At 49.7% G+C, this 70,991-nt stretch overlaps 1 protein-coding gene across 1 annotated transcript; it reads right to left on the minus strand.

The window, feature by feature from the left end:
- Positions 1 to 5,335: 5,335 nt before the first annotated feature.
- CD9 (CD9 molecule) lies at positions 5,336 to 37,695 on the minus strand. The gene is made up of 8 exons (XM_028533146.1): positions 37,466 to 37,695; positions 16,588 to 16,690; positions 10,291 to 10,388; positions 9,553 to 9,627; positions 7,861 to 7,959; positions 7,628 to 7,717; positions 6,923 to 7,006; positions 5,336 to 5,843 (listed from the first exon to the last, which is right to left on the minus strand). The coding sequence occupies exons 1-8, from the start codon at positions 37,529 to 37,531 to the stop codon at positions 5,778 to 5,780; spliced, it is 681 nt and encodes a 226-aa protein (XP_028388947.1). The 5' UTR covers positions 37,532 to 37,695; the 3' UTR covers positions 5,336 to 5,777.
- Between the last annotated feature and the right edge of the window lie 33,296 nt (positions 37,696 to 70,991).

Raw genomic sequence — 70,991 nt, forward strand, 5'->3', positions numbered from 1 at the left:
TCTCAAAATTAAAAACAAACAAACAAACAAACAAACAAACAAATGGAAAACACACTCTCTCTCTCTAACTTGAACATCTCTCTAACCTTTTTGTTTCATTAACTAGCACTCCAGAGTAAAAATAGTAGTGGCTTCCTATTTCTTTAAAAAATTAACCAGAATAGGTGTCCAATTTGGTAAGCCCACAGGTAATGCTATTTGGTTTTAAACGCTTGTGTCTTATGACTTTGGCTTGATTGTATCTTAATCATCAAGCTAAAGTCAAAAGAAAGTGAAGACATTGTCACTGGCAGGTCGTCTCAGGCTGTTCACCCTGTAATCAGACACCCGTAAACTGACTCCCGCAGGAAGTCCAAGGAATTCGTGGATTCGTCTCCTGAGCACGTCAGGGAAGTGCCAACACACGGGACATTTAAAAAGACAATGGCAGTAGAACAGCTTCTTTAAACTTTTCATAAGAAAACAATACAGAAGTGGAAATCTTTGTGAATTTTTGTTCTCAATAACAAGATCATTCAAACTTTATACTTGTGTGACACGGTAAGGTTTAAAGAATAAAATAAGCAAAAGAACTCCATAATACATTTGAAATATGAAAGACTGTACTATATCACTTGCAGGCACAAAGTTCCTTAAGTTCCAAGCAAGTCTTGTCAACCTTCATCATTCATTAGGATGACTTCAAAGAGGCCAGCTTACCAATAAGCAATACACTCACTACCAATGCCTCTTTCCACTACCTACCTCTTAGGACAAACACGGTTATGCTTTTAAGTCTCGTGGACACTATAAACATGGTGACTGTGTATCACTGCTGGGTGAAATTTCTTGTCTTCCTTCATGATTTCTTCAGTCTTTTAATGAACAAAAGATTTTCTAAAAAGTCTGAACCTTCTAAGTACAGCTTATCTCCTGAGGGGGATCCCATCAGTAGTTAACAATGCGATTGGCATCCATCTCCCCACCCCATCGAATGCATGCTCCAAACACAATTTGTGCAAATCGGGGGCTGGGACAAAGTTTTTGAGTGTTCTTATTTCATAGAACTCGGAGGGTTCCAACCAAATTTCTTTTGATATTGAAACTTTCTATTGCCTTGGATGGAGGTGAGCAGACAGCCGGCCTCCACCACCGTCAAATGGCCAAGTCTTGATAGACCTGCAGCGGCCCACGTGGGCAGCTCAGAAAAACTGCTGAGTGGAAGTGGCAGTTGCCATGGTGCGTGAACAACCTGAGCCAGGTGTTCCAGTCCGGCAGCACCCACAGGTCGGCGTGCACAGTCCAGGGGCGCACACCAGTGGGAAGAGGTGCGGGACGCAGCAGCAGCGGATGCGGCAGGCGACCAGGCTTCGCTGGATCTGGGTTGGGTTGTGTTCAGTAGTAGCGGCCTACGAGGCCAGGTATGCACAGCAGGAACACAGGGATGCTTATTGGACGGTGCCAAACAACCTGTTTAGAACATTTTGCTAAGTGAGCTTGAATGTGAGATGCAGAAAGATGTAGAGACGATACTGGGGTGGGAGAGGGGAGCAGAGGCCATATGAAGATCTGGGAGATAAGCCCCTGTCTCCGGTCCCGACTTCTGGCCTCCTGGACACTCCAGGCTAGAACACATAGAAACTCGAGTCGTGGTATGGCTGCTGAGATGCTGAGCATCCTTCCAACAAACCCCATGATTTAAGGATTTTGGTGCTCTTATTTTAATCTGGAAGAGCCCAAGAATGGCAGAGTATAAAAAAAAATGCAACAATTTCAGAGGTAAAACATTATTTTGAAATATTTTGGGGTTTGCCATAGAAATAGAAACGGTTCTCTTACATTAACTTTTATTAGAGGTCCTCCCTGTCTCATCCTTGCCAACTCCATAATGACTTTTTTTTTGCTTAGTGACCTACATCTTCATAAGCACTTAGGGATGGAAAGGGTGTAAGAATTCCTCAAGTCCCCATCAAGAAATGGCACAGAATGGCAAGAAATGGCACAACCTCATCTCCAGCCTCTCCTGGGGGACTGTTACTCTTGGAGAGCCTCTTCTCTGTTGGAGATGCCTGGTTTTAAATTTTCTTTGTGTTCAGCCAAAATCTGTTTCCCTGTGAATTCTACCCATCAGTTCTTACTGTGGCCTCTGAGACAACATATGCACCTGGTATAGCACTTACAGCCCTCTAGATATTTGAAAACAAAGATCATTGTCCTGTTGCTCTCCTCCCTACCCCCTGGTTAGAATTCCCTGGTCCTTCCTTCACTCTCCACTTGGATGCCTTGTTTTTAGACTCCTCCCCAATAACGTTTGTCCTTTTCAGGTCTCTCTGTAGTTGGCCACCTTCCTTTTTTTTTAAATTCAATCCTTACCTGAGGATATGTTTATTGATGAGAGACATTAAGAAATACTAATGTTAGAGAAAAACATTGATTGGTTGCCTCCTAAAGATACCCTGACTGGGGATCGAACCCTCCAAGTTTTGGTGCATGGGATGATGCTCCAACCAACTGAGCCATGTGACCAGGACTGGCCATCTTTCTTTTTAAGGAGTGGCTCCAGACTGAAGCATGATACTGCCTTTGGACCTGACCACTGCATCTGTGACTCTGTCGTCTCTCTCCATCTGCACACCCACCTCTCTGGACCGAGCCCCACACAGCCTCATTGCAGTCTGTGGTAAGCTGTATTCCCGTGTCTTATTTCAAATGAAAGTGCTTCCCCACCCTGCATTTTATGAGTTCTTCTGCTGATCAAAAGATGTTTCAGTTTGTTCCTGTTAAACTTCCTCTTATGACATTCATCTTGGGAGGCACCCTGTGTGGAACTGGAGGAACTGGAGAAAGAAAAACCTGGATTCAAGCTTGTATCCAGTACGACCTTGGGACAAATATTTAACTTCTTTGAACCTCAAGTTCTCCAACTGTAAAATGAAATAAAACAACTCATTTGTTCCTTTCCTACCTTTGCCATAGATTGGAAAAATTAAATGTTCTCAGCCTCCCTTACAGTTATGAGTACCCATGTGACAGATTTGGGCCAATGATACACAAGTGGAAGCTGGCTTCGTTGTTGGAGGAAGCTTTTGCATTTTAACTAAAAGGGGTAGCCTTAGCAAGCATTTGTCCTTCTTCATTTCCTGCTGTGTATATAGAGATAGTTGGAGCTGCAGCAGCTGCCTTGTGACTGAGGGACAAACCAAGAGAATCAGAGATGCCACCTTTGACAGTGCCTAGCTGCTAAGTCAGCACCTGTGGTTGCCTCCAGACTTAGCATCTAAAACCCTATTATCTAACCAGCCAAATATGTGCTTAACCTACTCAAGCTGTAAGGATCAGGGACTGTGGATTGCTCGATTTCGCTTACTTATTATACACGTGCAGACTCGGCTCCGGCCTTGTACCGCTCTGTTTTAGAGGACTCGGAATGTGGAGATGGGCTCTTGTGAGGACAGGGCCAGGAGTTTGGGGTTTTTAAAGCATTTTCACTTCTTGAAGGGCACCTGGCAAAGTAATAACCTTTTACTATCCAGCTGTTTTTACTCAAATTTGTTTCACTGGGTAACGTTGAATGAAGAGGCCAACCTACACAGATGTGTATTTCTCTTTTGCTTGAGGAGATTCTTGCTGGACCCACAGCTATTGTTGCTCTTGGCAGAGTCTATTGCCTTTTCTAGAGGCCCTTTGCTCCAAAAGCCCTTTAGGTCCTGAAGGCTATGCACCACCTTGGATTACCCTCAACCCCAGAGCGTCACCTGGACAGGTTTGCCAGGAGTCAGAGCAAGCTTGTTTCCCTGGACTGACAGCAGGGTGGACCAACTGGTTCCTTTCCAGATGTCTACCAGCTCTCAATGATCCCTCCTCTTCTGGTCCTGGGCCCAGTCTATAGGTCAGAGGGTGGCTGGCTCTTTACTACATGCTCCCCTTTCCTCTACCTGCCAGTTGACTGTACAGAGATAGATATTTGACTGAAAATGGGTCAGATGTGTGAGAAATATATCAATTGGTTGCTTCTCACACACATCCAACTGGGGACCTGGCCCACAATCCAGGCATGCGTCCTGGCTGGGAATCGAACCAGCGATCTTTTGTTTCACAGACCGGCACTCAATGCACTGAGCCACACCAGCCAGGGCAGCAGTTGTTTTGTAGCTCACACAAATTGTTGCCTTTTTTGCTGGCTCACTTCAGCTTCTCCAACTCCTGGCCAATGTGTCCAGCTATACTATTGTCCATGGCTCAGGGTCTCTGCAGGACCCATACCACCAACACCAGAGGAACAAGGGCCCACACAGATTTCTGTGTCTTCTTGGGCTTGTGTCTCTGAGTTCCAGCTTATTCTTGCCCTCTGACAACTCACATCTATATGGTCTTCCCATCTGCCCTGGGAGCTTCAAGCTCCAGGGTCAGATGCAAAGATAGTCATCTTACAGAGATTGCTTAGCCAGCTCCAGTGATTGTGTAAGGTCAAATCCTTGTAACAGCCCTGGCTGGTGTAGCTCAGTGGATTGAGTGTTGGCCTGTGAACCAAAGGGTCGCTGGTTTGATCCCTAGTCAGGGCCCATGCCTGGGTTGCAGGCCAGGTCCCCAGTAGGAGGCACATGAGTGCAACCACACATTGACATTTCTCTTTCTTCCCTCTTTTCCCTGTCTAAAAATAAATAAATAAAATCTGTAAAAAAAATCCTTGTAACAAATTCTCTTTCTTTGTACATAATACTTAATATTCTGCTTCTTGGATTAAACCCTGATGGGTATATACTCATGTATCAACCAACAAATATTAATTGATAACAAATACTGAGAACTATTTGCACCAGACCCTCGGTTCTAAGTGCTGGGGGCACAGCAGTGGGTAAAACAAAGTCCCTGCCATCAGGGAGCCCACATTTATGGTGGTATCCCCAAGACACACCACGCTGCTGCAAGAGTCCTGGGCCGGGTTTTACTGTGGTTGACTCTATTAATAAATGTGTGACCTTGGGTCAGAATCCCCTCATCTCTTCACACCTTGATTCTTTTTTTTTAAGTTAGTACCACATTTTTAAAAAAAGATTTTATTTATTTATTTTTAGAGAGGGAAGGGAGGGAGAAAGAGAGAGAAACATCAATGTGTGGTTGCTGGGGGCCGTGGCCTGCAACCCAGGCATGTACCCTGACTGGGAATCGAACCTGTGATGCTTTGGTTCGCAGCCCACGCACACCTTGATTCTTGATTAGTAAAGTAGGAAGACCAACCTTCCAACCTTCTCCGCATATAAATGCAGTTAAAGCAAATAGCAGTCGACATTTGAGAAACACAGAGCTCTAAAAGACAAATAAAGGAAGCAAAACACACCCCCAAACCAGTCCAGAATACTGTCATAATCTTTTATTATGTATCAAATTGTCTTCAACATAAGTTACAATCTGATTAAATTTGATAGACATTTTTTTAAATCTATTCAAAAAACAAAAAAAGAATTCTCTTTATGTACAATAACTTTTGTCTAGAGTCTAGCAAATATAGTACCTTTCATTGCAGGATTTCTGCTTAACATAAAAAGCAAAAACAACCAAAAATTATAAACCAAAGCAAACCAAATCCCTTAATCTCTCAACTATCCATACTGAACAAAGCGTTAAAAAGATAAACATGGAATAACTGTTTTTGCTGTTTAGAAATGCAGAATGAATACTAACAGTTAGTGGCGAAAAAAAAAAACAACAAAACAAAAACGAAAACAATAACAAAACCCCAGGAAAACCACCAACGATCTTCAGGGGTCAACCTTCCTGCTCAGGGGTGCGAGCTGACTCTAGACCATCTCTCGGTTCTTGCGGATGTTACAGCACAGGATCATGCTGAAGATCATGCCAAATATCTGGAAGACAGGAAGGAACAGGAGGAACAGGGCAGCTTTGCGGAAGGCAAGACATGAGTCACTCAGGCCAAGACAAAGGACCAGGAGGCTAAATGAGTTAAATGTCAAAACAAGAGAGTCATAGGCTAGATAATGGGAAGGATCCCTGACCGGTGGGGCTCTGGGAGTCTGCAGCCACGTGCTGATGCACGCTGCTCAGCAACTTCCCTGGAGAACTTTCAGGGTGAGGCAAACTCAGAGCTACACTGAACGCTTGAATTCCAAATATTCCAACTTTGCTTCCACCTTTGCGTGTTTGTGTTTTATATTCTATTTGAGAAGGTATTGTTATCGCTTTTACTGAAAGCTACCCCCAACTTTTCTTAGATGCAGATGAGAGGTACAAATAACCACTAAGAAAGGAAGAGGTTCTCTCTTTTGGGGTAGTCTTGGGAGGGGCGGAGGAGGGCCGTGGCCCCTGCAGGGCTCTCATCGGTCTCTCGTGGAGGGACCCCGGGAACCCTGTGGACCCTTCATGGGTTCTGGGAGCTGATTACTCAAGAGCAGATTATCTGATGCTTTCAGTCTTCCTTTTGGCTGTCCACCCCTAGGTGCCTGTTAGGTGAAATAATTCACATCCATGTAGCTTTTATTGAACTGCTTTCTTGGGAAAAAGAACAGGTGCGTGATGGAAACATGTTTGGAGGTTATCCCAGGATAGCTGGTAGGTCTGGGGTGACTGAGACCCTCACGTGGGCCTACATCCGTGCACGGTCAGTGCACTGGCAGCACTGGCGTCACCTTACACTTACCCCTGACCTCACTGGCTGAGAGAATGGATTCTGGAGACACACTGAGTTCAAATCCCAAATGTTTCCCCCCTTATGAGCTCAGAGACTTGATCAACTTACTCAACCTCTCTATCGCTCCATTCCCTAGTCTCCAAAGTGGGAATGCTAACAGTTCCCACCTCATAGGTATGGCGAGGATTCAATCAGTTGATAAATGTGTAGCACTTAGCCCAGAGCCTGGCCAGAGCATGCACTTAATCAATGCTAGCTACTAAGAGGACCCCCGCCCCTGACATCCGGGACACTCACCATCACCACAGCGATCCCGATGCCCACCGCGCCGATGATGTGGAACTTGTTGTGGAAGACCTCTTTGATGGCTTCAGGGCAGGACTTAGGGGGGCAAACCGAGACCCTGGTTACACACACTCCCTGCTCTGGGCACACCCCTCCCCCCCACGGCACCCGTTTCACTCAGGTCATTGGTGGTTCTGGAGAAAGGGTGGGGGCAGGAGCGTTCAGGTGCCTTGGTTGGTGGATGGGAGGAAGAACCCAGAGAGACACAAGAAGGTGGGTTCCTTATATTCGGGTAAGAAATCATGGAAGAGGGCTAAGTCCCTGCTTTGGGTCTATTTCTTGTCTGGGGTTACCCCTATAATTAAGAATAGATTTAGAATTAGCCCTAGCTTACAATCCTGAGCCGTTTCTGGGTCTAAAAAGCAAGAGGCACGAGGGGCAGCGATGTGTGGTTCCCTTGCCAGATCACTGCAGGCAGCTGGGACACTTTGCTGTGTCCCTGGTCTGGCCTTGGTTTGGCTGCTCCTGAGGACACAGAGGCACCAGGGCAGGGGAGAAATGAGACTGTCGCCCTGGGAGCTTTCTGGTGGAAGAGGTATTTATGAAGCACTTGAACGCCTGTCCTCCCAGAATGAGGGGGCAGATTTCACTTCTACCCTGTGGGATTTGCCCAGAACACGTGGGCAGGGGCGTACAAGTCTTGCTCTTCAGGTTTACCTTCGTTGTGAAGGTTGAGAGTACATCCTTTTGGGGGCAGATGTCCGAGATGAATTGTTCCACGCCCCCAGCCACACCACAGCAATTCAACTGCAGAGAGAAGGGCAGGGATGCAGGTAAGAGAAACACATAAGAAATGATTGAAACAGAGGAGCACTGGTCTGGTCCAGCGAATACCCCGGGGGCCTGTGCTCCGCAGACCGGCTGGGGGAGTCCCTGCAAAGACGACCTACCGCGTAGTGGATGGCTTTCAGCGTTTCCCGCTGGAGCTCGTCCTTGGACTTCAGCTTCTCGTAGGTGTCCACGTAGAATTTCTGGAGTTCCTTAATCACCTGTGAAGGACAGATAAATGAGAGAGAGTAGCACAGGACAAATGAACAAACGTCACCTGTTCCGTCTTCCTCACACTTAGCTAACAAATTCTTGTGCGTGGAAAACGTTTCTGAGGTGCCCCTCTCTCGGCCCCTCACTCTCCCCCAGCATTCTCCAGCAACCTGCTCCTGCCGCTTCCCTCCCCCTGCGCCTGCGGCTGGTCCCTTCAGCCCAGCGCGGCGTCTTCCTCCCTTTCTGAGAACAAACGGGAATATCCTCAGTCTACAGCATAATCATAACACAAATCCTTCTCTGATCTGCAAGTTCCTCAGGCTTCCATCTTCTTCTGTATGCACTCAGAGACTGTGTTACTTTTGGCAAACTAATCAAGCCCCTCTGTACGCCACTTTCTGCATATTTAGGATGGAGATTGTATTCATCTCTACCCGAGAGATCATTGTGAAAAATCCGATTGCACACTGCATGTCCTTAACACAGTGTCTGCTACAGAGTAAATGTGGAGTTAAGTATTAGCTATTACAAGGTAAAATAAAAGCAATATCATCCTCCTGTACCCGGGCACCTCCCAATGTAATGGATGCCTGTTTCTTGGCCCTCCCGCCCCCACAACATCAATAAACGGACCAACGTCCAGCATTTCTCCTTCGGGATCTTTCTCAGTTAGTTACCCCTTCCTAGTTCTACAGCTGCAGCCTCCATCACCTGAACAGTGAAATCATTAAACAAAATAAATTAAACAGGTTTCCTGCATCTAGTATCTTTCTTCTTTCCTGCCGTCCGCTAACCGTGACAACACCTAAAACTCTGTTCCGATGTGGCCCGTCCTGGCCCGCCCCTCTCTGGTCTCCTCCCCATGGGGCCTAAGTTCAGCTGTGCTCAGGCCCTTTTGCTGCCGGGATGTACCCCGTCTGCCGCCAACTTTCCTCCTGAGGTCTTTTCTCTCATTCAAGGGTTAGGCCAATGTCCTCTTCTCCATGAAGCCAAAGGTCCCCCCTTCCACACCCCACCCCTTCCAGTCCCATGAGACTTTTGGATATAAGTGACTTCTGTGACCGTTATCAAATGCTGTCTTTCTGCCACACAAGGTGGCAAAGGTCCTCACAGTGAAGACAACAGTTCACTCATCTCCAGATCCTGCATAGTACTTGGCTCATTTTTATAGATTAGGTGAAGGAGCAAGGGTGTCCAGCCCGGAAGGCCACGTTTTCCTAAGCCATCTTTCCAGAAGAGTTGGGAAGAGCTGCTGAGGTGTGAGACACACACAGACACTGAGACCCAGTGGCTATTTCCTGAACATCTACCATGTGCCAGCCCTGTTCAGGGAACTGGAGGCAGTGGTTGGCCCACTGGGTCAAAGCAGTGGCTGGCACAATGTGCACCCAGGATAGTATAAATGCTTAAATGCTCACATTCCCCGCCCTGCGGGAGCTCGTGTTCAGAGGGGCCAGTGGGAATGTGGTGAAATAAGAGGCATGATGAAAGCTGACCAGAGAGGCCAGCAGGTCACCCTTCTACCCTTATCACCCCACACCTGCAAACTCCCAAACCCGTATCACTGCAGGTCCCAAGAGATCTGACAGGGAAAAACCTACCTCATCTTTATGCGAATATCCCCAGATGGCCGCAGCTATTTCAAGGGCAAATATCACCAAGAGGAAGCCAAAGAACTAGAAGGCAAAAAAGAGGACAGGGTGAGGAACAACCCTCGCCAACCAGAAAAAGCAAAGAGTATTCTGGAGAACAAGGAGGAATGACGACGACCCTCTGAGGACGGGGTGTCTGGGGACACCAATGAAGACACTCAGAGAGCTGCAGAGTGAAGCCCCGGCGAGGAGCAGCAGCTGGAGCAGGGAGAGAACTGGGCGCAGCCGAGCCAGAACTGGTATTTCTAAGGAACTAATCAGGAGTCAGTCAGCGGTAAAATGCTGTTGCTCACTCACAAAAACCACAGATTTGAAGAAATAAAAAGTGAATACACTCTGGAGTCTGAGGAAAATTGCAACACATTTTTGAAACCAGGGAAAGTGAGTGTACCTGTGGATTTAGGGGGAAAAAGCAAATGAACCAAGTCCTGGCATGTAGTTGCCTTAGGGCGGTGGGAAGATACAGAATCCAGAGAGGAAGAGGAGGAAGGCTTCCCCGCAGAGGAAGAGGACAAGCCCACTGTGCGGCTAGGAGGCTGGGGTAGGCCGGGCATGGGGGCACCCTGGGTAGCCGAGGATGACAGCTCATGCCCTGGGGGTGCCCTGTTCACGCCACCATCTGTCCTGTGGAACTTTGGGGGCAAGGAGCCCTGGCCTGGGTGAGGGGAACAGAGAAAGGATACTCACCAGTCCCAGCATGCACTGGGACTCTTGCACAGCCCCACAGCAGCCCAGGAAACCCACCAGCATCATGAGGGCGCCGGCTCCAATCAGAATATAAACTCCTGAGGGGAGAGAGGGGAGGACAGAGGACGAGACATGGAGACATCAGTGTGGTGGCCCAGCTGTTTCCTGCGATTCCTTTGTCCCTCTGTGTGACTGTGCCGCTCTCCACCCCGATCGTCCCAATCTTGGGGAAGAAGTGCCTCCTCCTTGAAACGCGGCCCCTCCCATCACGGCTCTCAGGTCTCCTCTTTCCCACCAGTCTCTCTTCTAGGACCCCACCCCATCAAGTCCTCACTCCTACCTCACCCCCAGCCTCCCTGGAAGGTGCCTAGTACCCCTTGACTGGGGCAAAGAATGTCCTCAGAGCCACCGGATCCTACTCAGGACACATGCTGGTCCAGCCTGCCAGCTATTTCCAGCTTGAAGAATCCACTCCCACTAACTGAGAGAGACCCTCCAAACTTGGGGTAAATTCCCAGGACTCTGTCTCGCCTCCCTCCTGCTGCCTCTACCTGGCAGGAGCAGCTGTCAGAACAAGCCTGCAGCAGCAAGGGGCTGTGCACACTCAGGCGGCCAGCTCTGCCTGCTTCCCAGAAGGGGTGGGTACCTGCCGCCCTGCTGTGGGGGGCAGCGAGGCACGCGCAGTTAGTAACACGGAGGACACACGCTGGCGAAGGGAGAGTAGCTCGTCTAGAGCAAAGAAGACAGGCCTGGCCTCAGGGGGCCCTTGGTGTGGTTCTAACTCTGCTACTCATTTCTGTGTGATTCGGGGTCAGACACTTTCCCTCTCTTGGGCTCACATTCTTTATCAGTAAAACGAGAGGTTGGTTGCTAGAAAATTTCAAAAGGCCCACCCCCCCCACTTATAGCACATGAATGAGATCTTGTGGTTGCAATATGGTTACTGTAGGTGTGAAAAGGATTGATCCTTTTGTTGGGCAGGGTCAGGGGTGGGCAGCGAGTGACACCGTTTCTAAGCCCTCAACTGTAGTGACTGATGGTAAGGGTGCGGTAGGAAGGGCAGTGACTTCTACAGATTCTGACTGTGCCCCACATAACGTGCATTCCTGGGACAGGGGACAAAGTGGAGCATATTAGCCCTTGGTACCCTTAGGGAGTACCCAGAGGGGCCTCTTTGGCAGTTACATTCTGGAGAAACCACAGTTGTTCTGCAGGGACCACCCCCTCACCTGGCTCCCCCAACACGCAGGCAGTATGGAAAAACTGGCGGAGAAGCCCCGACCTCCCTGTCTGTCAGGCTTGTGCTACCTGCCCTCCGGAGAGGCTGCTGAGAGCACTGGCTCTGAAAGCCAGCACCGTGACCCTGGGACGGCCGCTTAATCTGTGTGTGCAACACTTCTCTGTCTGCAGAACGGGGATGGCTGTGACGCCCACCACGGGGTTGTTGTGAGGATTAAGCGATGCTCGATCAAAATACGCACAAGACCAATGTGCACTGCTGTTAATGTTAATACAAAGGGTGGAGGACAATTTTACTAATCGCTGTGATGAATTTTTATACACTTGTTGACCCCTCCCTGCTAGCTGGTACCAGGGCAACTTTCTTGAAGTAGGGGCCGAAAGCGGGAGGTTCTATGATGTTTCCAACACAATGCACAACAGGATGCAGCAGTGAGAACCCTCGGTAGGTGTCAGTGACTTCACCGTCCCACATCTGTCCCCCTAGTACGGGGCTGAGGCTTCGCAGGCGACAAGCCCTGCAGTCTGCCTGCAGCTGAAGCTCACGGGCAGCATCGAGCAGAAGGCACACAAGGGAGCATTTGTGTCTCTTCCCTTTCCCCCCCACATCTGTCGTGATGTCAAGTCACGTGGGTTTACTGGCAAACCCCTATGCTGTATGAATATGGGTATTGTTCCCATGCATGCCTGGCCCAGACTGGGCAAGGGGACAAATGCAGCTTGTCCTCAAGTCAAGTCCCATCCTCCCAGGCCGTCCAGTGCCGTGGGGCCGCAGGCCGGACTCGAGAGGCAGGGCAGCTTTACGCCGGAGCCCTGCGGGAGGAGGGCTCTGACACGGGGATGCCAGTGTGCCGAGGCCGGGACGTGGCCCCAGCTTCTCCCCACCTCATCGGAGCAGGAGCAAGACAGCGAAAGATGAGTCACTCTTCAAGCTCCAGAGCAGGGGCTGAATGAATAGGAGGTATTAAGAGATCAAAAGGATTTCCAAGCATGTGAAATCCATCGAGTGGGAATGAACAGAGACATGTTTTCTTTCTCTAAGTCCAGATCCCAGGTGGTAAGCCCAGAGACGCTGGCAGAAGCAGGGGTGCTGGGTGAGCAGCATTTGGGAGCAGTGACAGGAAAAGGCATTTCCCGTGCCGAGCCAGATCAAAAGAGAGAGAGAGAGGAGAAAGTCCTCCTAATGGGCCTCGGCTAATATGAAATATTCATTCTCGGGCTGGGCGGACGAAGACTTGAGGACAAAGGGTCTTGCTGGTTTTAGATCTTGCTTAAGCAGCTGCAGATCTGGGGTCTCTCGGTGTCCCCCCTCCAGTCCCCTGGCAGCTGTTTGTGGGGATTTTAGCAGCAGCTATAGGGTGGCTCCCCTGCAAACAGCTCCCTGGAAACCGTGGGACCACTGCAGGGTGCGGGCTGCTTCTTAAAAGGGCCACCCAGGAATTCCCCCTGCACGGCTCCTCCTCGCTCCCGCCCTAGGCTCACCAGCAAAGGCCGGCCATGGCAGATGACAAAGCGTCCCCTTTATAAAACAAGTGAATGCAGGCTTTCTGTCTGACTCATGGAAAAAGTTATTTGTCACGGAGCCTTCTCTAGGATTACTGTGTTAATTTGCTGTTTATTCTGCTTGTCTTCAGGCTGACATTATAGCTAGTTTTTTAAAAAGCCCTTGGTGTAGCAGTGGCAGATGCCAGGGTGTCCTTTACAACAGAAATGGGGTATGTTTTTTTACCTGTTTATCGGGGCTCTCGGCTTTGGCTGGTCGGAGAACACATCAGCCTCCTGTTACCACCTCAACCCTGTCTTGCGAAAAGCACTCACCACACCTATTTGTGTGGAGAACAAAACCCAGCAGAGCTTCTGGCCTCCACTTGCTTAGAACAGTTTATCATCTCCAGTTAACACCATCAGGGCTCCCAGGAACCCTGACTCTGCTCCCAATGGACCCCCTGGTCCTTCACCATCCCACTGATGGCTGCTCTTATTAGCGAGCACCCCCCCGAACCCTGCCTGCCAGGCACGGGGTTCTCCACCTCAGAGGGGTGTGCGTGTGTGCACTCTGCCAGTTTCAGGACAGGGAAGACGAAGCACAGAACAGCAGAACAAACTGCCCCAGGCCCCAGGCTGGAAGTGGGGAAGTCAGCTGACTGTGGGCAAGGCTGTGTGTCCTGGAAATCACCAGGCACTGTGTCATAAAAGGGGAATGGTCCTTGGGAGTGTGGAAGCCTCTGGGTGCCCTCTCTCGGTGGCTATGTTCTGGGATTCTGGGAGGACACCAAGGAGTTAAGAAGGGCTGCTGGCCTGAGACCAAGAAAATGAAGTTCCCCAACATGTTGCAGCCCGGGATTACAAATACTGCTGACAGGCTGACTCGCCCAGGGCCCGACTGCCGAGAAGGCCTATATAAGGCTGGCTGTCGGCTCTTCTGGATTCTCTGTGGACTGTTTTGAATGTTGGAAAGTTTCTTTTCCGTTTGCTTCTCTGTCTGGTTATGCATTCTTTCTCTACTTTGGAAGCTGTGGTCCTGCTGGGGTCCTTCAGGTTTCCCAATGGGCCAGCTACATGGTGAGGCTGGCTTGTGGGTTGCCCTACAGATGGTTAGGGGCCCTGTGCAAGGGGTGGTCACTGCCTGATGTTGGGAACAGCAGCTGGGGTGGAGCTGGCACTCTACTGGAAGAGGGGCAAGGCTGGTATCAGAATCCGAGTGGGAAGGGGACAGAGTGTACGAAGACTCCTCTGCCCTTTGCCCACAGAAGATAATCACTCAGCTTCCCAAAGCACTCAGTGAAGGGCAGGGGCCCCAGCCATACCCAAGTGGCCACCCAGCGGACTGATGGTCGACTGTCACTTGTATCACCCTCTGTTCCCTGGGCTTCTGCAAGCTGAGCCCTTTCCCAGGGGGTCCGGCTGTAAAGGGTCCATTTCTTCTGTTAGAGCTTAAGGAGGCAGCTGCCACTGGCCCCTGACTAGGGACTGCTGTGTCTCTTTGGGATTGTATCTTCAAATCCCTAACCTAGTTGCTTCAAGTAGGACCACTGGCCATGGGTGGGGTGTGGGGGAGGTCGGGAGAGCCTGCAGTGACCTAGGGTACCCGACTCTTGTGAGGTTTCCAGAGGCAGGTCCCGGCTCCCCAAACAGCATGCTCACCACTCTCTTACCATTCTACCTGGCTTTCCCACCTGTCACTTGCTGGCCCGGGACACCGATACTTGGGCTTTCTCTCCCGCAACTACAATTTGGGTGAAGTCAAAGACCAAAAGAGCCCCCGCCCTGCCCCCACTCCTGGGGAACATCCAGTCAGTGTGGCTATTTTCTATTCTTGCATAGAGGAGACCCACCCACAATCTACCACAGGTCATGCAAGAGGCAACTTCCACCAGACTGGGTTCAAATCCCAGCGCTGCCTTTTGATGGTATGTGCTTAGACAGGTTATTTCACTTTCTAGGCCTCCGTGTCGTCAATGAGATGGTCATCATTCCACATACCTTAGATAGTTACCAGGATTCCACTAGATAACAAAGTGTGTGAGACAGTGAATGACATCCAGAGAGAGGCTCTGGGGAGAGTATGGGAGCCAGGCCCCCTGAAGAGAACAATGGGAGGTGCCCAGGGGCTCTCCTTAGGATGACCTGCCCGAGACGGGCACCCCAGCTTCCACATTCTTCCAGCAAATCCGCTCCCTCTGCTCTCCCCAAAGGTTCCCCCCTCCCTGCTGTGATCTGACATGAGAGGACCGGGTGCAGAGCGCTCACGTTCTCGCCTCGGCACCCGCCCCGCCCTCCTGCCCCCGCCGCTCCAGTTCCTGCAGCTCCCCAGGGTGGCATTCCAGCGCTGCCACAGACTCACAAAAAGCGAGCTGTTGCTGACACACAAGTCAGGGCACTATGGCGACCCGCTCCCTAAAAACCCTGTGCGTAGTTTAAAACAAAAATGCATTGTGTTTTCCTTCCCCTCACTTTTTTTTTCTTTCTCACAATAGGGAGGCACACCCTAAAAAAACCCCAACTGACGACAACAAAAATAATAAAAGCAGGGCAGCGGTCCGCAAGTCCGGGTGCCATGTAATCAAGTGGGCGGGGCCTGTCTGGAGGCAGGAAGGGGGCTGCACGCGGGCAGCCACGGCGGTCTTCCTAGAGGCCTGGGCGATAAGTCTCTTCAGACTGTTGTCTTCATCTTTTCTTAAAAATAACTTTTTGGGTGGGCGGGAAGGAAATGACCAAACTTAAACTTTGAGCCTGATGACATGACAGCACCATCCTAAAAATAGGGGGCTGCTCTTGTTTCTCGCAAATGAAATGTCTCCCATCCCCACACCGGGAAGAAAGGAGAGCCACAGATTCCGCGCGCTGTCCCAGAAACTGACTGGGAGGCTGCGTTCAACAGGCCTCGGTGCTCCCACTCATTCTACGGAGGTGTTTACGGGGCGATACAGCTATGAGAAGTGACAGACCGACGCTGGAAACAATGCAGCGGCGAAGTCTGCGCGCGCACAGAAACCTGCGAAGAAGCCAGTTCCTGTTTACACTGGAAATCTCCTCCTTGGAGCAGAAGCACTTGGCCTTTGCGCCAGCACCACCACCCAGGGGCTGGAGGGCTGGCGTCTCTGCTGGTCTCTGTTGCTAATTTTACTGTCACTCTCCAGGGGAAAAGTCTTTCGGGTCTCAGAGCCCCTATCTAATAATCACTTCTCCTTGCCCTGGCATGGTGGATTCCCCAGGACAAAGTTTTTTGAGCTCAGGAGATGAGTAAGCCTGAGAAGACATGAAATGAAGAGAGGATCAGGGACGATGAGAACAGAGGCTCTGAAGCCCTCCAGAGTGGCAGCGACTTTGGTGGCCACCTTCACATCAGAGAGTAGTCCACAGGCCAGGTTTAGTCAGCATGAAAAAAGAAACCACATCAGTCAAGTGCAAATTCATGGGCACAACTACCCAAAAGCAAAGCTTGGGAGGGACATAACTGGCCAATGGGGCCAGAGCAAATGCCTTTCCCAAGGCCACACCCCTGGGCCAACACGGTGTCTCCACAGTTGGAGGAAGTACCAAGTCTCCCATGCTTACCTGTGTAGAAGCTAGAATGAGAGTTTTCTTGCTCGAAGATGCTCTTGGTCTGAGAGTCGAATCGGAGCCATAGTCCAATGGCAAGGACTGCAATCCCAGTAAGCTGCAAGAAATACAGGATGTTGGCATTAATCCTCGCTGCCAGGGAGAGCGCAGTCCCCGAGAGCCAAAGGTGAGTCTACACTTAGTCTCTGTCCCTCGCCCACGTGTCTGCAGTAGCAGCAGCCAGCGTGGGGGATCAGCCCATTTACTCAAACTATCAGTAAGCTGGGAATAAATAATTGTGTACCAGCAGTACAGCAGCAGAACGGGTTACTTGATGGACAACGGAATACTATACAGCAGTGAAAATGAATGGATTGTAGCCATGTGCAATACTACGAGTGCATCTCAAGATGTTCAACAAGTTGAAAGATGTTAGAAAGAACCACAAGGATACATTCAACATGATCCCACAGAGTTAAATACCACTGTCCTATTTAGGGGTGTATACAGATGACAAAGGGAAGAAAAGTGATTATTATAAAGTCAAGTGGTGGTGACCTGCTGAGGGAGGGCCACTGGCAATATTCCATCCAGCTTTTGACTTGTGTGGCAGGGACATAGATATTCACTGCATAGTTATTCTTTAATCTGCTCATGCTTCACGCAGTACTGTGTGTATATATACCATACAGTAAAAAAAGTTGCTCATAGGACATGTCCATGTACCAATGAGGGCAGCCATGATTCCTTGCCAGATCTGAGTCCCCCTAGGCTGTTCACATTGGGTCCTTTCCCTTTCCACACAGGGGCCTTACAAGCCGACCTGCCCCATTCCAGGTTTTAGGTGCCCGCTTCCTCATGAGTGATCCTAATAAGCATCAGACAAGAAACCTCCAAGTAATCTTCCAATCTTATGAAAATCCCATTTCATAGGTGGGCAAGTTGAGATACTGGACTGTAAAAGGCAGACTTTCCCAAAAAAGAGCCAAAAGGAGGTGCCAAATCCTGGCCTGGCACAGTTGAACTGGATGCCTGCGGAGGCGGCCTCCTGCCAAGCCCTCCTCCCACCACCCCCAGGGCCAGCTGAGCTCCGTCTCTCACTCTCGTACCAGGGCTTGCTGGGGAGTGAGTCAGGCTGCAGTGCAGTGGCCAGCTGGGCGCATGAGGGGGCGGGCTCTGGGCCAACGCCCAGGCACCAGGTTTCGCTGGCCCACTCTTTGCAACAAAGACGTGCTACGTCAGCGCTCTGCTCTTCAGGAAGCTTGGTTCTCTGCTGGAGGAGCTGGGATAGCCCAGTGGTGTGGACAGGCCTCTCTTCCTGTCCTTCTTTGCTCTCCTCCTTTTCCCCATGACTTCACAGTGGATTTGGACGGACGTGTTGGGTAGAGAGGAAAGATGGCAACAGTGGGAAGGGCGACCTGAGACCTCGGCCTGTGTAGTCCAAACCTCGCCTGCACCCGCAGAAGTGAACACTGCCCTGGTGTGTTTCCCCACTGAGGGGCCGGGATTCCTGGCTCAGAGTTCTCCTGCTTCAGTCTTCCCATCTGTAAACCAGGAATGGTGAGATGTGGCTCACCCTTGCTTATTCAGTACGGCTAAAAATAATGGAGATTGTATATTGCAAGTATTCGAAGTGATGGTGAGAATTACTGCACTCCTACCCCCTTGGAGAGTCACTCAGCATCTTCCCACACTTCTCAGTCCTCATCCTAGGGACGGCGTCACCACACATCAGTAAGAATGACACAACACAACATGCCCCATGGTTGGCCAGTGCAGAACAGAAAAACTCTTGGATGCTGGCCTTGAAGGAGCAGGAATTTTAGAGTTCCCACAAACCGGAGAGCTCTGGGTTCAAGCAAATGTGGTGAGTCTTCCCTCTTATTAAGAAAAGACACGCAGGTGAGCGAGGGTCTCCGGGCCTGAGGCAATGACAGCAGACATGGCTCCGTGGGGATTACAAGTCTCCCATTCCCAACTGGACACTCTGGTTTAGACTGGGCTCTCCTGACTCAGGAGCACCGCCATTAGAGCAGGGACACGGTGGGGCCCACCTGGGACATCCCCGTATGCTGGGTACTAGGTTAGCAAACACTAAATACTGAGTGGGTCCTTTTTTTTTTTTTCTTTTTTAAATCCTTACCCGAGGACATCTTTTCATTGCTTTTAGGGACAGGGGAAGGGAGAGAGATTGAGAGAGACACACATACACACACATATTGATGTGAAACAAACACCAGTTGTTGCCTTCTTGTGCTTGCCCTGACTGGGGATCCAACCCACAACCTGGGCATGTGCCCTGACTGGGAATCGAACCTGTGACTTTTGGTCTACAGGACGATGCTCCAACCAACCGAGCCACACCAGCTAGGGCCTAAATGGGTATTGACTCCATGGTGGACAGACCCTGGCCTAGCTCCCCTGGGGTCCTGAAGAGTTAAAAGAAGGCGATGCTTCCCCCCCTCCCCCCGCCCCAACCCATGGAGGCCCAATCAGACCCCTGGAAAATGGAAGACAGGCTGCTGGCCTCCTTGTGGACTCAAAAGCATCAACCTGAGAACCCTGCAGGCTGGTGCTTCACATACACTCGGAGGTTGTCCTAACTTTTGGCAAGCACTTAGCCACAGGCCTTTTCCTCAGTCCTCCCTGCTGCCCTCATCTTCTCGTCACAGTTGCTGAGGGCACCTGGGACCTAAGAGAGGCAGTGTCCTTTCTGCTCTAGGCTTGTGCTTATCAGAGAATTATCTTCACGTCACTTGATTCTCTCGGTTGATAAAGTTACTCACCCACGCCACCCCCTCCTCTGCCGGGGAAAGTCCTTAAACCAGTCATCATGAAAAGAATAAAGACAACCCCATCCAAAAGGACTAAACTACAAAAGATGGCGGAAGGCTACAGCGGGCACAGAAGCTTCTCTCGGGCAGGAGCTGGGAGTCCTTGGGAGTGAGGCCCTGCTTGGACGATGACAGGGCTCCCAACTAGTAAACCTCCAGCGAGAAGGCCTCTCCCACTTTCATCCTGTTCAGGACGCTGAGCCAATCTGTAGAAGTCTAGTCATACATCTGGTCTACGTGCAAAGGTGGCAAGAAGGACATTTGCTGGAGACCTGGGCCCAGAAAGGGAAAGACTTCAGCTCTCACCCCGGACAAGGCCCAGGCCAGACACTGGAATCGGAGTCCTGCACGTCTGCACCCTGTCCTGAACCTCCCGTTACGCTGCTTGGCTATCAAAGCCAGAGCACTTTGCAGAACTGGGGAAGGAAAAGCAGCTGGCTCTGGACAAATGGAAAAAAGCGGTAATAGATCTCAGTGTCACATGTAAAACTTCACTGTAAGAGTAGGGAAAGGGAGGTCAGAGGCAGGACTGGGAGCGGTTGGTTCACCGAAATCACGGAGGAATGAGCCCTGTGGATCTTTCTGACTGGATTACTGAGTTGATTGGCCTGAGGAGACACTGTGTGAGCCATTAACCGCCCCATTTCTGTAATGCTATTGGAGAAATTGCTTCAGCTGGTTGGGTCACCACGGCTGGGGGCGCCACGGGGCCATGAAACGGGTATCACTGGCGCCACCGAGTACTGGCTTCCCCGGCTGTGCGGGCAGCACTATCTAAGGAGTTCAGAGAACTTCCACGGAGAATTACTCTTTGGTGTGGCACACAGAGGCTCCCCAGCCCCCCACCTGCTCTTGCCCCCTGCTACCGGTACTTGAATAGTAGAAGAAACCAAATGGGAAGGGACCAGCAAGAACCAAAGAGAACTTTGACCTTTAAAAAAGGGCATCCGGTCAATGATTAGGGGACTCCATAAAACAAGAAAACTGGGTCTGGGGAGCCCAGAAGTGGACGGTTTCCTCCCGGGTTAATAACTGACATGTGGCAGGAAAGTCGGCCATACAGTTGCCATGGCCGCTGCCTCACTGTCGCCCACTATCGCCGGAGCCGAGCAGGTCTGAGGCGGATGCTCAGTGAGACAATTCCCTGCTCACAGAGCCCTGGAAAGGGGACGGAGACCTGCCCGAGGTCACCGACTGCTCTGGAGGGGATGGAAGTCAAAAGTCCGGTCTCTCTACCCAGAGCCAGGCCCTGCCCTGCCTGGCTACCTGTCATTTCCAGTTGCAGCCAAAGGGGAACCTGCTGGTTTTGTTGCGAGAAGCTTCTTTGCCTTTGGGCCAGAAACAGTCTCCTCTGTAGTGCAGGGAGAAAAAGGGTCATTGTCTCCCCCACTGTTTTATTGGCAATGTCTTCATTTCTTCAAAGAATTCATTTACTTCTCAGAAGACGGGCCACGAGAACGCCACAACGCAAACCAAACTGAGGATGTCCTACAAAATACTTGACCGGAACTTCTCAACACGGTCGAGGTCACGGAAAACAAGGGAAGACAGAAACTGGCACAGACCGGAGGAGACGAGGGAGGCATGCCAACTGTCACAGTATTGTGGAGGTGGGACAACCGGAAAAACCGGTGAAGCCGAGGAAGCCTAGTTCAGTTACCAGTGATGGACCCCTGCCGGCTTCTTCGCTGTGACAACCGTGACGTGGCCATGGAGGACGGTAACGACAGGGGGCACTGGGAGGGATATAAGGGACCCTATACTATCCAGAAACATTGATGTGAGAAACACTCATCAGTTCCCTTCCACAGGCACCCCAAATGGGGACCAAACCTGCCACCCAGGCATGTGCCCTGTCCTGGAATTGAACCAGTGACCTTTTGGTTTGTGGGACGAAGTCTCACCAACTGAGCCACACCAGCCAGGGCTCTCTGCAACTTTTCTGTACACCTAAAACTTTTCTAAAACTGAAAGTATACCTTTTTTTTTTTTTTAAATCAATGTGCGGTTGCTGGGGGCCGTGGCCTACAACCCAGGCATGTGCCCTGACTAGGAATCGAACCTCCGATGGCTGGTTCACAGCCAGCGCTCAATCCACTGAGCTATGCCAGCCAGGGCTAAAAGTATATCTAACAGGAAGAAAGCCCTGCTGGTGTGGCTCAGTGGATCGAGTGCCAACCAAAGATGGGGCCTCTCTTTCAAGGCTTCCTGTCTCCTTCAAGAACCTGCTCCATCAATCCACCTCTTTCCTGCCTCTGCGCTCTGCCACTGTTTCATCCTTTGCCAACACACATGGGCAGGTCTGTCTATCCTAAAACACCAGAGAGAAAACAGAACCTCTCTTCCTTCGACCTCACTCTGAAAGGCTACAGGCAACGCCGTCTTCACATCTTCCGGTCTCTCAGCAGCACGGCAGCATCAGCCCTCCTCCTCCTCCTCACCTGCCCCGGGGATGGGACCGCTCAGAGTTTCCTCCTCTTGGAATGCAGCCCCGGCCACGGCCGCCTGTTGCTTCCCCACCAAGATTTCCTCAGTCTCCTCCCGAGGAAGTGCGGTCCTGTGGGCTCCACGTCTGTCCTCTGCAGTACCCTCATGCCCTCCCGTCCCCCCATGTTTGTGCTCCTCTCGCATCTCCAACTAGAGCTCATGCTCCTTGAGGGCAGGGCCACTTTTTACTCATGTCAGCCACTCTCCTGCTCCATCCATCCTTTGGATAAAACAGTCATCTGTAAATAATTATTCCGCAAGTAAACGATTGCTTCAATAAAAGAGAATCTCTGAAATCCAGCAGAATTTCCTCTCCTGGTCCTCCCGCCTTGGACAAGCCTCTTTCCCTCCCTGGCTTTTCATCCAGACCCACCTTCTGACATCTCACAAGACAAGCCGGCCCGCGGAAAATACTGAGAGAAACCCACGGGGTTATGTGGTGAACATCCCAGGGACACAGAGGGGCAAGTCCAGGCCAGTCTTTTGAAAATGAGAGTTCAAGAGTCCATGCACTGTTATCCTCAGCCCCCCATAGGAGTTCAGGGGCACACTCAGATTTCTGATGAGCACACAACACAGGTAACCCTGTCACCTGGGGCTTATGTCCACTTCAGGAGACAAGAAACGTGGTACTACCTCCTTAAGCTTAGGCCCACAGCAAACAGTTTCCTGGTCTCCTCTCTTACCACCATCAACACAAGGCGCTAAAAACACCCACGCATACATAACTCAGGATTTCGGTGAGTCACATCACGGTCTCGCTACAGTGACGGGCCCAGAAACCTTACACTTAAACACACACCTGGAGTTAAAGGAAACGGCCCCAGTTCCAAAGGAGGATTGAAAACAAATCAAAGACTGATGCCGCGTAGGGGCACCTGGCGGCTCCAGACCACGGGCCAAGTTTGCACAACTGGTTCCAGTTAGAACCTGAGGAGCTGTTTAGTTAGAGGTGGCCCTATTGAGGGAAAGATGAGGAGGCGTGACAGGAGGGAGAAGCAATTGGCTGGTGAGGAGTTCGTTTCTTTGTGTGTGGGGGAGGGTACTGTAGCCCGTCCCTCAGGTGGAAAGCACCCTGTCTACCCGTGGGACAAATCCCACTCCACTGAAAATTCCTTTCATAGCAAATGGACTGGGCAGTCTTGCTGAGACACCCCCACGCCCCACCCCTTCCCCTAGGTCCCTTCTTTCTTCTGTAATGTAACCTGACTGGTCACATCTTTTTTAAAGGACAAAATACTCATTCTGCCTTCTCTTCCAGCTGTCCCAGAAAGTGGAGAGCAGATCTTTGTCCACAGTGGTTTCCCTCTGAGGCTGGCCTCAGCCTTGTGGTCACATCTGTCCCTGGAGGTAGGCAGTGGTGACAGGATAGGGTTAGGGAAGGTGGGAGCAGTTTCTTTTTTAATGTCCCATTGTTCCCCTGGAAAGCAATGGCTCTCTGGTTACTTTGGTGAGACTGGGGTCAAAGAGACGGCACAAAATTTTTCAGTAAGGGGCAGGTGGCATAACAGAAAAAATGGTGAGCAGGAAGTAGGAGACCTTGACTCTGTTACCTGTCACTTGCACGCCTGTGTCACCCAGGCCCTGGTTTACACAGGGCGAATGTGGGAATCACCCGGGGGAATTCAAAACATGCACCCGCCTCAGCCCATCCCAGGGGAGTCTGCACTCCCAGGCGATTCCTTGCGCAACCCTGTCAAGGAGGGCCGGGCCAGTTGCAGGGCATGGATTCAAGTCTAATTCTGGCCCTACCACCTGGGAGCTGTATGGCACTCCACACTTTCCTTGGCTTCTTTGAGCCTTAGTGTTCTCATTTGTTAAAAAAAAATTGTCTGATACCTGTCCTGCCTTTGACCCAGGCAGAAGGTGAATGTTAAATGAGGAGATGCATGTAAATCACTCCAAAAATGGTGAAGTGCTACAGCCAGACAGATTCTGTAGGGCAAGATGTGGTAACAGCGATGACAATGACCCTTGAGAAAGACAGGAGACGACAGTGGGGCGATTCATGGCGCTTGGCGGACGCCGGCTGCGTGTCCTCCTATGATCTGAGGAGGTGGCTGGGCAGGAGCAAGGCGATTTAGGACACTGGGGTTCTATTTTCTGGTCTCTGTGAGAGTCAGTGAGTGCTGTGTGGTGGGGGAGGTGGATAAATTTACCTCCTTCACACCCATGCACTGCCTCTGGAGCTCCGCTAGGATCAGATGGGAGCGGCCAAAGAAAAGTGGGGAAGGAAGGTTAAAGGGAGATTGTTGACTGAGACTGGAGGCCTCTGTCCTTGCTTGGATCACAGACTGCCTTCTGTGGGCGCATTAACTCTGCAGAGAGGAGTTATTAAAGGAGCCGATCACAGAGAGGCAGGGCATTTTACCTCTCTACTTCCTCCCTTTGGTAAGATAGCATCCGCCTGGGTTTTGTTTTGTTTTGTTTTTTAATGTACTGGACTTTACGGACCTCTTGACATGCTTGCCCACGGTGCCCAGGAAATCAGCAAGAGACTGAATACCAAGGATGCAATTTCCCCTACCAGCCTTTTCGGGGGCCCGAAACACCAGTCATGCTTTAAGAAAGCCTCAGAAGCGGAGATAAGGGCCTCTATGTTCACACAGGCTCCAACAGTTAAAAACAAGTCAGGCCACCCAGACCTGTGGGCTCCGGGCCTCACCCGTCCCCATGGCAACCCTGGCTCACCACTGAATGCCAACTCGGATGGGCTGATTCACCGTCAGGAGGCTGGTCCTGGCACTGCCAGCAAGAACAAACAGGCGCCCGAGCCCCACTGCCTCCCCTAATCCAGGCCTGTAGTAGCTTCCTCCCCCAGCTCTCAGTGAAGGCTGGAGCTGTTGTCTTCGGAAGGGCAAAGCTGCTTGGGCAGGAACAGGGGGCTCAGAGCCCCCCTTATCCATTTCCACCCACAGTGAAACCACCACCAAAACCAAATGTCACTCTGTTCAGCAGCAAAAACCACCATGGTTTGCTTTCATTAAAGGTTACAGTAAGCTGTTAGTTCACGGCAAAATGTAAAGAAGTCAATCAGGGATATCGCCGACTTTAGTGCTGTCTATCAGAGATGAGCTGGAAAGCCCAGAGATCACATTCCTGGAGAACAAGGTCCCCAGTAAGCCTGAGCATCCTGGGGGCCACTCTGCTCCTCTAGGCAACCTCTGCTCTCGGGGCTTCTACTGAGCTCCCCATCTGGGGGCAGTGTCCAAATCTGCAGAAGCCGGTATCCTCAAAGGCCACTGGGAAACTTTTCTCTAGGCCAGTGGCTCTCTCATGTGGTCTCCAGACCAGCTGCAGCAGCAGCAGCAGCAGCACCTGGGAACTCGGTCAATGAGAAAGGTGAGTGGGGTGGGGCCCAGCCATCTGTGTTTTAACAGGTGCCCCGGATGATTCTGATGCTTGGTCAAGTTTGACAACCACTGCCCCAGGGCTTCATATAAATGTTGAACCGATAGAACCAATCGGGTAGACGTGGAAAATCTCTCGCTGGGGGTTCTGAACCCAGAGGCCAGCTTCCTAAACGCCAGTGGGGAGGGGCATACAGCCATGGGGCGAGTGTGCGTGTGAGCTTTCTCTGGGCTCAAGCATCCTCTGTGTGTGCCAGAGAGAGACCCCAGGCTCTGCCCAGCAGGGAGCAGAACCTCACCATTTCACTTCACACCGTGGAATCTGGACAGTGTGGCTCAAATGCCCCTTCCGCCCCTGCCTCCCCAGCACACGGGGACTCAGCCTGAGGACCGTCTTGACCTGCTGCACAGAGACCGTTGAGGGGAGGACACAGGACAGCTAAGCAGGGAGGAAACAAGACAGACACTGGCGGGACCACGCCACCTTGAACCCACTGAGCCTGGGAAGTCATAGTAAATGGTTCAAGTTAGAACCTGCATCTGGCTTTCAAAAGCGCATTCCCTGCACAAGTTCAGCCCTGCGAGTGCTCCTCCCCAAGAAGCCAAAATGCTTCCTGCTGCGTCTGAAGTGGGACACCCTTGGTAAAAACTTCACCCTGATTTCTGCAGCCCGTGTTTTCCTTGGGCCAGGCTATGCAGCAGAGTGGATTCTTCCTCAAACCATCCTAAATTCAAAAAAAAAGTAAAATTAAATAAATAAGTAAATTTTAAAGAATACACACAGAGGCCGATGGTTAATCACGCTGTAGGTTATTTAGCTTTACTGTTAACCTGACTCCCGGCAGCCTTTTTGCCCATCAGCAGCCCCTCCAGAGGCTAGGGAAAGGAAAATAAGCAATATAATAATAGTAGCAATTACTATCTCTGTGTGTCCCACGTTGTAGGAGGTGATTTATGGATATTATCTCATTTAGTCCTCTCGTCACTCTTATTTTATAGATGAAACAGGCTCCGAGAGGTCAAGCAACAACAGTTCGCTGGACACGGCCCAGGTAGCAGGAGGCAGCACTCAGGGCGGGCGGCGGGCCGGCCACGCAGACAGCGCAGCGCCGCCCTCTTCCCGGCACCGAGCTGCATGCTGTGCTGCCTGGCGAAGGGGAAGAATGGGAATGCCGAAGAACTTCTCTTGAACAAAGGAGGGTAGTTTGGACACGTTGAATTTGGCAACATGCTGACCTAAAGCTTAATCGGCCTGCTGCAGCGAGGTGACTCAGATTCAGGGCACCCACCCCAGCCGAGTGGCCGGGAAGACACTGGCCACTAACTTCTTGAGGTTTCTCTTTCTTCCTCTTCTGAGTCATGGAGAGGTGGCGGTCTCAAGCCCACGGCCATTGGGTCCCAGGGACAGGGCACCCCTTAGGGCTAGCTCTCCTTTCCTTTCTTTTCTTTCCCTGGTGTCCACACAAGCAATAGTGACCGACTCTGCTTTCCTCTGGGGTCTGCTTCATGGTGTCAAGAAAGTTCTAGATAAAAGGGACCCATCCCTTCCCCCCCTTTAAAAAAGATTTCATTTATTCTAGAGAGGGGGAGAGAGGAAGGAAGAGAGGGAAAGAAACATCAATGTGTGGTTGCCTCTTGCACACCTCCTACTAGGGAGCTGGCCGGCAACCCAGGCATGTGCCCTGACTGGGAATCAAACTGGTGACCCTTTGGTTCCCAAGCCGTCACTCAATCCACTGAGCCACACCAGCCAGTGATCCATCTTCTTTTGAAAACACAAGTGAGCTGAAGGAGAGGTGCTAATGCCACCCACCCTTCTTGGTTTGGAAGCAGAATAAATTTCTTCTTGTGATTCCTATTGTTAAATTCCCAGTTAGACTCCAAAAACGAGCCTCTACCCGCTGGGCAGCCTTATGGGGCCATGTCCAGCAAAGTGCAAAGCCAGTTCCTCTCTTCACTCATCTTTCCCAGACCGCGGAAACCTCTGAAATGAGCGTTTTGTAGACAGACAGAAAGACAAGCCTGCTAATTCATCTTCTAAAAGGAAGGAAGCCTCGTGGTAAAATTGCAGCTCTGAGCAATCCTGGGCAATGCAGCTTTACAGAACTGGAGCAGTAAGCTATGGATGAGTGTGAAGGTTTAGGACAACCTTGATCTCTGAAAAATTTTGAGAGGCGTTATTATAACTCCACAGCAGCTGCGGAAGCTGACATCTGAGCTCTGTCCATGAGCCAGGTGTCACAATAATGGCTTTACGTTAAACATCCCATTGTTCCTCCTAATGACCCTAAGACTTTGGTTCTATTATTGCCTTCACTGTCCAAATAAGGAAAGTGAGGCTTAAGGAATCACCAATTCACTGCTGGGGATCTCTACTTCTAATGAGTCAACTTCCCCCTCCCTGGCAATCGCCATGTATGTGTTACTACATGTTGTGCGTGTGTGTTACTACATACATGTTGCTTCTCTTCCACACCATGGCATGTTGGGAGGTTGACAACAATAAAAAATCCACCCATCCTTGAGAAGCCAGAAGCTAGGTCTTTGGGGAAGCCAACTCCTGTCTCTGTGGCCAGATTAGTGCCCTGCACACTGAGAAGACGATGTCACGCACATTACCACCTATATAATTCAACATTAAAAAAAAATCGAAATTATGAAATTAGTATACACAAGTTCAAAAAAGTGGTTACTTGCCCCACAATTCCTTGGGCTAGCCTACGTTGCTGGCATCCTAAGCACATACTCAGCCTGCCCCTGACCCTGCACAGCCTCCTTTTCTAGGGATTCTAGGGCACTTGGGGGCGCCCTGGAGGGAGGGGTGATGGAGGCTCAATAGCTACAGCCTGTGGGTGCCGTCTTCTCCCTATGCCTGGCCCTTCTGAGCAATTGTGTTTGAATGTTTAAGCCTGGGCTCAGGCTGGTGCAGCAATAATGGGCACATTCCCTGTGGGAGCGAGTAAGAGAGTTCCCAGGGACAGGACGAGTCCTACTGTGAGGCTGCGACAACCCCTTTGGAAGCTAAGAGTGCTGGTGGGACTGCCTGACACCCTTGGAGGTCATTATGACCATCCCAGTCTGAGATGAGGAAAATAGGCTCAGAGAGGGAAACTAACTTGCCCAGGGTTGCAGAGCAGGTCTGGAGTGACTTAGCTGTCAGCTGTCTCCTTCTGTCACACGTGCCTCATCCCTGGTGAAAGGGAGGTAGCGTGGTCTCCTCTCTGGAGGGTGACAGAGGACGAAGAGCCTTGTAAATCTTTTCTCAGCATAATTTTATGGACATTAGGGAGTGACCTGGTCTGAATAAGTTCAAATGTTGAGAAATCCTCCATTCCAAGAACAAAGTCAGCCTCACTTAACAAACAGAGCCCTTGGCCCTGGCCGGGTAGCTCAGTTGTTCAGAGCACCGTCCTGACGTGCCAAGGTTGCTCTGGTCTTTGGCCAGAGCACACACGAGAGCCAGCCAATGAATGCACGGATGGGTGGAACACCAAATCCATGTTTCTTTCTCTCTCTCAAATCAATAACTTAATGAAACCCCAGAGCCCTTATTCTGCCTAAGAGAAGAGAAAACCTTCAGCTAATATAATGTGCTGGTGTTAAGTAGCTTGGGGCTGAGGGATTGGGAGGGAAGGCCTGTGCCCAAGGTAACCTCATTTCTAAACAAGAAATCTCATTTCAAGTTTCCATTGCCTTGCTTGCCAGACATGTAGTATATACTAGCTAGCCCATAACTCCTTTTTCTGCTGAAAGTTGGCATTCTGATCTTAACCAAAATTATCTGATGTGGAGGATTGTTTGGGGATGTTTTGCTTTAAACTCATTTGTTTCCATTGCATATGACTCACTAAGATGTCCTGCGGTCACACACACACTCTTGCTTATGCACCTTAACCCTGTGGACCAGCTGGTTCTCATTCCATCCACGGAACGAGATACCAGTCGCCTGCATGGTCCTGAGTAGTGGAAGATGCTCCTTCTTTTACACATTATAAGCAATGCCACATGGTGCACAGATTGGGAATGTTGGCAAATGGCCCTCCTCCCCCATCATAGGTCATTCTGAGAACCAAGCCAGCACGGGGTCAAGAGTCACAGTTCCTGAACTGCTCTGTCTAACCTATGACCTGCCCTATCCCTGCTTTCACTTCAGGTCTCTTAATTATTAGATACCCCAATATGTGCTATGCCCCACATTCCATTCAAAGCACCTCTCCTGTATTATTTAAGCTCCACAATAGGCCCGCCAGGTAGGTAACATTCACTTCCATGATTTTAGATGAGAAAACCTGAGCACAGAAGTTAAGCAGCTTCCCCGAGATCACTTGGCAAATAAGTGGCCAAGTTAGAACTTGAACCCCCAATAGTCTGAGTGCAAAGCCCAAATTTTCAATCATTTTGCTAAACTGTTTGTCTTTTTGATCCATTTTGTGAATTTCAGAACCTAATTGAATGCACGTGTCTTTTGTGTCTTTTCTCCCACACAGGCACATCTGATCCCATATCAAAAGTGCCATCTTCTATTCTTACAGGTCCCATGATGGCCCACCTGCAAGAGCAGAGGGCCTTCTCTCTGACAGGAAGGCACCTGCAAAGCCACGTGGCCCACAGGTGCAATCCTAGCCTGGCCTCGAGCTGGCGGAGCCTCAGGTGGACAGGATCTAGAGAGAGCGCCTGCACCTTCTCTTGCTGGCCTCTGCCCAAGAGCTCCGGCACACCCTTGCGGCGCTGGCCAGGAAGTCAGCATGGACACCAGCACCAGTCTGGGAGACAGCCTTCTCGCAGTAACTTGGCACATTTTCTTCTTGTCCTGGCTTCAGTACTATTGCAGTCCTGACAAGTACAGACGCTGTTGCAGCTGCCCACTGTGTCCATGGGTAAGGCTGAGGTCCATCAAGTGGCCACTGTCCCTGCATCCCCTATAGGAATGACCCCAAGGTGGGACTCAGTCGCTGCCCTGTAAATGCAGCACCATCCTGCCAGCAGAGGGAATGAGACAGCATCACCGTGGGTCTGGGCCCTGGATCCCGGGAGGCACCTACAACATGAGGATAAGGCCAGCTTTCCATAATGCTCAGGGTCCCTCCCTAAATTATTAGAGACAATTTAATTTCCATTTGAAATGAGTGTTCTGGTCTGTGGGAAACCAGATGCTATCTAGTCTTAGTCAGGGCCATAACTTGATTGGAGGGGGAAAGCAGAGTATGAGTAGATTTCCCCAGGCTGTAGAAAGGAAGCTTTAAAAAGTTGGAGTGTAACACTGGAATCCACAGTCCCACATTGCAAGAAGCAGGTGGTTCACATTGCATTGGGGTGAGCAGGAGGAAGACACCACAGAGGCAGGAAGCTCCAGAGGCTTCCTGCCTCTGGAGCGCACACTCTGCTCGCAGGAGCAGGGCCGCCGAGGGGGCTTGCCACCCAGCAGGGAGGGGCGCTGATGAGCGGCGCACACACGCCAAGCGGCACGCTGCGATTGCTCACCTATGAGGGAAGAGGTGATTCTGATTTGAACCTGTGAATAAAGACGTCTTGGTCCACGTGAGCTACTATAACAAAGCACCACAGACTGGGCGGCTTACAAATGACAATAATTTCTTTTTCATAGTTCTAGGAGCTGGGGAGTCCAAGATCAAGGTGCCAGCAGATGTGGTACCTGGTGAGGAATTGCTTCCTGGTTCACAGAGGGCTGTCTTCTTGCTGTAATCACACGTGGCAGAAGGAAAGAGGGCGTTCTCTGGGGCCCCTGCTTCTTTCTTTCTTTCTTTCTTAATTATTTTTTTTATTTATTTTATTTTTTTTAAGATTTTACTTATTTTTTTAGGGAGGGAAGGGAGGGGAGGGAGGGGAGGGAGGGAGGGAGGGAGGGAGAGAGAGAGAGAGAGAGAGAGAGAGAGAGAGAGAGACATCAATGTGTGGTTGCTGGGGGTTATGGCCTGCAACCCAGGAATGTACCCTAGCTGGGAATCGAACCTGGGACATTGGGCCTCTGCTTCTAAGGGCACTGATGCTATTCATGAGGGTTCCATCCTCATGACTCAGCCATCTCCAAAGGCAGGATTTCACACATGAATTTTGGGGACACACAGTCAGTCTACAGAAAACTATCTTTTAAAAACACGAAACTTTGAATGACTTGGAAAGCAATGAGTTCACAACTAAGTATGATTTCGCCAATCTTTTCATTTAAAGCTTGAATAAATCAATTTTACCACTTTTATGCTATTGATTTAATCAATGTAGATTTAAAGATAAATTAACACTAAAATGCTATAGCAATTTGTTTTGAGTTCAGTAGAACGGTCTGGGTTTACTTTATCACACTTTTAACCCCCCAGTCAAGAATTTTCTGCTGTGATCCATGTGTTATATTTCTGCACTTGGACATGAACACGCAGCTCAGACTGGAGGATGAGCAAGGGGTTGCCTCCTGAGACGTTTGGAGGCAGCAGCTTGGTAGAGGTCAAAGGCCATTGGCCTGCCTGGGCCTGAGGTGTTCACTGGAACCTTGAGGTACATTGGGTGAGCTTTGTATGGTTACTTTCTTAATAGAGCCAGCAAAAGCCACTGTTTCTGCTGCCCTGGGCAATGTTTGGCAAGAGGACTGAATAAGAAGGACCCTAAAATCCCAAATTTCTGATTTTTCTCCAAGCCAGTAGCCCTCAAACCTCTCTAGAATCAAATAAATATGGCCTCTTCCAAGTTGTGGCTTCATCTTTCCTTGCTGTTTAACCAGGCTGCCTGTCATCTCCTCAGGAGTCCAAGTCCCCAGGCGACCCCCTGGGGATACTCCTCCTTTCCAAAGTCCTCAGGGGCGAGGCTTCGCGCTTCCATTTCGTGGGAAGGAGGAGAAGAGAAAGACAGCACTCCACTCCCCCTGAACAAAGACAATTCACCCACACTATGGGAAACCCTAACCGAAGAAGCAAAACTTGGCTGGTAGCTCGTAAAGTTGGATTCTTCATGTGGACTAGAAATGCAAACACTCATTAAATTAACTGAGAGTCAAAGCCACTCCTTGGGCAATGATTAATCAGAGAGTCAGAGCAAAATGGTTGGGGAGGCGGGCTCCCCAGTCTTGGCTGCCCTGGATTGCCAGGGGCACTTAGGACTCTCTAATGCCTTTCTCAGAGTCCTCCGATTACGCCACCAAGCAATCCCTAGGGAGTGGTGAGGCAGCCCACTTCTCAAGGCAGAAACATGGGATTCGAGACAGAGCGGGGTTTGTCTGGAAACCAAGGGACAGAGCCCAGTGTGAGGGGTTCATAACCAAAGTCCGTGAGCCTCCAGAAAAAAAGCAAAGAAATGGGTATAATTGGAGGCAGGTCCCAGTGATTGCATGGGATTCCTTAAAAAAGTTAAGATCCACCAGTCTAGGATAAAAGCATACAGTACTTAAAAACGGCCCAGCACTAAGTATTTTTTTTTGGGGGGGGGGGGGCGCATGCGCGAAATTACCGGATGAATGTAATTATTATAAAATTATCTCATCTGGAGACAGGATGCTGCTTTCCACAGCTGCATGCCTTCACTTGATGGAAAATGAAAATGTCCCTGGACCAGCATTACTTTTTCCACAGAATGAAACCAAGCAAGTCATCTGCAGCCCGACTTCAAAACCGTCAACTTAAAAACTGTATTAAGATCGGTCCTTTTGGTCTCCTGAGCTCCCTCAGTTGCAAAGAACAGCTCTGGGGAGTTGAGAACAGGGGTCCAACAGGGTCTTACCCAGATTTTCAACCCCCAAACAACGGCGCCATTGCTCTTCCGGAAGAGGTAAAGATAATTTCTTCAGGACTTTGGTTGAAAAGACCCGAGGTGGGTCCACAGAAAGTCCCCCCCAACCCCAACCCAGAGGGAGGAGGAACATGGACCCTAACTATGCAACTTCCAGAACTGCTTCACTCTCCCGTGCCCAGCTCGACACGGGTGGGCTTGGAACCCACAGCCCCAACACGACAACAGGACCACAGAAGCCACAGGAACCGTGACCTCAGGTCCCTTACCCTCAGAGCCAGACACACCTGAGAAAGCCCATCAAGGCTTGTGTTCTTTAGAAAAAAGGTGCTTTTGTAAGTCCAAGGTATTATTAAGTTCCAGACTGTGCGACCAATTCCCAAAGCCACGCCTCCTCATGGCATGCAATCCAACAGGAAAAAAAAAAAGAGACAAATCAAACACAGGCCACGCAGCCCTGTTTGCGATAGGCAAGATTCACATGCGACACAAAAGGAAGCCGCGAGAACGCTTATTTGTGAGGTCTGTGGCAGAGAAACGCCGATGGCAGAAGAGACGGCAGAGGAAGTGCTCTGTGCTGGCAGGGATGGCCCTCAGCGGGGCTGCTGTCAAAGCCGTCCGAGTTCGGGTCTTAGCCAGCAGCCCCTTCCCTTGAGTACACAAGAGTAAGGTCTGGAACGGTGCAGAAGGGCCACTTTGAAAAGAAAGGGGCAGAAAGGCGTGGGTGTAGAAGAATCCTTCCCACCAACCGCCCCAAAATCAGGAGTCAGACTCTTCGTTGTTGACAACCATTGTGAAAAGTGGGGGAATGCCATCAAGATTGTAGGCCTTGTAGGCCGGGGAGAGGTGTGATTTTCCTTAGGAGATGCGGTCACCTGGCCTCACCTCACCTCTCCCCAAAGCTGCCAGCCTCAGTACAAACACAGCCGCTGTCCCAGAGCTCTGGCTGTCCGGGTGCCAAAACCAGGAAGCCATTTTACTCAACAGCCCCAGCTGCTTGCTCAGCCCACAGTGAAGGCAACAGTTTCTGGGAGAAGCAGCAGGTTGGGTGGGAGGGGCTTTGCCCTCCCTCCAACTAGTCCACACCCTGCCCAGACCCAGAAACTGCCACGGAGTTTTATTTTTAGAAGTGGAGCTGCCTCCCAAACTTGTAGCCACACATGAAATGGAGTCAGTGCCCAGTCCAGAGCTGGAAGAATGCCTGCGGGTTGGGAATGTGCTCCTGGGTAACCTGTGGTCTGCACTTCCACACTTTTTAGGGAGTTGCTCCCCACCGCTCCACTCCCTCCATCTATTTTCAACTGGTGAGCAACAATACTACAGGAAGTTTCCTCTTCATCCAGTACTAAGTGCATCACGTACATTCTCTCATCCCTCCCCCCACCCCATGGGGCAGGCACCAGCTGCATCTGGTGATGGGTAAATCCAATCCAGAGCCGATGCCCTGACCACTAAGGTGTACCACCAAAATGGCTGAGGGCAATGAACACAGGGACCCCAGACAGAAAGACCTTACTCAGGGGGAGCAGGGGGAACCGTGAGGTTAACAGGAAAGAGACATAAGAATCAGGCTCCAGAGGTAAAGGTCCAGTGAAGCCAAGCTCTGAGGACCAGCCTTAGTGTGTTCACCGCACATTCCATTTCCCAACTCCACTCCGGGCTGTGCGGGAATGCCCGATGGCTTTAGGCAGTGGTGAAGGGGCTGGAGCACGAAAGCTGCCTGCCGAAGACTTCCAAGTGCATTGGGGACACAGCTGGACTAACACCCAGGCTCTGAATTCCCATTCAGGTCTCTGCCTATGCTTCTAAGAAGCCTCCGTTAGGTCCAAGGCCACACCATTTCTTGGGAAAGAGAAGCCCTTTGCCCTTTCCATCAGCGAGTGGGGGTAGGTGGTGAAAGGCAGCAAACAAAGGGGCGGAGGGAGGTGTGAGGTAGGAACTGAGCTCTTTCGATGCAGGACCAGGGTTTGGGGGTAGGTGGTGGGGAACAGACCAGGAGCACAGGTTCCGGGCTTGGCCCTGGCCTTGGTTCCCCACCTGTAGCCTGAGTTCACCACTCTGACACCAGTAAAAGGTTTTCCTCCTCAACCCTTTTTTGGGGGGAGCATCTTGCCACATGACCCTGGGTAAGTCGTTTAACCTTTCTGGGGACTAGTTTCCTGGTCATCAGTAAAATGGGCATAATGCTTCCTTCTCCTGCTATGTAGCCTGAGGGCTTGGACTTGCAGACTGTTAAATCCTTTACCAGCAAATTGTAATATTCCTTTATTCCATCATCGCTATAGGGAGCCTGATACTACTGGACAATAATCAATTCAGAAAAACGTAGCTACTGCTTACTGCCTATACCAGCCCATTACCAGGCCCCCTTGTTGGTTTTGTGATGGGGACGGAGGACAGGCCTAGCGTAAAGGACACAGGGTTGTAGTATTGGCTCCGTCTCTGTGGTCCTGGGCAAATCGCCCCTCTCTGGTTCTCTGCTTTCTCACTGTAAATAAGAGGGTGGGAATGGATAATCTCTCAAGCCACTCCTAGCTCTAAACCCAAACATTCCCAGAGTGAATAATTTCTGTTTCCAAGAACACAGCTGACCAGCGGAACTTCGCCCAGGCAGGGGCAGCTCTAAGCATGGATGGGGTGGCAAGTCAGAGACAAGAGGCTGAGCGGGTGCTGGACTGGCACTGGGAGCCCCCCTCAGGCTCCCGCCTGTGCTACTAAGCAGATGGGGGTGTGAGGGCACTCTGGTGGTCAGAGGTTCCCCCCAGCCCCTGATGCAGCCTAGGCGGATGGCTGAGAGAGAACCAATAGACTGGCAGGGGATAGGCTGTGTTAGGGAGGGAAGAGGAAAACTCCCCAAAGGACAGAGGTGGGGCCAGCTCGCCTTCTGACATTCTTTTCTGGTGCCAGGAGTTGCTGAGAGGAGGGAGCAAGTCTGGCAGCTAGCTGGCTGGCTGCTGAGAACACCGAGAAGGGGAGGTGCCCACCACAGGCGGGTGTCCTTAAAGCTGGCCAAGGGTTGGGCAGGGGCACACCTATGTGCCATCCGCACAAGTGCAAGTGTGGGGTGTGGTGACTCTTGCAAGGGCAGTTCCGTCTCTTTGCTGGTCAGCTCCAGAGAGAGGATGAAATCTCAGGAGATCTGCCCTAGGTTCCTGGGGACCCCAGTGACCAGCTCCAAGGGAATAAGTTCATTTTTTTTTTTTTTTGTTATTGGCCTCTAGTGGCATGCCCCTGTTTTTACATCCCTCTCTCTTGGAAAGGAGCTTCCTTCCCAACCTCCTTCCTGACTGCAAGCAAATACTATCCGTCTGTGTGCAGGGGATGTGGCCCTCGGAGCCAGAGCACAAAGGCCCCCTAGTCCTTGCTTCTGTCTCTGGGTGGTCCCTTAAACCCCCAAGGGAAGGCGTCAAGACGGCACTCCCCTTTACTGCCTCCCCCGGGCTTCCCATAGCAGAGAGACGGAGTGCCGCCAGCAGTGGGAGTCCTGGAGCTGCCTGCCGGCTGGGTGTCCGCGGGCCCTCCCCCTCCACCCCGCCCGCCCCCGCCCCCGCCGTGAAAGTGCGTTCCCGGTGGCCCCACCTTGCCACTCGGCGGGCAGGCGGACACAGGCGCGAGGCTGCAGACCCTGGGGCCAGTACCCGATTTCTCCCGGAAATAGAGAAACAGGCTCTTCGCACTAAAAGCGCCCACGGGCAACCTGCCCCTCCTCTCCCCAACTCTCCCAGAATTCTCCCCAGTTCAGATACTTATCGCCCTTGGGGGGGAAAAAATCAAGACAAGCTAGTCTTTCAGGTAATTTCGAGGGACCTCGGACTTTCTCACGGTGGCTGAGAACCAAAGTTTGAAAGAACAGGGGAAGGAGGGCGGCTGAAGGTTCCCCTTCGAGTGCGGAGGGCCCCCGACTCCCACTTGGTGACGGGGTCCGGGCCACCCACGGCCCGGCGCGCCCCTTCCTCTCCAGCGTAAAAGCGCCAACACCTCTCAGCGAAGCTGCCCCGGCCACCTAAGACCCTTAGAGCGCCTGCATCCTCGCCTGCTCGCCGCCCGTGAGACTCCACCCCAGTCCGGAACAGCCCTGCCCGCCAAGGTCCTCTTTGGCCGGGGTCTCGAGTGCCCGGGAACGAAGGGCCTCCGTTTCTCCCCGCCGCCTCTCCCTCCACCCCCCTCCGCTCGGAGGGGCAGGCATAAACCCCAGCCCACAACCCTGGCGAAGGAGAGGCCGGGGGCCGGTCTCCACGCCCCAGCTCACCGGGGCCCGCGCGTCCGTCCGCGAGCCTGCCCGGCTCCGGCGAGCCCCCTAAGAACGTGCCCGCCCCGCCCGTCTTCGGACTCGGCAGAGCAGCCAGCTGGCGGCCGCAGCGCCCTTTCTCCTCTGCTCCGAGCCTACCGGGCGGGCAGTGCCAGTTACCGACGCCTCGACCGCGGGCAGGGTCCCCGGGGCGGGCAGGTGGCCCCGGAGAGGAGCGCGCGGCTGTCCCGCTCACTCACCCAGAAGATGAAGTTGAAGCCGAAGAGCAGGTATTTGATGCACTTGGTGCCTCCTTTGACCGGCATGGTGAGGGCTGGACTGGCCTGGGCTGCACTGAAGTGGGACGGAGGCGCGCGGCCGGGACTCGCAGGACCAGGTCGGGACTGAGGAGCTGGCGGCTGCGGGCTGGCCTCCGGGCTGCACTTTTAAAAAGTACCACTCCTTCCAGCGAGCGGCGGGCGGCGGCGCGCATGTGCCGCGGACCCCGCCCCCGGCCCGGGCCCGGGCCCCACCTGCCCCGCCCACGCCCTGCGGCCCGCCCCCTCCCCGCCCAGGTTCCCGGGATCCCGGCTCTGGAGGCCCTGCAGCCCCGCCCTTCTCTCTTTTCCCCATTGTCTCCGGCTCGGCCAGCCCCCGCCGAAGGGGCCTTCCCCTCTCTCTCCCACCCTCTCTCTTTCCTCCCACCCACCAGGGGTCTTTGCGGGCCGCCACCCCACGCAGCGTTTGTTTACCTGAGAGTTAAATGGAAGCCTCACCTCCCCGGTTCTCGCCCGGTAGACTCCGGCCTTCCCGCCCGAGCCCTCTACTTTGGGAGAACTTCCCCGGGGCAGCTCGCCACCCAAAACCGGCCGACCGCGCAGCGAGGGCACTTCTTGTTTTGGCCTCGATTTGAAGAGAAGCTGTCAGGCATTAGTTCTCTCGGGGCGGCTCCTTGAAAACCACTCACTGAGCACGCTCGTGTTTGGCACCTCGGGTGGAATAGGAGGATTTAGAAGCTTGTAGTCCAGGTGGGAAGATAGTCCGGCGGTTTATGGAAGTGATTCTCAAATGTCCATACCGCACATGGCAGAAGACTGGGCAGCCCGGGAACGCTTCCGGGACTTGCAGGGTTTAGGGGCCCCGAGAGAGGGGCGGAGGGAATTTGTAGCGGGGCTTCTGTTCTTGCCTCCGCTGCACGTCGCCCTCTCTTGCCCTTTGGACGGACTTTCTTTCCAGTTTCTCACCAGAAAGGAGATTCCTCCTTTTGAAGTTCCAAACCCCCTCCTTTTTTTTTTTTTTTTTTTCCAAAATGAAGTTGCCTTAAGTGTTCATTTTTTTGTAACAAAAGCAAAACGTACGCATTACGGAAACATCAGAAAATACCAACAAGCAAAAAGAGCATAACTCAAAATTTCACCCACCAGAATTTGTCTTGTTTTTTTTTTTTCTTATTTTTCTAGCACTTTGAAGCTCTTATTTAGCTGTTTATCTTCATTCTTAGGTTAGTCTCACTGAGTTATTCATTCAAAGACACTTACCACTATCTACTTATGAGGGCCCATTATTGGGAGCCAGAAGGAGCTGCTCCTGTTTTTCCTCTTCAGGAGCTCTGCGTCTACTTGGGGCTGAATCAGGCAGCTGGACCGCAGCAGGAGGGGATCTGGGTGCTGTGTGGGGGGTGGGGGAAGAGGGAGAGATAGATAGATAGATAGGTAGCTGTGGTGCCCAGGCTAAAGGAGCTAAAAGGAGGGGCCTCTGACTCAGCCTGGGAAGCAGTGCTGCAGAACCATAGGGAAAGTTGTTGCAGACCCAGGGAATCTTGGGTAAAGCCTGGCATTGGGGCTGCCTGGTGTCTGGGCTGGAAGTTCACTGTGTGGGGAGGTGTATGGGAAGGTGAAGGTGGGGTAGGGTGCAGAGGAGCCTCCTGGTCCTAGACTTTGCATTTTGAGGTAAGGGGCCACTGAAAGGTTAAGGGCTGTGTGGTTTAGTTCAATCCCTACCTTCAGTGGGTGGGGGAGGGCAGGAAGGGAAGGCAGTTGTCTCCTTGAGGGTAATGACCAGTGTTTGTATGTCCTGGCTCAGAGTTTTGGTGAATGAGGATGGGAGCTGAGGTGTTGTACCTGGGGACCCACAGTCTGGTGCTGTGAGGGACGCGGGGGGCGGGGGGGGGGATGAAAGGCAAGCTGAGGGCTGAGTAGAGATCAGTTAGGAGGCCGTTGAATGAATGGTTCAGGTGAGAAACAAAGGGAAGTGGACTAAACTGGGGCAATGCGGTGGGTCCGGAGGGAGTGCAGCAAAACCAGAAGAGGGGATCAGGGACATCAGAGTCAGGGCAGCAGGAAGCAGATTACGAGAACTCTGTTCATGATGCTTCTTCTGCATTTCTTGAGTGCCTGCTATGTTCCATGTATTGTACCTTATGCTGACATGAATTGACCTGTATCCCCCATGAAAGACTCAGTTATAGGGCAGATGGAATGTTTGCTTGTGGCAGGGGGTGGGGGGGGGGGTGGGCAGTGAGGAGGGAGCTGTGGCCTAGAAACAGGCAGAGGCGCAGGGTGTGTCCCCAGCTCTGGCTGAGTCAGGAGAGAGGTGTCCCAGTGCAGGGGATGCTCCAAGCAACCAACTTTGGAGGGCGAGTCAGCAGACACGCTGAGGGGGGAACTCCAGGCAGAGAGAACTTGTGTAAGGGCACAGAGTGTGAAGCCACAGGTAGCTGGCTGTGTGAGAAACCACCAGCAGTGGGTGAGACTGGCAACAAAAGAGGAGGAGGAAGGAGCAGAGAAAATGGGGTCCCCTTACATGTTGCCTAATGTCAAGAGCAGACAAGCAGAGGAAGTGCTGTGTCACTGAGGTGGCTGGGCACAGGAGTCTGTGAGGCACTCTAAGAAGAAGAAAAGCAGACAATGCCCCATTGTGCTGCAGAGCCAGAGCTCCTCACGTTGGGAGGACAGGTCTAAGGAAAGAAAATATTTTATCTTTTTACATTCGACTCCCCCTCCCTGCCATTAACAAGCACCGTGGGGAGGAATTTAGTAAATGTTTAAGCTTATAATAGAAACTACTTCTTAGGGTAATTGTGAGTATTGAAAAAGGTAATCAACAGCAGGGCTTGCTTAGTCCAGGGCCTGCCCTAGAAATGCTCAAAGAATGTTGGCTCTTGTTACTGTTATTATTATTATTTGCACTCCAGAAACAATTGTGAGGGGACTACAGTTAAACACCAAATCACATGCAATCAGAAGAATCCTTGTAGTGTGAGTGGGGAGATCGGCGTTCTGTTCTTGGTTGGACACTTCCGTTTATTTTGGACAAGTTACTTGTTCTCTCTCCGCCTCAATCTCCTCACCTGGGCCGTGAGCATTTTGGATTACCTGTCCCCTCTATCCTGACATTCTCCAGTGCAGTAAGCCTCAGGGCCAGACTGTGTTTATTACAGGCTGTTTAGTTTTACAGGCAACCAGGAAAAGGAGAGATGGAAAAAAATATGCTTTGCTTTAGCTGCAAGGGGAAAATCTGGGTAAGCCCCTGAGTCAGAAATCACATGAAGCCATGAGGCCTTCCAGGATTTGTAGTGCTGGAGTGGGAAAACTTTCCCTCCCTTTCCTCACCCGCATCCTGTTTCTGGAGAAAACCCAGGGTTGGATGAGGGTCCGTCCACTTTAGCTCTTGTGCTCCCCCTGGTGGTAATATTTGAACATGCAGGGGCCTGGTGTGCTGATGACCCCTCACCTCCGTATCCCTGGGATGGCTCATCCTCGCAGCTGTGGGAGGCAATAGGAAGGACCCACACTCACAGGCCACCGAGGGCCTCCCAGCCACCACACCAGTGGCCATTTGGAGGCTTGTTTTCTTCTCGATGCTGCTGTGGCATTTGGCCCTGCTGACCATCCCTTCTTTCCAGACACTTCTCCCTCAGAGTCTCTGGTACACTCCCTTGGTTCACTCCCTTTATTTCTAGAGACACATTTATTTACTTATGTATTTATTTATTTCATAGAGAGAAGGAAAGGGAAGGAGAGAGGAAGAGAAACATTTATGTGAGAGAGAAACATCGATCAGTTGCCTCTCATATGCGCCCCAACCAGGGACGGAACCCGCAATCTAAACACGACCAGGGATCGAACTGGCGACCTTTCCCTCTGTGGGATGATGCCCAACCAACTGAGCCACACCGGTCAGTGCTGGAAACTTCTTTGCTGCTCCTTTTGCTGAGCTCACATGCTACCACTTTATGAAGACTTTCTCCACTTCCATGGTTTCCTCCACGGCTCACTTGGCCTCTGTCGTGTGTGATTCATTGCTCTCCATCGTGTTCCTCTGTGTGCGCGCACAGTTTGGTGGTGAGCCCCTCTGGCGTGCACTTGCATCGGATTCGTTTCTGAGTTCCTCAGAGCGCCCAGTCCCTACCGGCCTGGAGCAGGCCCTCTGCCAACGTGTGGGAAAACTGTGAGGGGGTGTGGCTTCCCCAGGCTCTACTCCGCTGCCACGTGTGCCCTCTCTCAGCTCTCTCGCTGAGATTTCACCCCTTCTTCCTACTTCCACCATCTCTCTCTCTCTTTTTTTTAAAAAAATTATGTTTATTTATTTTTAGAGAGGGGGGAAGGGAGGGGGAAAGAGAGGGAGAGAAACATCGATGTGGGAAGGAAACATAGATCCAGTTGCCTGTCGTAGGCACCCTGTCTGAGGACCGAAACCACAACCCAGGCCTGTGCCCTGACTGGAATTGAACCAACAACCTTTCCCTCTGTGGAACAATGCCCACCCAGCTGAGCTGCTGCGGTCAGTGCTGCCTCAGTGACTTTTGGACGAGATTGGGTGCATTCAGGGTGGTATGGCCATAGACTACATTAGTGACTTTTAAAGAAAACATTTCCCTGTCCTTTAGAGTGACCAGAGATCCCCAAGTATAAGTATCAGAGTAGGTTATGCTCTTATTGATATGCTGGAACACAGTCTAATTTTGAAGGCTTTCTAGGGAAGTAAGAACATCTACAAGATAGGAAGGGGAAGTTTGTTTGACATGGCTTCCATCTGTAAGACAAAAGTCAGAGATATTTAGAACATCTTTTGCTAAATGTACCCAAACATTTTCATATCATTCGAAAGGAGTAAGTTCTTTGTAACATGGGGTTAAACAAAAAGTAGTGAAAAGAGTATAGGTTATTGTTTTCGAGAGAGGGCTTTTGGGTCTTCTTGCAGTTCGGTGGTCTGTTGTTCTTCTGGTGCTTTCTGTACTCTGGTGTGATGAGTCCGAGGTTTTACTCCTGCCGGCTTCCCCACGATCTGGGTGGTGAGGAAGGAGTATGTCTCAATGTCCAGTCAACCTTTCTTCTAGTTGGCTTCTGGGGACCTTGTCTTCGAAGTCTTGAATAGCACTTTATCTGTAAGCACTAAGGATTGTAGCAAACCTCTGGGGGAGAGACCTCTAATACAAGTGAGGTCATTAATTATAGCTAAGATCTTCCCATACACAGTTTCATAAGGACTCAGTTGAATCCCACTTCGAGGAGCCACCCTTATCCTGAGCAGGGCAATAGGTAAAACTTGATCCCAATGGAGATGAGTTTCTTGGCACAGCTTGGGTATATCTTTCTTCAAGGTGTGATTCATCTTCTCTACCTTCCCAGAAGCCTGAGGTATCCATGCTGTGTGGAGTCTCCACTTGATTCTTGAAAATTTACTAACCTTCTGTGTAATTTCGGAAACAAAAGCAGGTCTGTTATCACTCTGGATGCTGCCAGGGAAGCTAAATTGAGGGGTTACTTCTTTCTGTAACGATTTCACTACTTCTGAGGGTTTCTCAGTTCTAGTAGGATAGGCTTCTACCCAACCTGAAAAGGTGTCAACAAAGACTAACAAATATTTCCACCCTTGGACCCTCAGCATCTGGGTGAAGTCCATTTGCTCGTCCCCAAATGGGCACTGTCCTTGGTATTGTTTCCCTTCTTTCTTTTGATGGGGACCTGTCTTAGGGTTGTTCTTCTGGCACACAAGGCATCTAGCTGTTATTTTTCGTGTGGCGCTAGAAATTCCAGGACTTGTGAACCGAAGTTTAATATACATGGTTAATGAGTCCCTTACACAGTGAGTGACCTCATGCAAATGCTTCATGACTGGCTCTCCTAGCTGTTCAGGAAGCAGTAGAACTCCTTTCTTACCCTTTCTCCATCTATTGTTGGGACCTTCTTCACCAACCCCAGGTCTTAGCTTTCTCTAAGCCTGCAGTCAAATATCCAGGGTCAGATTGAGACAAGTCCAGAACAGGTACCAAAGGCATTATAAATGTTCCTTCAGCGGGCTTTTTTGGTTGCTTGATCAGCCAGATTGTTTTTTTTAGCCACTTCAGTGTCCTCTTTCTGATGCCCCAGGCAGTACATAACTGCCACCTCTAAGGTACTTGAACAGCTTCTAATAATTTTAAAATGCCTGCTGCCTGCTTAATTTCCTTTTTATTACAGGTTAATAGTCCTCTTTCCTTCCAGACCAAACCATGTATGTGCAAAATTAGGAAAGTGTACCTTGAGTCAGTGTACACATCCACTCTCTTTTCCTGTAACTATTCTAGTGGCCTCGTCAAAGCAATCGGTTTGGCTTTCTGGGCAGAGGTTCCCCGCAGTAAGGCCTTGGCCTCAACTGTTACTTCAAGAGTCACAACTGCATATACAGCCTTTCTGTTTCTTTTGTCCATACAACTGCTTCCATCGGCACATAGGGTCCAGTCTGCCTCTTCTAGGGGATGGTCCTGTAAAGCAATCTGCTAGCATACACTTTGTCAATTATTTCAGCACAGTCATGCATTAGTGTGGCTGACCGAGGCTCTGGGAGAAGGGAGGCAGGGTTTTAACTTACAGTTTGGAGGGAGACATTGGGATTGTTGAGAAGAATGACTTGGGTACCTGCCCATTCTTCCAGCAGTGAGCCACAAATTTCCTTTTCTGCTCTAGCAGGCTCAACACTTGGTGGTGTGCATAAATGATGATAGGCTGTCCCAGAGAAAACTTTTCATCTTCCTGTAAAAGCTTGCAAGTGGCTGCCACAGCTCTCCATCAGGCTGGCCATCCCTGGACAGTGTAACCTAGTTTCTTGGACAAATATGCGATGCGTTGTGGAATATTACTAAGCATTTGGGTGAGGATACCTGGGGCAATGCCTTGCCTTTCACGAACATATAATTGAAAGGGCTTTAGTAGTTTTGGAAGCCCCAAAGCTAGTGCAGAAGCCAGGTGTACCTTCAGGGACTCAAAAGCCTGAGTGCGCTCCTTTATCCATTCTAAAGGGCTACATCTGGTCCTTTCAGAGCTTCATACAACGGTTTAGCAATGAGCCCAAGGTTTGGAATCCAGCTGCAGCAGTAGCCCACCATTCCCTGGAAACCTCTACACTGTTTCCTGGTATTGGGAACTCTCATTTGAATTATGGTTTCTCTTCTGTTTCCAGTAAGACTCCTTTTGCCAGGTTCAAGCAGGAACCCAAGAAACCTTACTGCTCACTGGCAAATCTGGGCTTTCTGTGCTGACATTTTATAGCCACAAGATGCAAAACATTTCAAGGTAGCTGTAGTATTGGTTAAACATTGCTGAAATGATGTCCTGGTAATTAAGAGGTCATCTACATATTGTAACAGAATTCCTCCTTGTAGTTTTAAATCCTTTAAGTCCTGGCTCTGGTTCTTCCCCCAAATCATGGAGAATTCTTGGACCCTTGTGGTTAAGACTGTCCAGCAGTACTGAGTCTTGTCTTGAGATTCTGGGTCCTGCCATTCAAAAGCAAACAATGATTGAGAGTCTCGATAAACTAGAATGCAAAAGAGGGCATCTTCTAAGTCCAGTACTGGACACCAGAGGCTGTCCCCAGGTATACTGTTCATCAGAGTATAACGATTCAGGACAGTGGAGTAAATGCCCCGTACAATGTCATCTATGGCCCTTAACTCATGTACAAATTGATACTTATTTGAGTGGGGTTTCTTAGCAGGCAATATGTATGTATTGTATGGGGAGCAGCAGGGCCGAATAACCCATATTCCTGAAACTTCTATATTATTGGGTGTATTCCTTCTGGGGTCTCTTTCTGCAAGGGAAACTATCTCTTGTTGGGCGTTCCTGTCCCTCGTTTGAGGTCAGCTTTAACAGGAGGGGCTCGCTTAGCCCTCCCTGGCTTTCCAGCAGCCCACACAATGGGGTGTACCAGATTCTCAATTTCTTTTGGCCAAGGTCGCTTTTCTTCTTCTTCCCGCAGTTTCATAAGGAACTGCTAGGCATGCTCTGGAGGGACCTGCAGGTCTTCTGGAGGGAAAGTGGTCTGAGCACAAAGTTCAGACAGCAGGTCCCTTCCCAGAGAGAAAGTGGGCACTCAGGAATGTATACAAATTGACGAATTAAAACTGTATCTCCCACAGCACATTCTAAGAGCTTCAAGGAAAATTGGCTTTCAGGGCTTCCAGAAATTCCAGTTGTGATGATAGCCTGCCACAAGGACACAGCTGGAGACCTGTTGATCATGGCACATGTCGCTCTGGTATTATGGAAAAGTCTACAGTTTGTCCCCCACTGTTACTTTTCCCCAAGGTTCCTGGGGGTGACTTTCGTAGGGGGTTGTAATGATAGAGCATCTGGGCCCTGTCACTCATCCTTGGAGTAAGTTTCTTTTCCCAGCATGACTTTCCACTTCTCAGACTCTGCCTTCCTTTAACCTCACTTGGGACACTCGTTTTTCCAGTGCCTCTTCTTTTCACAATATGCACATTGGTCAGTGGCAGGTATTGTAGACCAGGGTTGGGTGCCTCTTGCCCACTGATGGCATTGCCCTGAGGTCCGTTCCAAAAAGATAATGGGTACTTGGGCCTCTTTCTGTTCTCTGTTGTTATCATCTTTAAAGGCAATGTCTACTAATTGGGAAGGATTTGTGTCTGTTCCTCCCTCTAATTTCTGAAGTTTCTTTCTGATGTCAGGTGCACTTTGAGAGATAAAGGTCATATTTGCCATTTTAGTATTTTCAGGGGCTTGTGAATCTAAATCAATATATTTTCTATAGCCCTGGTAGATTCTTCCAAGAAACTCAGAGGGGTCCTCTGTGGGCTCTTGTTGTACTGCCTGCACCATATTCAGACTTTTCTTCCCAGGGACTCCTTTCTTCAGTCCCTCAGAGATGCACCTCTTACAGTGCTCTAAGAGAGGAAGGCCATTCTCATGAAGATCCCAGCTGGGATCCGTTAAAGGTACTGCCTTCGTGGGCTTGGAAACCCCATCTCAGTTTTCTTGGTGTAGTTTTCAAGCCTCTTCATTTGCCTTATTCAATACCAACCTCTGCTCATCCCCAATAAGCAAAAGTATTCAGTAAGTCTTGTATCTGTGCCCAATTGGGACACACCATCCTGACCGGGATAGTGGATGACAAAAATTGATGTAACCAAGTCGGTCATTTTAGTAGGACCAACGCTATAAGAAGGAGTTGAGTTTTTCCAGCTTAACAGATCCAATGTAGAGAATGGGGTATATACCCAATAATCTACAGTGGGCTGGACCTCTGGCCCTACTCCCACTGGAAGTCTTTGAAAAGGGTATTTCCCTGCACCAGTAGCAGCTTGTCCTCCACTGAATTTGGCTCCCTGATGGGTTCAGGACAGAGAGACCAGTTCAGGCTCGCCTCCTCTGGCTCCCTCAGCTGTGTAAAGAGGAAGATCCCCCGGTGCTGGAGGGGCTGTGGGAATTCTGTCCATGCTCACAGCAGCCATAACATCTCCCTGATCCCTGTCTTCTGAGCTTCTGCTGTCTGCCACAGGCAAATTCCCTGTTCTCTGGACCATCACTCTATTTCCTCTTAACTCTTCATCTTTATTCGGTAAAGTCATAAAAGCCTTTACATAAGGTATTTCATTCCATTTCCCTGATCTTTGATAAAACAACTCTAATTGTAGTATAGTATAGTAATTTAAAGACCTGTTCAGTGGCCAGTACTCTCCTGAGTCCAGATTATACATGAGCCAAGTACTAGTATAATAAAAAATCATTTTCTTTTTAATAATAGGTTCATAAGCATAGGTTGAGCAATCAGCCAAAATTTGCCCCAAAGGTCTATTTCCCAGAATGGAAGCTCCCCCTACCATTCCACCAGACAGAACTCTGTAACTTCACACAAACCAGAAGTCACCTTAATTCCTGATGACCTATCTAAGTTGTGACATGGGACTGTAATCCTGAAAGTGTAGCAATTCAATGGAAAGTGAAGGCGACAGGGAGTGCTGAGAGTCAGAGAAGGAGAGTCTCTAAGTGAAATCACTTGGCAGCTGCTAGGGAGTCTCCACATTTGCACCCCATGGCCCTTCAGTCCAGGCAGCCAGTGGGATTCCTCACCAAATACCCAGACTTACCAGAGAGTTCCAAAGCTGTCCTGGAAAGAATTGCCAGAATATGAAACCAGGAAAGTGGTGTTCATGCTGCCCGTCACTACCAGAACCAATCAGTAGAGACAAAGATTGAATCTTTATGGGTGCTTTATTCAGATGGCCAGCAATCTGAGGAGAAGGCTGGTTATTTACCCTAAAAACCATCTTAACATTGCATCTCAAGCTGACCTTTTTAATAAGGAGATGAAAAGGGTAGGTAAGGGCTTTGGAATTCAAGGAAAAGGGTTAGATAAAAGTTGCAGCCCAGTGATTTTCCTACCATCCCAGCAATGGTGAACATTCCCACTCTGGAGCACAATGGCTCAAACACCATCTTGATCCCTTGCCGTCCTCCTGGGGCACAAAGGCTGAATTGCTTGTGAGCCTCCTGAAGTCAGGGTAGGTCCAGTCAACCTTCCAGCTCCTGCAATGACAACTTTCTACATGCATTAGTCCCTAAGCCTATTAACTAGAGGCTAGGGCTAAAATTTTTTAAGTCTTGAGTTCCCCCATCAGCTTGGCATTTCCAGTTTATATCCTTCATCCCCCACCACCTCGGCTCTCCAGGATCTGTTTTCTTGAGAACACTGGGGGCAGGGAGGTGTTGTTTAACATTGTGGATGTGAAAACTGTCCACACCTGTAGAGATTTTTTATAAAAGTTTATTTGAGCCCAAAAGAGGATACACTTGGAAGCAAGATCACAACAGAACTGAGGCCCCTTGAGTAGTGTGCAGCTTCCTTTGTGCATTTGAAATGAAAGAGGGACTGTACAGCAGGTGACATGGAGGTGGGAAAAAGCAATGCAGGGACTGGATTCCAGGATAGTTAAAAGGATTATGTGTTTTCTCGAGGGTGGTTATTTCAGAGTGAAACCAGAAGAGCTGGCACTCGTGCTGCCCGTCACTGCTGAAGCTGGTAAGTATGTCACCGAAGAGCAAGTGGGGTCCTGCTGCCCACTGCCTCCCTCTGGGCAAAATTCCGGAGGCAAACTGCAGATTGTACTCAGATTTCACCAGTTTTTCCATTCACGTCCTTTTTTTTTTTTTTGTCCTAGAATCTAGTCGAACATCCCACCCTGCATTCCTTTTAATTCTCTGAACTCACTGGGCTTTGTTCCTGTCTCTCCACCTTTGACCTTGTCATCCTCTGTGTGTGCAGTAACTTTCCTGTTCCCAGCAAACTCGTATTCATCCTGCAGCAAACTGTTTTTAAGGTCAGGGTTAGGGTGGGGAACTTGGTAGGGGTGGGGTTTAGGGACCTGGCTGTCAGCACTATTAAGTGAGAAGGATCACCACTCCCCCTTCCATACTCGGGATCTCATTGGACTGTCATTTGGTTTTCAGGAACCCTTTATGCAAATCCAAGCGAATGCTCACATATGCTATTACTCACGCCCCCCTCTCTCAGCTGTGGTTACTTAAGGGAATGTGTCTGCAGGTGACTTCCATGGCACAGTGCAGGCTGCTGGTGGCAGAGCTAGAGCCAGAACTCAGGTCTCCTGACTTCTGGTGTCGTTGGCTCCTTCTGTCCTTCGTGTTTTACCTGTCCCCACTTTTTTCTCTTGTTCAGTGTGGGTGTGCTTTGGTGTAACATTTGGCTCAGTTTGGTGGGTGGTGGGTTTCTCGTGGTTTCTTAACCACTTTCTACATTTAGAGCAATTGCCTCATCCTTGGCTTTGGGGACTTTCCTCAGACTTCTTCAGGCTAGGCTGTCACTGGTGTCCCCACCATCCTTTAATCCACCTCTGCCATGCAGGCCAGGACCCCCCCTGGAAGTGTCAGCCCCTGGGCTCCTCGATTCTGTCCATCACCTAGAACTTGGTGCAGACTTCCGCCACCACCACCATCTTTTCTGCCCCGAGTCCACACGGCTTGGGGTGCTTTCCCTCACTCACCACCCTTTGGGGCCCTTTAGAAGGCTAGCTCTACGTGCATCTTTCTCTAAATTTGATTTTTATATAGACCATTCGTTTATATGATTGAAAATAAAGATAAAAAAGTAGACAGGGAAAGTGTCCATCCTGGGAATTGTTGTAGATTAAGAGAAACTTAGGAGACATACCACACAAGTGCAGTGTGTGAGCCTTATTCGGGTCCTGATTCAAATGGACCAATTATTTAAAAAAGTTTTGCAGACAATTAGGGAAATTTAAATATGGACTAAGTATTAGATAATATTAAGGAAATGTTGCTAATTTTATTTATTGGAGGGGATGCATACTGAATTTTATGTGGCTAGAAGGATATGATATCTGGCATTTGATTTACATTTTTCTGCCTCTTCCCCAAAAGTGAGGAGAAAAGTGGAACTGTAATGGGGAATGTATACACTATACTTACATAAAGCTACCCATATTAATCCTAAAAAATATTAAACCCAGCTTGTTACCCTAACTTGATTTTTCTCTCAAAGCTGAAGTTTTCATGTTAACAGTTTTCTTTTTGAAATATACTTCACTAGAACAGACAGGTTCAGTTCCTGTGGAAGCCTTGGAAACAGTCTGACCTTGGGGTCCTGCTCACTCAAGGGCACTGACCATAAAGTGTCCTTGCTATGTCCCATGTGGGGACCAGCAAGGACACTGCCTGCATGTCCACAACCCCTCCCCCGATCTCTTTGTTCTGCTTTCCCTCTCTTCCCTCCTTGTGAAAACCTCTGCCTGCACTGAAATGTTACGTTGTCGGCCTGGCTGGCGTAGCTCAGTGGATTGAGTGCTGGCTGCGAACCAAAGTGTTGCAGGTTCGATTCCCAGTCAGGGTACATGCCTGGGTTGTGGGCCATGACCCCCAGCAACCGCTCATTGATGTTTCTCTCTCTCTCTCTCTCTATCTCCTTCCCTTCCCTCCCTAGAAATAAATAAATAAAATCTTTAAAAAAAATGTTAAGTTGTAACCGTAACTTAGTATCTCCCAGCTAGTAATCAAAGTTATGTCAACCCTGTACTTCCTCCAGTCCTGGTTGCAGCTGGCATTGCCACAAACCACAGCTGTCCGAGGAAGGGAGGAATGCTAAGACAAATAGATAACACTGGAACAAAGGGAGTGAGCTTAGGAAGAAGCTGTGTGACTCCCCTTTCAGAACTCCCTCACTGCTTACTCCCAAGAGAAACGGCATGTCTGTTCTCCGCCTAGGAATCTTCTCCCTCCTGAATTCCCACCAACTCCCTGTAAGAATTGCTGGCTTGACCAGAGATGTTAAGATGGGCTTTGAGACATGAGTCCCCTACATCTTCCAGGTGGCCAGCATCTGAATAAGCCACTTTCCTTTACACCGGGGGCTGTCGCTCCAGTATTGACTTTTGAAGGCAGCCAGACCTGCCTTCAGTTACAGAAGTAGCTCGGCAAAACGATGGTCATTGTTGATGCTGGGCGATAGGTAAAGGGCTCATCACACTGGTCTCTCTTGTGCACGGGAGACTTCTATAACAACACCCACAACAACACCAGATCTCCACCCAACCTTGTCCCCTGTCAGTCTCGTTCTCCTGTCGCCACTATTATATCCTTCTTTATTCGAATATGCATATTATTATTATTCACTTCTTCCTCCCCTCCTTTTCTAAGCATCTTGCTACTGATGTACTTGCTTTCCCCTTTTACTATATGTGGTAGGCAGAATAACCCCCCCTCCTTCTCCAAAGGTCCACATCCCAATCCCTTGAACTTGTGAATTTGCTACTTTATGTGGCAAAAGGGACTTTAGCGATGTGATTAAGGTTAAGGATTTAAGATGGGGAGATTATTCTGAATTATCCAGGTGGACCCAGTCTCATGATGTGGATCCTTAAAATCAGACAATCTTACCTGGCCGTGGCCAGAGAGAGTGTGACCAAAGGTCAGAGAGACAAGACAAGGCTGGTTTCGAAGCTGAAGGAAGGGGCCACAAGCCAAGCCCAAGGACAGCTTTGAGGAGCTGGAAAAGGCAAGGGAACACCTTTCCCCCAGAGTCTCTGGGAGGGATGACAGCCTGGCTGGCACATTGACTTGAGCCCAGTGAGACTCATGTGCCAGACCTCTGACCTACAGAAATGTAATGTAATAAATACCTGTGTTCAGGCTTGCGGTAGTTTGTTGCAGCAGCAATGGAAACTGACCCTGTTGTGTCTTGGAGACATGTCTGTACTGGGGCAGGGGTTGCAGGAGCATCAGTTCCTCGTTACACATGTGGTCTGGAGTCCGACAGATCTGGGTCTGAGACCTGGCTCTGCCACACATTAGCTGTGCAGTTTTGGGCAAGTTCCGTTAACCCCTCTGAGCTTGTCTCCTTGTGTTTCTGTAAAAAAGTCAATAAGAGCACCTGTCTCACAGGGTTGCTCTGCGGATTAAACCATATAATGCATACAAAACACTGAGCATACTTCCTGGCACATAGTGAATGCTAAAAAAAAAAAAGACAGCTGTTAATAACAGCGTTAACATTATTATTATCGTAACAAGGAGCTTTCCCTCGGTTCTCCAGGTCCCATCAGTTTTCATGAACGCCTGTTTCTGCCGCAAACACCCACTCTTATCTTTTGAGCTTGTTTCCTTTTGTGTGTGAGCCCCACTCCCCTGGACAGGGGTCGGCAGAGCGAGGGTGGGGGCTGCATTCAGACGTCTCTGCGCTGGGTGTTCAGGGTTGCATACTGCCTGAGGGATCCACCCATCCATGGGCAGCTAGCTTCCAAGGGACTGCTCGCTCACTCTTTCCAAAGCTGAGATTCTCTCCCTGCTGCACTAAGTAAGGGCATGTCAAGGGTACAGTTGGTACAATGTTCCTGCCTTTTAGATGAGTGAGGGGTGGCAGGAGTGTGGACTTGAAGGACAGAGATGAGGGATCTAATCCCAGCTCTGCTACTTACTTGGCTGGGTGGCCCAGAGAATATGTTAAGTCTTTTTTGAAGATTCTGTTTTCAAAAATCTGTAGAAAAGGGATGAAAACATCTACCTTTCAGGATCCTCGTGGGCCCCTGGGGAAAAGATTCCCCATAGGGTGCACACTCAGTACATCCTGCTTCCCTTCCCTCCTGCTCTGGCCGCACCTCCCGGGATCCTTAACTGCTTCTTGGGGTGGAGGTTTGGAGGCCACCCCACCCTCTCTCCGCTACTCTGGGAGTGCAGGACAGTCTTGGTCTTCAGCCCTTCCCTGCCCAACTTTAGGCCTTGTCTCCACTTTGCTTCCCAGCTGGGGCACCCTCTCTCCTCTTTGGGGGGGAGTACTATCCTCTCTCACTGCTGAAGACCAGGGCACAGCCGCCCCCTCCCTTCTTCTCTGGCCTCTGTGCCAGGTGGTGGGCTGGGACTTTCCTCTCCCCACCACACAAACCCACAGATGCTAATGCTTTTGTTACGCCTAGAAACACTGCCTTATTTTTAGCTCTGGCTTCATCCATCACACTGCACGCCCCTCAGCATGAACTTGTCCAAATCTGCAAGTTGTTTTCCCAAATCCTTCCAGCCGCAGAAATGCACTCAGATGGTGTTTACGTGATCTCTGTCCACAACCCCGCTTTGTCGTCCCTGCCACCCCGTTCGCTGGTGTATGTGCTTCTTCTGTAAACACGCTCCAAAGGGTTCCCCCATGATCCTGAGAGGTAGGTGTTTGCATTCCTTTATTACAAGCAGGCACTTGCTCTTGCCATCTCCTGTACCCGTCCTCTGTCCTTCCCTCCAGCAGAGAGGAGCAGTTCCAGGGAAACCAAAGGCTGGAGGAGACAAGGGAAGATGATGGGGAGGAGACATTATTGGCTTTTTGGCCTGCAAGGCCAGCTGGGGAGGGTATGTTTATGTAACTCTCTGTGCACCCACAAAACTCCTCCCCCACTCTCTCTCTCTCTCTCTGTCTCTCTCTCTCTCTGTCTCTCTGCCTCTCTCTCTCTCTCTCACACACACACACACACACACACACACACACACACACTGTATCCTGCATTCCATGACATGGGGTTGGCTGTGGCTGGATCAGCCTGTTATCCCAGGCCAAAGTGGTTAACCAAGAGATTACTGTACTTTCCCTCTCAATTTAAATTTAAGATGAACAAACAACTCCTTTTGGAACAAAGGGTCTTGAGCCAACACTGACACAGAAACCCAGACTTCTAAACAGAGATGTGCAGTGTTTCCCCAGGCCTGGCGGAGTGAGTGCATTCATCTCTTTGGAGGTCGGTGGGGTTCCAAGTGCCTTTAGCATGAATTCCACTGTCGGTATAGCTCCTTCTGGGGACTTCTCCTCCTCTAAGCCTAGATGAGAAGTTCCCTGAGGGCAAGGGGCATTTTGTTCTCAGGGTAAAACTCAGATTCCTTAGTGCCTACCGCAATAGGCAGTGAGATGGATGTGAGCAGAGCAGGCAAAGACCATGGGTTATGGAGGCCGGGAGGAAGGCTGGGTGCCTAGCAATGGGCAAGAGGGACGGCAAGGACCTCGCCCCCAGGGTGACCGTTCTTCTTCCAGCGTGCAGTTTGGACACGCTGACCTTTCATACTGCTGGTCATGTGGTTTAGACCCCCTGAATTTTCCTCCCTAAAGATGACACCTAGGTCTCAGCTGTGTTTCAGCTCCAGGCCCAGAAAAGCAGCAAAACCAGACAAAAGACGCCATGGCTGACATCAGGACCAGCTGCATGGATTAATGACCCCCTGCCCTGGAGCCAGCCAATCAGTAGAGACCATGATCTGGAAAGGACACACCTGTAAAGTTGGTGAATGTTCTATTGAGATCCTCCTCTGAGACATCTCCTAAGGTCCCACCTGCAGGAGAGAAATGAAAGCCCTCACCACGAAGGACGTAGGACACGGTTCCCTCTGGGGAGCATGCCTGTGCCTTTCCCTCCCCCCTTTCTACCCCCACTGGCGTGCATCTCCTAATCTCTAAGGGGCCCCACAAGACTTGCAACCAGGGGATCAGCAGGCAGGAGCATCTCGTCCTGGGTTAACCCCCTGAACATGTCTCTAAGGCCCCCTTTTCTCTGATTGCCCAGAGAGCTAAAGCAGCCCAGCCTGGGCCCTCCTGTGGCCTCTTGTGTGCTAAGTCTTTTCTCTCTATCCTGAGTGTGTTTTCACTGCAGCCAATGCATTCCTGCTTGCTTTACTGCACTTTGTCTCTGGACCAAAATCTTTCCTTAAGAAGACAAGATAAAATCGCCAAGATATGGAAGCAGCCCAAGTGTCCATCAGTAGATGAGTAGATAAAAAAGAACTATAGGACATTTACACAATGGAATACTGCTTGGTTGTGAAAACGAAGAAAATTTTACCCTTTGTGACAGCATCGGTGGACCTGGAGGACATTATGCTAAGTGAAATAAGCCAGTCAGAGAAAGACAGATACCATGTGATCTCAGTCGTGGAATCAATCTAATGAACAAGCTGAACTAACAAGCAAAATAGAGACAGACTCATAGAGAGCAGGCTGACAGCTGTGGGGAGGGGGGAGGTTAGGGGATAGAGAGATTGACCAAAAAGAAAAAAGGACTCATGGACATGGACAACAGTGTGGTGATTGTGGGGGGCGGGGCAGGGGAATATAAAGGGGCTAAGGAAAAATACAGTTGAAGAAAACTTAATAAAGAAGATAAGAACTGAGGTTTCCTTGTCTTGCAGGTAACACTATCATATAAGGTCCCCCATGTCTCCTCCCCCAACACACATACCTGGGCTCCTGGATGTTTCTTGAAATCAGCAGGCACACTGCCCCTCTGGCCTGGGCACCTGCTGTTCTCAGCCTGGGTTGCTCTCCCTAGGGTCCTTCCTTCTTTGGGATCTCTGCTCCAGTGAAAATACCCATGCTCACTGATGGCTTCTCGGCTTTACATATGACACAGCCTAGCCCAACCAATGTGTCCCCTAACCCCTTCCCCTGCTTTGCTTCCTCCATGGCCCTTATCACCACCCGACATGGTGTACATTGATTTTTTGGGTCTTTGTTTCCTTTCACGTGAATGTACGTTTCATGGCGGACAGTGGCTGTTCCTTTTGTTTGCTGTTGCATCTCCAGGGCCTATAGCCTGGGCCCACAGTGGGTGTTAATTTTTATTTGTTGAAAGGGAAATGGGCTTCCGTCTGTGTGGATGGATGAGTGACTTGCAGCGGAAGCCTCTCAGCCAGGACAGCTGGGCCCTGGATAAGGGCATTGTCAAGGGAGATTGGGACCCACTTGACCTCGTCGGAGGGCTGAGTGGCCACCTGATAGTCAGGCAGGACACAAAGAATGGGGATGGCTGGTGCGCAGGGGTTCCCCACGAGGCTCTGCCAGGCCCGGCTAGAGGTGAAGGGTCCCTGGCTCAGCAACCAGCCCTTCCCACCCTTCCCTTCCTGTCCAGTGAGTCAGACAGGCTGGGGACATGTGCCAGGGAAGTGTTCCTGCCAGGAGGGTTAGGGGTCAACAAAACAAAGGCTTGCTCGTCCACACCTCCCACTCTGCCCACACGGGCTGCCTTCTCTGTATTTCCCATCTCTGTCTTGGTCAGTGCATTTCTGTTACAGGTTGAATTTGTCCCCCAGAATCCATATGTTGAAGTCCTGTCCCCCAATAACTCATAATGTGACTGCAGTCGAAAACCAGGTCATTGAAGACCTAATTAGTTAAATTAAAATAAGGTTATACTAGAGTAGCGAGGACCCCTAATCCAATATAATGGTGTCCTTATAAAAAGACTGCCAAGCAAAAATGAGTAAAGTTTGAAGACATTTGCTAAGTGCAATAAGCCCAACACAAAAGAACAAATATTGTACGAGCCCACTTATGAAGTACTGAGAATACTCAAACTCAGAGAGGCAGAAGGCAGAATAGTGGTTGCCAGGGGCAAGGAGGGAAGGGGAATCTGGAGTTACTGTTTCATGGGTGCAGAGGCACTGTTTGGGGTGATGAAAACGTTCTGGGGGTAGATAGTAGTGATGGCTGCCAAACACTGTGAATGCGCTTAATGCCACTGAACTTGATCCCTAAATATGACGGAAATGGTATATTTTTTTGTCATGTATATTTTAACACGCACACGAATGCCATGTGAAGAGAAATAGGTACAAAGGGAAGACACGGAGAGGGTGCGATCTACAAGCCAGGTAACGCCAGTGACTGCAAGCAGACCGGTGAAGGCCAGGGGAGGCACGAGGCCATTCTCCCTACAGTCCTCAGAAGGAGCCAGCCCTGCTGACACCTTGATCTCAGACTCCCGGCCTCCAGAGCTGTGAGACGATAAGTTCCTGTTATTTAAGCCCCTCAGTCTGGGCACTTTGCTATGGGAGCCCTATGAAATGAATACAGTAGTGCCCCTCTATCCATGGGGGGATGTTCCAAGACCCCAGTGCACGCCTGAAACCACAGATAGTATCAAACCTTATACATACTATGTTTTTTTCCCTATACATAGCTTTGATAAAGGCACAGCAAGAGGTTAACAACAATAACTAATAATACAATAAAACAGTTATAACAACATACTGTAATAAAGGCTATGTGAGTGTGGTCTCTCTCTCTCAGGCTATCTTGGTGTGTTGTACTCACCCTTCCTGTGATGATGTGAGTACACATCTCAGGCACGATGTGTCTGCGTGCTGAGAGGAAGTGAGGTGAGTGATGTAGGCACAGGATGTAGCACTAGGCTACTGTTGGCCTTCTCATGAGATGTCAAAAGGAGGCTCGTCTGCTTTGCGTGATCCTGGATCATTGAGCATGACACTGTCTAAGGTTAGCTATCAGGAGCAGATGATGTGGGAGGCTGGGGACATCTAATATTTTTGGATCGGGATTGACTGCAGGTAACTGAATGAGAGAAGGCAATAGATGATGGGGTGGGGGGCTATTGTGCAATACCTCTCCTGGCTCATTGGTGCTTCCTCTCCAGGTTCCTCAATTTCTGGAATTCATGTTAGAAGAGGGGTGCTGGTTTGTGATGACCCTTCTGTTTTGGCCTTCTTTTGTTCCATTTGTTCTCTTGGTTTCTCCTTCCCTCTCTTGTCTCCTTCCCTTTCTCTTCTTTTCTAGTTGTATCACACTATTATTACTTGTTCGTATCTGTCTCCCCCACCAGACTATAGGTTCAGGAAGCTAGGGACCTTCTGTGCTCATTCACTGCTGTGTCCTCATTTCTTGGCTGCCTGGAAGCATTCAGTGAATGAATACATGAAGGAAAGAGGAAGGGGTGAGTCTTGTCCCCGTGGGCCTGGTTAGAGATACTTTGACAAAGTGTCTGTGCTTATAATAAGCAGGGACAGTAGAGTCCCCCTTGTCACACCACCAGCTGGCAGGGTCTCTCCTGGGGCGGGTGGGTGCTATTGCAGAAAACCCTGTGGAAGCTGCTCAAGCTTCACTGATGCTCTGGGGGCCCAGCAGGGGTCTGGTGGATAAAGCTCTTTCCTTAGGTCCACTCAGCTCAGACTCAGACCTTGTCCAGTAATGGGCCAAGAAGAAAGGCTCCCCATACTATGTAAGGCAGAGCCAGGAACTGGATCGGGAGAGAAAAGTACAGGGTAGATATTGGGGTACACATTTCTCTTTTTCTTTATTCCCGCCCTGCTCTGCTTCTGTGTTGTGGAAACGAAAACTAGGGGGAGCTTAGAAGGAAACAAAAGACGTCTCTTCACCTTTTTATTCATAGATTCAATTAATATTTATGTGCTGACTGTGTGCCTGATACTGTGGTTAGGCCAAGGATGGAGAGGCGAAGAGACCTAATGACCTGCCTCAAGGAGCTCACAGTCTGACCAGGGAGACAGACAAGTAAACCATCGAAGACAGACCAAGCCCTCAGCTGCTCTGATGGGGTCTCTGCAGGTGGCAGCAGGAACAGAGAAGATACTCTGGGTGCGGGACTCGGTGGAAGCTCCACGAAGGAGGGGCCATCAGAGAAAGGCCTTCAAGTGTGAACAGGAGTGTGACATGTAAAGAAGGGAAGGGGATGGGGAGTAGGGAAAGCATCATACAGGCAGAGGGGAGAGCACCTGGCAAGGTGGGAAGTTGTGAAAGGGCTACCTTGGTCTGGGGCAACAGGTTTGGGTATGGGGGCAGTGAGAGGCAACTAATGGGACCTGAGGTCACAGGGAGAGAGTATGGCTGGAATGTCTGGAATACCAGGCTTGAGAAGTTGGGCTTTCTCCCGAGAGCGAGGGGAGTAAATGTAGACTTCACAGGCGGGTGCTGGCTGTTTTCTGTTTGCACTCCTCCCTGTCAGCCCACCCATTCTCTACCCTGCTCTGACCCCCTTACTCTGCTCCACCCAGGCTCTCTGGCCTTCTGGTGGGAGGGCCTTTTCCCCCTCCATGCTCCACATTCCCGGAAGGGGTCCCTTTGTGGCTACAGCTTCTGCCAGATTCCCTTTCCTGTGGCTTCAGCTCTCCTTGGCTCTGGTGACAAAGCTTCCTGTCTTTGCCCCTCAGGCCTACGGAGGCAGAGGCTTCCTGTCCTGCTAGTCCCTGGATGCTTCTCCACCTCTGGCAGGTTCACTTAGCCCTGCATTAAACTCTCTTTAGAAAACCACTCAGGGTGCTCCCTCTGTTTCTCTCTGGAGGACTGCCCACGCAGTAGCGGTGTGGCTTAGTCAGCATTTGGTGAGAGGTTGTGGACTGGAGTGAGTTCAGACGGAGGCAGAGATGCCGATTAAGACACTGTTAAAAGTCTGGGTGAGGGTTGATGGGTGGCATCACAGAGGTGGCAGCTGGGGTGGAGAGAAGGGGCCAGAGCTGAGAGGAACCTCTGAACTAGAACCGTCAAGTTCTGGTGACACTGGGTAGATGGGGCAAGTGAGAAGGGACAGATGGACCCCCACCAAGTGCCCTGCTTGGCAGACAGAAAGTCAACAATTGCTGTATAACAAGCCATAAAATCTGATATTTCAGGACCGTGAAATTTTTACTTAATTTCTTTTACCTTGAAAACACTTATGTACCCTCGAGTGGGTTGTGGTTTTGATTCTAACAGGGCGAACTTGTTACCCAAATGACAGAAGGTTCAGAGAATCAGAGACAAGGCAGATAATGGGTTTAATTCACACTTACATGTGTGTACAGTCAAACCATCTAAAGTGTGTTCACCCTTTGGGTAAAATGGTACCTCAAAGTTCCTTTAAGAAATCCCCTTTCTCCACTCTCTGCCCTTGTGGTCGGGTGGGAGTGACCCCGCTGTACAAGTCAGCCTATTGGCCAAAGCCACGGTCTGTCTGTAAAACCAGAGCCAATGAGGCTTCTGCTGAGGTTTCTAGGTGGGAGGCAGGGGCTCCTCCCTAAGGGGCTTGGACCACGAACCACCGTTTCTGTTTTGTCATCACACGTGGCCTGAGAAGACAACAGCTCAGGACGGAGATCAAAACTGAGCTGGGATGTGGAGAGAAACCACGTCTTTGAGGTAGTGGAAACCCCAGTTAGATTGCACCGGAAGCCGGGCCGGGCCCACCGCTAGACTGTTCACTTACAGGAGCTCACGTTTGGGTTCTGGGCTTTTTTGTTTTGTTGTTGTTACTTGCAGCTGAGATAGATGTCCTAAATGAAGTGACAGTCATCAGATTTTATCTTATATTCTGTGTGGTTTTTTTTAGAGAGTACCCCAGGTGCAAAGTGTAATGGGGCAGGTCCCATAATTCCCCACTTAGGGCAGCTTCTCCCACCTCATGGCTGTGTTTGGAAAACAATGCCAGTAGCACCTGCTTATCATTGTGAAGGAAACTGAGAAAAAAGGACGCACAGCATAGTGCACTTCAAATTTTAGTTATTGTTTATTGTATTACATGCTCTTTGAAGACAGGGACTGTGATATTTTTGTTTTGTTTTGTTTTATATGTACCACAGATACTGCTAAAGAGCCTCACACAGAGCAGATGCTCCATAAAACAGGTACCCTTTAGTCTGAATCATATCGAATGCTCTTTGTGCCTATGCTTCCCATACTATAGGTGAAGAAAACGGAGTCACAGGAGCGAAGGATCAGGCCAGGAGCACACTCAGGAATCCTGTGCCTTAGATCAGCTGAAACCAGCAGTGAGGTTCTGCCTCTCAGATGATGAGACACTAGAGGAGGAGTCTGGTCCCAGGGCTTTGTCACCAACCTCCTCGGTGACTTTGGGTCTCAGTTACCTCATCATTCAAAGAGGGTTGATTCTGTCCTGTAAGTATCCAGGGCTTCTGTGTGTGAGTACTTTGAAGAGTGCGTTTGCTGCACCACATGCAGAGATTTAGAGCTGCAAGGCTGCCTTCCTTGCAAGTCCTGCTTGGAAGGTGCTGGGTGAGTGATAAAACTGTGTTGTCTCACAGCTCACCACCGCCTTCTTCCACATGATTCTCCGCAGCTGTGAGATATTTTAGACAGGCACCATTTCTCCCAGTGACTGAGGAAGAATCTGAGGCATTGAGAAGTTGACTTGCTCAGGGCCATCCAGCTAATGGGGGACTGTGGCAGAACTCACACCCAAGCTTTACGGCTTCCAGTTCAGGCCCGGCACAGGCCTCTGTTCCATCTGTCAGGAAAGCAAGTGTACCTGAGGCACTTGCTCCCAGATGGTGCTCTGTACATGCTGAGGGGTGGGCTCAGTGGAAACCCTGTTGTCAAGACCATTGCTGTCCTGGCCACTCTGAGATGGGCTTGCTGTAGCCTGGCTGGAGAGGGCGCTGGAGGCCCAAGTTACCCAGTGGCTATTTGGCGAGTGGTGCATCCGGCATTCCTGGTGGAGGTGGGGATGCTTCAGCAGGATTTGGTGACTAGCTCTTCTGGGTGGCAAGGGGAGGCAGCAGACGTTTTCTGTTTTGCTGGGCTGTGAGTAGCTCTTCCGGCCATTGTGCTTACCAGTGCCCTGGTCATGAACATGAAGGCAGAGACCAGGATGCCTTTGTAGTAGTCACAGCAACACCCTGTACTTCCCCCGGGCATTCCAAGAGGCTCCTGAGTGAGGTCTCCAGACACCCCTGTCTTCCTTCTCTCCCGGACTCCGTCCTCTTCAGGAGGAGCTGGCCATCTTTGTGGTGTGATTTGAGGGGTGTGGGAAGGCCTCTGACCATGCAGCTCTCCCCATGATGGGCAGCCCCCCTTCCAGATGTTATCTCTTGACCACACAAAATATGAATATCACAGTGAGTATGTTCTGACTTAGGTGCTGTTTAAGAGCTTTACACACCAATCTTGTCAGCAGTTCCATGAAACAGATGCCATTTTTATTGTCTACATCCCACTAATATGAAGGAAACTGAAGTTTACAGGGGTCAGAAATGCCCCCAAGGACATATCAGCAGTAAGTGGCAGACCCACATCTCAGACCTCATGTATCTGATGCAGAAGCCTATGTTCTTTTTTTTTTTTTTTTTTTTTTTTTTTAGAGATTTTATTTATTTTTAGACAGAGGGGAAGGGAAGGAGAAAGAGAGGGAGAGAAGCATCAATGTGTGGCTGCCTCTCATGTGCCCCCTATTGGTGACCTGGCCTGCAACCCAGGCATGTGCCTTGACTGGGAATCGAAGCAGCAACCCTTTGGTTCACAGGCTGGTGCTCAACCACTGAGCCACACCAGCCTATGTTTTTAATAACTCCACCACACTGCCCTCTATGTATGCCTAGTACTGTGTGCTTTGGAGGTGGGTAAGGATGAACAGCCATTTATTCATGAATCATTTTTTAATAATAAGCCTTTGATTTTAGAACAATTTTAGATTTGCAGAATTGTTTTGCAGAGATAGTGTAGTGGATTTCTGAAGACACTATGCCCTGTTTCCCATATTATTGGTAACCTTGCATTAATATGGTTTGTATGACACATTAATGAACCAATATTAATATAGTGTTATTAATAAAGCCCATAGTTTATTCAGATTTCTTTTCTTTTCTTTTTTTAAGCCTAATGTCCCTTTCCTGTTCCAGGATCTTTTCCCTGGTACCACATTTCATTTAATTTCTCCTTAGCCTCCTTGACAATATTGAGGAATAGTGGTCAGTAACTTTGTAGTGATTAGGATTTGTCTCATGTTTTTCTCATGATTAGACTGTGGTTATATGGTTATAGGTTTTGGGGAGGAAGATCACAGAGGTCAAGTGCCATTATCATTACATATCAAGGGCACATACAACAGTATCAGCATGATCTGTGACTGTTGATGTTGACCTTGATCACCTGGTTGAGGTAGTGTTTGTCCACAGTAAAGTTACTCTCCCTTTCTTTCTCTTTTTAAATTCTTAACTTAGGGTGTGTTTATTGATTTTTTATTTGAGGGAGGGAGGATGAGAGAGAGAGAGAGAGAGAGAGAGAGAGAGAGAGAGATCAGTTGCCTCCTGGCCAAGGACTGCAACCTGCAACCTAGGTATGTGTCCTGACCGGGGTTCAAACCTGCAGTCTCTTGGTGTACAGAGCGATGCTCCAACCAACTGAGCCACCTGGCCAGGGCCCCCTTTCTAATCCTGTACTTAAAAGTTATTTTTTTGAGCACTAGAAGGAGAAGAAACTGGTGACTCTCCCAGAAGCAGAGAGAGGAGAGAGAGGGCAGAGCAGGGTGATGGCATGGCCAGGCAGTACAAAAACCATCTAGGCGTTCCCTGGAGAGCCAGGCATGAGAAGCTTTACCACTTAGCTTGGGTCTTATTTTCATGGACTTCATCTCTCGATAAATGGATGCTGTAATCAGATACAGAGATACACCAACCAAACTGAAAGAAGGCACGTGCTGTTCACCTTTAAACTCTCATCTATCTTACTGCTGAACCGGTTTGCCTGAGAGTTCAGGAGGAATGAATATTTGTTATAAACCCTGAAATTATTTTGTAGATTAGCACCATTAGGCTGCATTATGCTTTGGGGTGAGAGTGTTAATTTTGCAATGTAAATATTTAACATAGATCCTAAGTTCTATAACTCTGTAGGGCACTTCTTCATTTTATACCATCGACAGTGGTAATCTCAAAAGACAGAAGTGGCCTGGGCCCTCTACAGGACCCCTGAGAGGCTCCGCCTCCTTCAAGCACCAAGATGCTGGTGAGAGATGAACCGAGGGCCAGAGGCTCAGAAGGTGAGCTGGGAGACATGGAAGGCAAACTGGCCCAGAGGAGAGCTGAACTCTGTGGTCAAGTCACGTGCTTCCATTTGTCTGTTCCGGAGCGTGAGCACAACAAGTGGTACTGAACTTGGGTAGCTGATCTAGGAAGCTTTGGTCCCAGTGTTGGGAGTAACCTGGCAACAGGAAGGAATGCTTTGGACTGCAGTGGCATGTGTGATTTTCAGCAGCTCCTAATGCCCGTCACTGTGGCTGACATTAAACAATTAGAGATAAATATCTTTGGGTATCCAGAGGTCTAGGGGGTTACCTGTTAAATGAAAATACCCCTAGGATATGAAATAATATAATGAGGGGGGGGGTCAGTCAGCTTTTTGAAAAGAGCGAAGTCCTGAAGAAGAGGGACCAAAGACAGGAGTGTGTGGAAGGGTGGTGGGCAGGACTGTGGGGAGCAGGACGGGTGCCGTGGGAGCGAGGCGCCACGGGCCCTCACGAGTCTGTGGAAAGTTGTCCTGGTGACATCCTGATCCTAGCCGGGTGGCCTCAGATGAGTCACCCCCGTCATGATTCAGTTTTTCCACTTCTCTGTAACATGGGGCCAGTCAGTCGGTCAGTCAGGATGGGACCTTTTCCTTGTCCTCCCACCACACTTTGTGCCTCTACGTCCCTGCCACAGCTGCTGTCAGCTGACACATGGTCACATGCAGAAGCCCAGAGCCCTCTGTGTTGAGGGCTGGGCATGGGTTATACCTGGTTTAGTTCTCACAGCTCTGGGACATAGATATTGTTAGTGCCTCCGCCTTACAGATGGGGAAATGGAGCCTAGCAGAGGTTAAATAACACATTGATGTCACAGGCCCTTCCCATCTAGGTCAGTTTGGGTCAAGGGCTGGCAGACTTATCCTGCATGTGGGTGACACATGGCCTCCTGGCCTCTTCCTCTTTTCTCATTCTTCAGCCCTTTAAAAATGTAAACCCATTCATTGCTAGTGAGCTGCATACAAATAGGCTCCTGGCTGGGTTTGGCTTGCAGGCCATGGCTTACTGACCCCTGATAACTGGTAAACAGAAGTGCAAAATGCTGCAAAATGGTACATTTCCCTAGATTTCGGAGGGGGATGTAAAACCCACTCAGAATCCTGGGTCTGGGATGGTGGCAGGTTTCCTGTCTGGTTCAGGCAGATGCTGGCTTTACCGAAGACCTTGTAGAAGGTGGGCGCCAGGGCCTCTCTCAACGCCTGTACTGATGGGCTGTCAGTTATGCCCTCACACCTGCCCTTCTGTCTGTCCAACCTGTTCTGCAAGGCGCCCTGTGGGTGCTCACTGGGCTGGGCCTCTCTACCTCCTCGCTGTGCTGTTTTGCTTTCCTTTCTCCTGGGACTTCTGTTCTCAGTTGGGTAAGGCCAGTCAAAAGGATCCCCAATCAGCTACTTGTCCCCAAGCCTTTTTTGCCAGGCTGCCTTGGTGGCTGGTGTGGGGTAAAAAGGGCTGAAGCAGGAGGGGCAGAAAAGGATGGGAGGGCTGTTTCCAGAAGAGAGGCGGGTCACGGCCTCAGGAGGAAGCTGGGAAACCTCTTTGTTGCTAAGGCGCCTCAGAGCTGAGGAGGTTTGGGAAAGGAAGCTCTGGTGTAAACACAGGGCATTCTGTGGTGTGTATGAGGCCTGCCTTGTGTGTGTGTCCTACTCTGCCAGTGCCTGCGAGACTGTGCAGAGGCCACAGGGGAGAGCAGGGGTCCCCTGTGTAAAAATGTAAAACTATTCTTAGCTAGTGAGCTACATACAAATAGCTACATACAGTGCTGTTGACTATGAGTTCAATGTTGCTTCTAGCAGGTTCTAGGCAGCATAGGAAACAGTTAAGCCAGGCTGCACCTGGGTTCAAGTCCTGACACCACCACAGCCCGGCTCTGTGACCTGGGTCCATTTCTTCAACCTCTCCAACGTCCACTTTCCTCATCTGGAAAATGGGAATGGCAAGAATGGCAAGACCTAGCTCAGCAGGTGTTGTACAGCTTACAGACTAACTCTAGTTATCGAATGCTTCCTACACACTAGGCACTTTTCTAAGGGTCTTCTATCTGTATGCCGTTGACCCTGACGATTTGTGGATTCATATTTTTGAGTGTGCCTACTTGCTAAAATTCATTTGTAACCCCAACATCAATACTCATGGTCATTCGAGAACATAAGCAGAGCGCTGAACAATATAGTTGCCTGTCCTGCGTGACCCCAGCGGAGGTCACACAGGGCAATGCTCTGCCGTCTTGCTTCAGTGCTCATACTGTTCTTTCTATGGTTTATTTGGTGCCACATTTTTCTCATGTTTGGGCTTTTTGTTGGTGATTTCAGTGTTCAAAATGGCTCTCAAGGGCAGTGTTGAAGTGCTGTCTAGTGTTCCTAAATGGAAGAAAACTGTGATATACCCCAGGGAGAAAGTACATGTGTTAGATAAGTTTCATTCAAACATGCGTTACAGTGCTATTGACTGTGAGTTCAATGTTGATGAATCAACAAAATATGTCAAATGAAGTGTCTTTAAACAGAAATGCACATCAAACAAAGTTATGTATTGATTGGTTGATGAAGATGTGACCATTTGCAAGAATAGCGTGTTTCCCCTAGGAGTAATGAATGGAATGATATGCACTAAGTCAGTGTTCACAGTGACTTTGTAGGACATCACTACTGTGAATCACTGCATTGGCTCATTTCTCATTACAAGGACCCTACGACTAGCTAGAGCTCTCATTACCATCTATATTCAGTGATGAGGACACAGGGGCATAGAGAGGTTGCCTAGTTTGTCCGGGGCCACACAGCTCCAGGTGACAGAGCTGGGATCAAAGCCAGATGGCTGCTTATGAATCAGACAAAGCAACATGCAGAGAGCCTCAGGCAGTGCCTCGCACATCCTGTGCATTGTCAAGGCTCTGCCATGCAATTTTATGGGTGAGCATGTTTCACATGTTGAAAAACTCTGTATGTAAAATGAGAGAATTTGAGCTGGGCTCTATCCTGAGAGGCTCACACAGGGAGCAGGAACTGGGCATGTGCATCAGACCGCACTGCTTTGGAAACCCGTGTGGCAGAACTGTTACTTGTCCCCCACATTCTCCTTCCCTTCTCCCACAGTCTTGGGATTTTAGTCGGGCACAATCTCCCAGAACAAAGCCTCTATTTCCTAGGTTCCTTTACAGCCACCATGACCATTCTGCCAAGTTCTGGGGCCACTGGAAGAGTGAGTGCAATTTCAGGGCATGTCCCTAAAGGGTAGGGCTCTGCTGCCTGTCTGCCACCTCCCCCTTCCTTCCTCCTCCTGGCCAGAGCATGGATGTAGTGATAAGCTGTCTGAGACCTTGTAATACAGCCAGCCCTCAGGGATGTCAGAGCAAAAATAAATGGTGCCTCGTTTCCACCATGTGGAGCTGCTGTAGCAACCTGGACTATTTAGGTCCACAGTAGTACCTGAGGAAGAAATGCTCTCTGTCTCATTAACATCATGGTTATTTGGGTTACCTGTTACAGCCATCAAGTCTATAGCCTAACCATGTGATGGTGAACCCAACAATGAAGGAAAAGTGGTAAACCAAGTTCTCAACAGGCTAGTTGATAACACATTGCTTTTTTTTCAAGAATGGGAGTTGAGTCCTGGCTGGTGTGGCTCAGTGGATTGAGTGTTGGCCTGTGAACCAAAGAGTTGCCAGTTTGATTCCCAGTCAGGGCACACGCCTGGGTTGTGGCCCAGGTTCCTGGTTGGGAGCATGTGAGAGGCAACCAGTTGATGTCTCTCTCACACATCAACGTTTCTCTCCCTCTCTCCCTTCCTCCCTTCTTATCTCTCTAAAGATAAATAATAATAAAAAAAAGAATGGGAGGTAAGGCTGCAAAGATGGGAAAGCAGGTGGCTATGAGAATTTTCTTGAGAAGGACCCAGCAAGCCACCGGCCCTCTCTGGGTCCGTCTGGAGAAACTTGATTGGGGAAGCAGGACTTTGGGTATATTAATGGCATGAGCACTCTCTCCTCTACTTATTCATTCCCTGACTTCCTTTCTCCTTAATTGTTGGCCAGGCACTCTACCCACTCTCTATAGATAGAAATACAGTGAGGAGGAAGAAGACACAGGTCCTGCCTTCATCGCACGGTGTAATACGGATTTAGGCTAAGTCACAGCCTCAGGCCATCCTTGATCCTTCTTTCTCTCATACCCCATGAAGAATTCATTAGCGTGTCTTGTCAGATCTACTTCTAAACTGTATGCAGAATCCCCCTTCTGCTCTTATCCTTGTCTACTGCAACCCTCCCTTGCCTAAACCTTGCTGTTGGAGTCTGCCGGTGTGCCTGCTGTCCGCTTTCAGGCTGGCTGTTTGTTTCCCTTTGGCAGTCTTGGGGCTTCCTTGCTGAACAGTTCTTGCTGAACTCCGGAGTAGGAGTTAAGTAAATACTGACTCCCAGATACCGGAACCAGAATCATACAGGAAAGGTGGAAGGCAGCCAGAGGACCAGTCCTGGGCTTCCCCTGCCAGGGGCCCCCAGAAGTGCACACCCAACTCATTCCTTCCCAGCCCCTGTGGAAAGTGAAGTGGGTCATCCTGTGTTTTCCACTAGAAACTCTTCTTGGTTCTTCAGTGCTCATTTGTTCATACAGCTGGCAAACATTTATTAAGCTATATGCCACTAACAACCTAGAAATACAGAAAAACTTAGTGTGGCAAAATTTTGCATTCATTGTTCATAGTCTCCCTGTTCTGCACTCTTTCCTCCTCTCACTCTTTTTTTAAAAAAGATTTTATTTATTTATTTAAAAATATTTTATTTATTTATTTTTAGAGAGGGAAGGGGGGAGAGAGAGAGAGAGAGAGAGAGAGAGAGAAAGAGAGAGAGAGAGAGAGAGAGAGAAAGAGAGAGAGAGAGAGAGAGAGAGAAACATCAATGTGCAGTTGCTGGGAGTTATGGCTTGCAACCCAAGAATGTACCCTGACTGGGAATCGAACCTGGGACACTTTGGTTCCCAGCCCGTGCTCAATTCACTGAGCTACGCCAGCCAGGACTTTATCCTTTGATTTTTGACTGGATCTTTTTTATGCTGTTGAATTCCTCACTAAGCTCCTTGAACATCTTTATAATCAGTGTTTTGAACTCTGCACCAATAGATTGCTTATTTTCATTTTGTGTAGCTCTTTTTCTGGAGTTTTGATCTGTTTTTTTTTTAATTTTTAAATTTTTTTTAATTTGGGCCATGTTTCTTTGTCTCCTTGTTTTGGCAGCCTCCCTGTATTTGTTTCTATGTGGTAGGTAGAGCTGCTTTGACTCTATGTCTTGGTAGGTAATAATGTAGTGGGTGTCCTGTAGGGTCCAGTGGCACAGCCTTCCCTTTTACCCTAGCTGGGTGCTCAAGGTGTGCTCTTTGGGTGGACTGAGTACACCCTCATCTTGTAGTAGAGTCTTGGTTGCTGTTGGCAGATCAATGGGAGGGATTTACCCAGGCCAGTCAGTTGCAAGGATTGGCTGTGACCACTGACCACCAACCTCCTTTCTCTGTGGAGAATCAGCTGTGCAGAGGCAGGGTGGTGGTGCTCTGACATGGTCTGTAGATGTTCACTGTGTGCATTGGCCCTGGGGTTTCCTGGGTGGTGCAGGCCAAGGTCAACCCTCACCTGTGTTTTGTGAGGGACATCCTGCCCGAGCTATAAAGCAATCTGAAATGGCTGCTACTTGTGCTGGGCTTGAAGATTTGCAGGCAGAGCCAAGCTGTGAATGTAGGTTGGTTGCTGCTAGTGCAGGATGTGGGGCTCACTAAGGCCAACTGTTGCTCATTGGATAGGATTTAGGAAGTTGTGAAACAAGAGCCAAACCAGCCATTCACACAGAAAAGCAGTTTGGTGGGCCTGTAAATTGGGTGGGGTGGAGTCTCTGGGGATCTCCAAGTCAGGTCAAAAAGTGTTAGCCCAGATGATGGAGTCTCAGCTATGGCACTAGCTTGCTGGCCCAGTGTGGAGAGGGTTTAGAAAAGGGACAATGGCCTCTGCCCACCTTGATGCTAGACACACCAGAAGTTGTGGGGATGTATCTTTCTGGCACTGGAACCCTGGGCTGGGGGGCCTGGTGTGGGGGTGGGACTCCTCTCTCCCAAGATATCCTTCCCAAATTTTTATCCACCACACATGGGTGAGGGACTGGCTCATTTCACATCTGTGCCCCTCCTACCAGCCTGGATGGATGTAGTTTCTTTAATTCTGTAGTTGTCAGACTCCCATTCAACTTGATTTCTGATGGTGCTGAGTGATTGTTGTTCTATATTTTAGTTGTAATTTTAACGTGGTTGTATGAAGAGGCAAGTCATGGCTGCCTATGCTGCCATCTTGACCAGAGGTCCCTGAATATGAATCCTAACAATTTTAACAATATCCTCAGGTAATTTGCATATACATTAGAGTTTGAGAAATGTGGCCCTTGAGGTAACCACTGTTTATAATTTTGTTTATATCCTTTAGACCTTTTTCACAACACAGATGCATATACATTTATGGCATTTTTCTGCCTTTATCTTTAAACAATTTTAAAAAATAGATGTTATTTTTTAGAGCAGTTTTAGGTTCACAAGAAAAGTGAGCAGAAGGTACAGAAGTTTCCCATGCACCCTCTGTTCCCACACGTGCATAGTCTACCCCAATATTAATGTCCCCCAGCAGAGTGGTACAGCTGTTACGGCTGATAAACCTACCCTGGCACATCAGTACCACCCAGAGCCCTTAATTTACACTAGGACTCATTCTAGGTACTGTATAGTCTGTGGGTTTGGACAAATTTATAATGACATATATCTACCATTATAGTATCATGCAGAGTAGTTTCACTGCTCTAAATAGATGCTTACAACTTTTTGTTTTGCTTTATCTTTTTTTTTTAATAAAAATAGAATGGCATTGTAAATGTTTTGCAAATTTATTTTCCCACTTAATGATATGTCTGATGATAGCTTTCCATGTAATCTATAGAGAACTAGTTGTTTTTAACGTCTCCACAGTATTTTAGGGCATAGATAAATCATAATTAAAAAAATCATCTCTCTGAATGGACAGGTTATTTCCCCTTTTTGCTTCAAGAAACCTCATAGTTAAAAATTTTCCCCCTTAAATTTAAATTCTTATATTAAAATCTATCTTTAAGAAGTCCTGAAAATTTATACTGAAGAGCTGACAATAGTTGAAAGTGTCTTCCTTCTTCCCCAGATTTAAAAGTCCAAATTTTATCAGTTTATTGAGATATTTAAGCATAAGGTTCTGAGGAAGCTGACAGGTGATAAGAAAAAACAATTATGAGATGCTCTAAATTGAATTACAGCCACTGGAGAGTGAGAGAAAGAGATAGAACTGTTTGTCTGTGGGCTAGCTACCAAAAGACTTCACACATTCTTGTTTTGTGTCTTGGAATTTTGGATTAAGTTCCAGGCGGCTGTTTCTGC

This window comes from Phyllostomus discolor, chromosome 2 (genome assembly GCF_004126475.2).
Source record: "Phyllostomus discolor isolate MPI-MPIP mPhyDis1 chromosome 2, mPhyDis1.pri.v3, whole genome shotgun sequence".
NCBI classification, from domain to species: Eukaryota; Metazoa; Chordata; class Mammalia; order Chiroptera; family Phyllostomidae; genus Phyllostomus; species Phyllostomus discolor.

Coding starts and splice junctions, on each gene's coding strand:
- CD9 (XM_028533146.1), bottom strand. CDS start 37,531: ATGCCGGTCAAAGGAGGCACCAAGTGCATCAAATACCTGCTCTTCGGC. Junction 10,389..16,587: donor TCATTCTAGCTTCTACACAG/GTAAGCATGGGA, acceptor CTCTCCCCTCAG/GAGTTTATATTCTGATTGGA. Junction 7,007..7,627: donor TCTCAACCTTCACAACGAAG/GTAAACCTGAAG, acceptor TGCCCCCCTAAG/TCCTGCCCTGAAGCCATCAA.